Here is a 72089-nt window from a genome sequence, read left to right on the forward strand (position 1 = left end):
CTTCCAATTTCCCCCAACTCCCTTCTCCTCTCTAACTCCCCATGTCCTCCATGCTATTTGTTATGCTCCACAAATAAGTGAAACCATATGATAATTGACTCTCTCTGCTTGACTTATTTCACTCAGCATAATAATCTCTTCCAGTCCCGTCCACGCTGCTACAAAAGTTGGGTATTTGTCCTTTCTTTTTTTTTTATAAACATATATTTTTATCCCCAGGGGTACAGGTCTGTGAATCACCAGGTTACCCCTCCACTTTTAATCTGCAGGTGTCTTTAGGTCTAAAATGAGTCTCTTGTAGCCAACATACAGATGGATCTTGTTTTTTAAAAATCCATCCTATGTCTTTTGATTATAGGATTTAGTCCATTTATATTCAAAGTAATTATTGATAGATAATTATTTATTTATTGTCATTTTATTACTTGTTTTGTGGTTGTTTCTGAAGATTTTCTCCAATCCTTTCTTGTCTTTTATGGTTTGCTAGTATCCTTTACTGATATGTTTGGATTTAACTTTTTTATTCTTTGCATACTTAATGGTTTTTGATATATAGTTACTGTAAGATTTTTATATAACCTCTTCTGCATAGAGCTGTCTGTAGTAAGTTGATGGTTGTTTAAGTTTGAACCGATTCTTTACTCCTCTCTTCCCCATGGTTTAGATATGTGGTGTCGTATTTAATTTTTATTTATTTATTCATTTTTCAAAGAGTTTATTTGTGTGTGTGAGAGAGAGCATAAGCAGGGGGAATGGCAGAGGCAGAGGGAGAAGCAGGCTCCTTGCTGAGCAAGAAGCCTGATGTGGGACTTGATCCCAGGACCCTGAGCTGAAGGCAGATGCTCAACTGACTGAGCCACCCAGGCATCCCATATGGTGTCATATTTTATATCCTTTTGAGTTCCTTGGCTGATTTTTTTAAAATAGAAATATTCACTTTTACTGCTTTTGTGCTTCCTGACTTCATGCTGTGATTTTGGTCTTCTCTTTCCACTCAAAGATTTCCTTTTAATATTTCTTCCAGGGCTGGGTTAGTGGCCATGAAATTTAGTTTTTGTCTGGGAAAACTGTTTCCTTTCCTTCTGTTCTTAAAAATAGCCTTGCTGGATAGAATATTCTTGGCTGCAAAATTTTCCCCATTCAGCACATTTATTCATTTAGCCAGCATATAGTACATCATGTTTTTGATGTAGTGTTCAATGATTCATTAGTTACATATAACACCTAGTGCTTATCACCACATGTGCTTTCCTTAATACCTATCACCTGGTTACCCCATCCTCCCACACCCCTCTCTTCTGTAGCCCTCAGTACAGTTTCCCAGAGTGGTTAAAACAGCTTTCATTCCTACCAACAGTGTAAGAGGGTTCCCATTTCTCCACATCCTTACCAACACTTGTTTCCTCTATTGTTAATTTTTGCCATTCTAACTGGTATAACGTGGTCATGTCACTCCCCTCTGGCTTGGAAAGTTTCTACTGAAAAATCTGGTAATAGCCTTATGGGGTTTCCTTTGTATGTATGTAACTGTCTTCCTTTGTCTTGTTGACTTCAATATTTTTTTAATCACTATATTTTGCCATTTTAATTACAATATGTCTTGGTGTAGATCTGCTTTTGTTGATTTTGTCGAGGTTCTCTGTGCCTCTTGGATATGGATATCTGTTTCCTTCCCCAGATTAGGGAAGTTTTCAGCTATTATTTCTTCAAATATATTATTTGCCCCCTTTTCTCTCTCTTCTGAAATTCCTACAACGCAAATGTTAATACATTTGTTGGGGTCACTGAATTCCCTCTGTATATTCTTGTTTTGCAGTTTTTCTCTGGTTCAGCTTGATTACTTTCCATTACTTTGTCTTCTAGGTCATTAGTTCATTCTTCTGCTTCTTCTTGCCTGCTATTCTCCCCACCAAACATGTGTCTCATTTTGTTTTTTGAGCCCTTTATCTCTATGTTATTCCTTATCTCTGTGTTAATGGTCTCACTGATGTTCTCCACTCTTATCACATTTGGGTAGTATCTTTATGATCATTAAAACTTTAAATTTTCCATCAGGTACATTACTTATATCTGTTTCATTTAGATCTCCAGTGTTGGCCTTGTCCAGTTCTTTCATTTGGGACAAATTCCTCTGCATTCCCATTTTGTCTAAGTCTCTGTTCCTGTTTATCTGTGTAACATAAGTCCGTCATGTCTCCTGTTCTTGAGGATAATGGCTTTATGAAGAATAGGTCCTGTAGTGTCATGCAGTGTAGGGTCCCTTGTTCTTTAGGGCCTGCTGCTTTTGGGAGTGTCTCTAGTGTGTGCGGTATGTGCTTTGCTGTTGTGTCCTGACCACTTTATCCTTCAGGCCAGTCAGCTGCAGAGGCTCTCTTTCCCTGTCATGTTTGGTCCTTGGCCTGAATGTTGTGCATTTTAACTAGGTGTGCTCTGGTCTGTTTGTGAAATGAGAACCGTCATTGCCACCACCACTGGAACCAAGGTCTCAGAAAACTTCTGGGTCAGGAATTGTGTTGGCAGGGCTTTGGGCCCGTCTTCTGAGCCCCCCGCCCCCATGCTGGGACTCATGAGGGTCAGCATGACTGGGAAGGGCAGTTCCACTAGATTGTAGGGGACAGGGCTTGGTGTAGGTTAGGTAGTAAGTGTGAGTGCTGTGCTGGTTCCCATGGGTAGCCCTGTGCTTACGCTGAGGGATGGATGAGGGAAATGGCTCTGTCAGTTCCTTTGCTCCTGGAGAGGTCTGTGAATACTGCCTCTCTGGCATGTGCTCCAAGATAAACAACCTCTTCACCGTGTGCCCCATGTGCTCTTCAGATCGCTGTTTCCACAATGTGTCCATGGGCTGTTTGTCCTTCCTTTTCTCCAAGAGTAGCCCCAATGTCTTCCAAGCTCTCCCAGAGCCAAGCATGGTGACCTTTATAATTTGAGCTTTAAATCCCACTGGTTGCAAGAACTCATGAAAATTGGGCCTTCTCACTTTCCAAGCCAATTTCTAAAGTTTTTTTTTTTTTTTTAATTTTTTATTTACTTGACAGAGAGAGAGATCACAAGTAGGCAGAGAGACAGGCAAAGAGAAGGGGGGGAAGCAGGCTCCCTGCTGAGCAGAAAGCCTGATGTGGGGCTCAATCCCAGGACGCTGAGATCATGACCTGAGCTGAAGGCAGAGGCTTAACCCACTGAGCCACCCAAGTGCCCCCCAAGCCAATTTCTATAGGGATTTACTTTCCCTGTGTGGTAGCGTGTCCCTCGTCCTTCTCCAGGACTATAGCTCCCTGTTTCTCTCCCAAGCTGCATCTGCACTTCCAACCTTCTTTGATGTGGCCTCTTTTCTACCTTTAGTTGTGGCGTTTGTTCTGTCAGTCTTCAGATTGACTTCTAGAGTATTTAGGCCGATATGATAGTTATCTAGTCAGATTTGTGGGACACAGGAAACCTAGGGCCCTCCTACTCTGCTCCCATATTCCCTTCTCCTCAGACTCTTTCTTTCTTTCTTTCTTTCTTTCTTCTTTCTTTAAGATTTATTTGACAGAGATCACAAGTAGGCAGAGAGGCAGGCAGAGAGAGAAAGCAGGTCCTTGCTGAGCAGAGAGCCCAATGTGGGGCTAGATTCCAGGACCCTGGGATCATGACCTGAGCTGAAGGCAGAGACTTTAACCCACTGAGCCACCCAGGTGCCCCAAATCTTTCCTTTTTCTTAATGAAGGTTTTTCATCACTATAAACTTATAGTGGTACTGCTTTTGCTGCCTCCCATAAGATTTGCTGTTTTATTTTCATTCAAGGCATCTTTTTTTTTTTTTTAACCCATTGATAGTTTGACAGCATGTTGTTTAATCTCCATACATATGTAATTTTCTAGTTTTCTTCTTGTAATTTTTAGCTTTATAATATTATGATCAGAAGTTACTTTAAATGATTTGAAACTTATCATATTTACTAAGACTTGTTTTGTGGCTTAACATAAAATCTGACCTGGAGAGTCCCATTTGAGAATGTCTGTTCTGCTTTTGGGTGGAATGGTCTGTAACTTGTAGTCTAACTTAGACTACAAGTTAGACCAGATGAACAGACATCCAATGTTTTTTGTCTTGTTGATTTTCTGTCCAATCTATCCATTGTAAAAGCGGGTGGGGACTGACATATCCTACTATTATTTTATTACTATTTCTACCTTTAACATTTGCTTTACATATTTAGGTCCTCCTAATTTGGATGAATAAATATTTACAAGTGTTACTTCGTTTGACCCCTTTATCATTATACAGTGACTTTGTCACTTACTAGTCTTTGTTTTAAAGTATATTTTGATGGACAAGCATAGCTATCTCAACTTTTGGTTTCCATTTGTAACAGCTTCTTTCTCCTCATTCCTGAGCTTATGTGTGTCGTTAAAGATGTAGTAGTTCCAGTAGGCAGCATAGTTGGGTCTTGTCTTCTTCAATTTGTCCAGCTATTGTTTTGATTGGAGAATTCAATTCATTTACATTTAATTATTGGTAGGCAAGACCTTACTAATATCATCTCATAATTGTTCTCTGGCTGTTTTATAGTTCTTTTCTTCCTCTCTTGTAGTCTTCCTTTGTGAGTTGTTCATTTTCTGTAGCTATTCACATTAATTCCATTTTTTTTTAAAAGATTTTGTTTGAGAGAGAGAGCATGAGCGAGCACGCTAATGCACAAGCAGAGGGTGAGGGCAGAAGGAGCGGGAGAAGCAGAGTCCCTGCTGAGTGGAGAGCCCAATGTGAGGCTTAATCTCAGGACCTTGAAATCACAACCCCAGCTGAAGGCAGATGCTTAACTGAATGAGCCACCCAGCTGCCCCAGTTCTCGTTGTGCATCTATTATAGGTTTTGGTGTGTAGTTATCATGAGTCTTACATGAAACATCTTTAAATCCATTAGTCTATTTTATACTAACAATTTACTCTCCTACAAAAACTTTACTTCATTCTCCTTTTGTGTATCTGATGTCACAATTTGAATCTTTAGTATGAACAAATTACTGTAGTTATTTTTACTACCTTTGTCTTTCAACCTTTATACTAGATTTATAAAATGATGGACCCACCAGCATCACATTATTCAGAATCTATGTATTTATTTTGGTCAGTGAGATTGATACTTTTTCTTTTCTTTCTTTCTTTTTTTTTTTTTTTTAAAGATTTTATTTATTAGAGAGAGGGCACAGGCAGAGGGAGAAGCAGGCCCCCTGCTGAGCAGGGAGCCTGATGTGGGGCTTGACCTCAGGACACTTGGATCATGACCTGAGCAGAAGGCAGACACTTTACCAACTAAGCCACCCAAGCATCCCTCAATGTTTTGTATTTACTAATACCCTTTCATTTCAGCTTGAAGAAATCACTTTAACATTCCTTGTAAAGCTTGTTCAGTGATGATTAATTCCTTCAGCTTTTGCTTATCTGTAATACTCCCACTTTTAATTCTGAGGGACAATTTTGCTATGTATTCTTGGTTGGCAGTCACAAGTTCCCTCTTTGTTGTGGCACTGCACTGGGGGGATGGGGTTTATAAGACTGTGTCATTGCTGCTTCTGCCCACTCCAGTGTGGGTTTTTCTCTCATTAACCTGATGGATAGGAATCGCTTGGCTACTAGTGTCTGGATTTCTCTTAGAGGGAATTGTTTTGTACATAGCTGTAGATTCAGTGTGTCCATGGGAGGAGGTGAGTTTAGGAGCCTCCTATCTCACCACTTTCTTCTGGGACCAATTCTTTTTTATTTGAGGATGTAAAATTTAAAATGTTTAGAATAGTAGTTATTTAATTAATATGGAACAATTTATATGGAACAGTTTTTTTCTGGACATCAGCACAGATCTTTCTGAATAGGTTTTTGATCTGTATCCCTCTTTTTTTTTAAAATTTATTTGAGAGAGAGAGAGTACAGTGAGAGAACATAAGTAAAGAAGCAGCAGAGGGAGAGAGAGAAGCAGACTCCCTGCTGAACAGGGAGCCTGATGCGAGGCTCGATCTCAGGACCCTGAGATCATGACATGAGTTGAAGGTGGGTGCTCAACTGACTGAACCAACAGGCACCTCCTGTATCTTTTTTAATAGGACAGCAGGTACTAAGGAATGCACTCAAGTGAGCAGTGTAACCCACTGATGAAGACATTATACTGGCTGGTCTGGCATTAGCTTGCAGCCATAATTTGGGTTAATCACCTTTCACAAAATAGATTCAACTGCTAACAAGGGGACTGGGTGACGGTACAAGAAACTAAGTGCAAATTTAGTGTTAAATGTAAAAAAGATTCAAGTTGTAAATCACTAACACTTTGGTGTATGATCAGTAACACATTTCTACTTAGTCTGGTGGCTAACTTAAATTCCCATTACTCTTACCGAAAATAAGCTGTTCACCAGAAGAATTTAGGTGTCTTTAAAAGTTTGTTTATGTGTAAAGTAGCATACTCTAGAAAGATATTCTTCTCATCCTCAGAATCAATTACAGGAAACATTACAAAAAAATTTTTAAAAAAATTTAAAATATATTTTGTTAATTTTGTACTATTTAATAGTCATAATGGACTGAATGTGTCTAATTTAAGACATTTATCTGAGTTTGGTAGACCTATGGCCAAATTATATAAAGAATCTGTTTAAAAGGGCTAAAAATTATTACGGCATTGAAGGCTTTCATATTCTAAGTATCTATGTAAATGTGTCCCATAGGAAACAACACAGCAAATCTGATCATTGTACTTAAGAAAATTCCCGCTTTGAATACTGTTAGAAAACAAAGCACAAATTTAAAGAAAACTTTTACAATATAAAAATAATTTCCTTTTCCTTTATCTTAATCATATACCTTAAGTAAAAAAGATAAAAGATCTTAAATAAAATATGCAAATCGGAATAGGTAAGCATCACTAACATCAAAAACACAAACTCCAAGTTGTTTTATATAGCCACATATTTAAATGTATCTAATTTTCAAATATAATTGCCTGATAGAAAATGCTCCAGTCTGCTAGAAATGGTGTTGTTACCAAAGGTCAGCTGCACACAAAAATGATGTTGCTGAGAGAAATGGCACATCTGACCTGGCACTCTTCAGGGGTGATCCACTGCACTTACATGGCTGTTAAAACTGTTAATTCTGCCAGCTGTTCTTGAGATACTCAATGACACCTGTGATTGCAGAAAATTGCTTCCTGATGGATATTGTAGGATATATATCATTTAATAGGACTCCCAGTAGCCTTGGATTTAGAGCCAACTCCATAGGCACCAGGTTACAGGATATATAATGTTTACTTTTTTTTTTTTTTTTTTTTTTTTTACTGCCTATAACGTTTCTCAATAAGTTTGGAATTGTATTTATATTTAGTTGTATAGGTACCTATAAACCTATTTATGGTTCAGTGTCAGAACTGTGAATTACAGACACTTGGGAGAGAGGAACCATCCCTTAGATTCCTTCTACATATGCTTCAGTGTCCAGCACAGTGGTATTTGCATAATTGATATGTTAATTCAATAAACATTTACCAAGACTTCTTTACATCTTCCATTTTGGAATTATTGTAGAAAGCCAATTTTGAGATTTCCAGGCAGTGAGAATTTAACATATGAAAGGCACGTGCCATTACTGATCGTATTTCAAAAAGGTGGTATTAAAGTTAGAAGTGGCAATTGTTCTGTAACTGCTCACATATGTGAAGTGGAATCCAAGGGTAATAGGACTTAAAGGATTCAACTGAAGCAAAAATGGAGGGTATGAATAGGATTAGACTAGAAAAAAAATTTTTTTGGTAGATATTGCAGTGATAAAATAATTATCTTCATGAGGAAATACTGAGAAGGAGATAAAGTGACATCAAATAAATCTTCCAATATAATAGAGCATAATTCTAGTAAGTTTTGGGGGAAACTTTTTTTTTTAATTTGCTGACCTCTTTCAAACAATTAGAGTTTTTAATGCACTCTGAACTGTAACTAAAAAACTACACGTTACTGACATGTTTTGTTAAGATGCAAGGAAAATTCCAGATTCTTTTAGTCTGAACAACCAAGAAATGAAGAGCCCAGCCTTAGATTTATATACTTTTCTTATAAAAATAAGTTGTTATGCCAATATTTATCTGAAAATGGCAGCATTCAACAGTAAACTAATAAATGGAATAGCCGCAGTGTCATTATGAGCTACAGTAAAACAAAACCGTAAAGTTACTTTTCCTATTTGAATAATAAATCAGACGAGTGAAAAAAACCTCAACTGTGGGGGGAGGGGAAGAGGCAAATGTAAATAAAGGATCTATATCAAAACAAAGTCCAGAAGACAAAAACCATAAATATTAGAACAATACTTCAAAAGTCAATTACTATCGCAGGGTAAAACTTCTAAGAAAGCAATTCAGAAGATAAATAAACACATATGTTTAAAATCCAGAACTCTAAATACCTGATATACTTGATATACTTGGGCCCACTACACAGCCCACTTACCAGCTCCAAATATTGTTTTCCTCAGGTATTTCTAGAGGCTGTAGAAATCTACTGGGTTCATTTATTGTTACAAAAACTTTTCTCAATTGTGAAAAATTAAAATCAGTTCTTCAAACTTTAGAAAGAAAATGAAAAGTCGCTTCACTATAAAACACCATGAAAACAGTATGTTTGCCACAATGGGAGTGTGTTTTTTTTTTTTAAAGGAAACAGAATCTGTTTCATCCCATTTCAGAACAGGTGACAAAAACTAAGTTACGTCTCTTCAGGCCAGCCACAAAACTTTAAGAAATAAGAGACCAGTTTCGTACAACTTAGACACATATGTACATAACTCAACAGGCTCCTGTTTGTGCCAGCCAGTCTTAACATCATTTCCAGGGGTCAGTAATCTGTGGCCCATGAACTGAATGTGGTTTGTGGTCTGTTTGTGTATGGCCCTGAGCTAAGAATGGTTTTTGCATTCTTTTAAAGGGCTGTAAACAAAACAAAAACAGTATGTGACAACTGTATATGGTTTACAAAGCCTAAAATCTTTACAATCTGGCCTTTTATAGAAAAAGTTTGCAGACCCTTCATTTATACCAGTGTTGTACAGAATTCAGACAGTGCAATTACAAGTCCAAGATAATGTTCATTTATTCCCACCAAGTAGTAACATCCTAAAAAGATGTCTTCTGATGTCATTTGTTAGAATTCCTTCTCTTTTTTCTTCATCTTTAACATCATTAAAGTTCATCCTATAATAATGTAAAAGTGATTGAAAGAAAAAGTATGAATTTATATTAAAATATTGATTAGTTTATAGTATTCTACCTTTTAAAAAATAACTAATGGATCACTGTATGAAATACACCTTGCCTAATTGTCACAATGGAAAAGGATATCTCTTAGTTCTTACCTGTCCATGCAGATACTACTAATTACACTTAAGTAATAATATTGGTATGTTTTTAAACTTAATTTCATTTATGATATTCTGGTTTACGTCTAATAACATTTTCTATTTCAAAGGTTTAACTTGAGATAAGAGTCATACTTTAAAACCTCTCGAGGAAGCTGACCTGGTAAAAACATTGGAAAGATATTTTTGTAAAGAAGATAAAGATTTATAACTCCCAAAACAGGATGTAAGCCCTCTGTGTTGGAGTCTGCAGTTCTAATATGGCTCTCCAAGGCCAGAGGACTCTAGCCCTCTCCAGAATCTGGGTTGTTCTTTTTTGGTCCTTCTTTCACCTTATAGGGAAAGAATACAAAAAACCTCATACATGATTTTATTAAATTCCACTCAGAAAGCACTCCAGCACTCTTTGGCCTGTTTTTAAGTATGTCCTAGGATGACAATGATTTTAAAAAGGGAAAAAAGAACAGTTCTTTCACAGAATAGCAAAGGGCTTGCACTGCCTCTTGAGTAAGAAAAATTCAAGAAGGGGCCAAGATGAATATGGTTCCAATATATCCTGACTCTACCAGAGTAGATATTTTGCCTTATAAAATATTTTATGAGGCTCCAGTATATTTATTCTCAACAAGTCAATGCTTTATTTATAATTGAACAAAATTTAAATAAAGTAGTGAACTATGGCCAAAACTTGAGTTAAATGGTTTTATGTATCTAAATTTCTATGCTTATTAGTGCCTACAAGCTACATTCTGATTATTGTATTTTCCAAATTAAGAAATTTCAACTTTACTATTTTTTGAAGCTTCTACTCTACCTGTTTATTGATATAATGTACAGTAAGAATAGATAATATTTGCCAAAGTCAGCTCTAGATTTAGTCCTTACCTTATCTCTCTTTCCATGATTTTGGAGATTTTTCAATTTTTCATATATGAAGGTAGCAATCTCTTTTGCATCTCTGGAATCTATTTGCTCTCCCCAAATATTTCTCTAAAATTAAAAACACTCCTGTTATAATCTTTAAGGTATCTATTCAAAACATGACATTTCCATTTAAGAAATTTGATTAAATATTCCTTAAAAGTTCTAAATATTTGAAACTCAAATTTCTTCAAGGAAATAATGCTGCAAAAGCAGTTAACTTATAATTTACTTAAATACAATACTGTTAGGGGAACATGAAAATAATTCATTGGAAAAAATGATATTGCTAACTCCAATTGCCTTAAAATAACTAAACTGTAAAGAAAAGACAGCCCCCATAGGATTCAAATCATTCCAATCTAATACAAATCATAGGCACAGTTAAAACCTTGGTCAACAACACTGGAAAGTACTGTATGTCTCCTGGTTCTCATTTGCTCAGAGCAGGACGGTGGCTGAAAATCAGGGAAGGGGGCAGGTCAATATATCAGGCTTGCTTTTCTTGGATCTGGTGTTATTTATTTCCTTCTTGGTGGGAACTCCACACTGTATGTTAGGATTTTGTTTTTTTTGTGTGTTCCTGCCCACCTGATTCGTACTGCTATTTACCACAATCATTATTCTGCTTTGATTTTCAAATCTGGCCTGGACTTCCACCTGTCTTTTGGTTTGGACAGGGGTATTTGGGGTCCTAATGTCTTCTGGGCTTCTCCTGCCACATGGTAACATCTTTTCAAACAGCTCTTTCTATGGCCTGATTAATTCTGTGACTGCTCATTATACTGATACTTCCCTAACACCATCTGAGTGAAGACCCCTATCTATGTCATAAATTTCTCAGCTGTTCTGAGAATCAAAGTCGAGTCAATGATTCCAAAGAAATGAAGATTCAGGTACTAGTATAAGCTCCTTTACTCTCACTGAGTTCTGCTTACCCCAGGCTGTTCTTAAGACAGAATTAACCTCTTTGCCAAATCAAAATCCTTCACTGAAAAATTTAGATGACAACACTAGACTTCTGAAATTCATCATCCAATTTCATTACTTAACTCCAAAATATAATTTCTAATAAATAAACATGAAATCTTAAGCTGATGAGCTTTCTCAAAAAGTATAAAAATATTTGAAATGACTTACTTCAAATGTTTTACCAGAAAACATGAATACATAGCAAATCCTTATTTAATTACATTGTCAAAAATGTCATGCTTTTACCCAGAAAGATAGCAAAAGTCATGAATACTTTCAGTTAGCAATTATATTGGTTGAAAGGTATATGAATTTATATAAATGACCATAGGGGTTATCACCTGAATTTTAAGACCCATCAGTAGATGTCTAGTTTTCTTTTTGAAGGGGAAAAAAAAAACATAGTGGCCCACAGAAGGGAGTTATAACCAAACCAAGGAACCGTAAGTTTTATTTTATAGTCTAAATCACTAATTTATATTTCTCAAGATAAATGTTCTGGTACTAGTCTATTTCAAAAATATTATGAATTATGATAGTATTCTTTTAATTTTTTTTGTTTCCTGGGAAAAATAATAATAAAGGTAATATTTTTCTAAAAGTAGGAAATACAGAACTTCACAGAAAATAATTACCTTAAATCTCCACTCAGAAAACTACTACTAATATTCTAGTATGTCTCTTCAGTAGTTTCTGTAATCTAGGAGTACAAAAATTTTAAGGCAGTGGGTCATCTGAACTTTGAGACAGAAAAACCTTTTAAAATCACGTGATGCATATTTTACTGAAGCTTCTTTTCACATATACAAATGAAACAAATGACAAAGGGAGAAAAAGCTAATAAAAACATTCAGACTAATAACAAACCTTTCCAACTTGGTCTGCTAAAGGAGAGGCACATATACGAAGGCCTTGTACATACCTTTGTTCTTTCGTAGGGAAAAAATTTAACAGTTGGATAGGCTCTGATGCCAGCTTTCTGGCATGTTTGGGCATAAGCCTGACAGTCTACTTTTCCAGCTTTCACTTTTCCTTTAACCATCTGAAAAGAGAGAAATATGGTTTGTCATTCTCTGTGGCATAAACTATTTTGGCAACCACAAAGCAACATAATACAAATATTTTCAAATCTTTATCACTGTCAAGACTTAAGCTTTCATCCTTTCCATCCTGGTAAGACCCTTCCAACTTTTTACTGGCTCTTTAAACACCTGTTTACCCAGAAACACCTCTCCAAGAGCAAATAAACTCTTTATCTTATCAAGAAAAGCTCCTTCCTGGTACCCACACCCTGTCCATCACACCACAAACACCTCAGATTCTGTCCTCATCCACCTTCTTCCTTTCTCTGGTCTCACATGCTGAGGGAGCACTCTTCCTTTTGTGGAAGGCTCACAACTCTACCTAAGCCTCCAGTCCCTCTGTATCAGGCCTCTGACTTGCTCTTCAGGGTATGGTCTTTTTCATATTGAGTAACCTTCTGCTATATTCAAGATACTGTTGCATTACAAAATAAGCTAAATACAAAGGGAGTAAAACATTTTGTTGAATTATTAAAGAAAAAGGAAGCATAAAAAAAGAAAAAGATCTAGTAAGTGGAAAATAACCTCTTATTTGAAGGACAATCCAATAACTAAACTAATCTTTTATGACTCCTGGAAATCCCTTTGCTGAAGAAATCTCCATAGTTTGGGATTTTCAGCTTTTGTTTTAGGCTGGTGAAACTGGAGCTTTCTCATTCTAGTGAGTGTTTCACAGCCCATGGGCAAACCTCCCTGAAGTCAGGAAGCTAACAACCTGGAAAGGCTAATGAGAAGGCTAACAGTGACAAAAACAATAAACATTCAGACTGTATTCAGTTTATGCATTCAGTTAAGTTTTATAAGCATTTACTGAGTTAGACAAGACTTGTAAAACTAGCCCTCAAGAAGCTCAGTCTTTTTTTTTTTTTTTTTAAACTTTTTTTTTTTTTTAATTTTTATTTATTTATTTGACAGACAGAGATCACAAGTAGGCAGAGAGGCAGGCAGAGAGAGAGAGGAGGAAGCAGGCTCCCCACTGAGCAGAGAGCCCCATGCGGGGCTCGATCCCAGGACCCTGAGATCATGACCTGAGCCGAAGGCAGCGGCTCAACCCACTGAGCCACCCAGGCGCCCCAAGAAGCTCAGTCTTATGGAGGAGACAGGTAACTAAGTATTTAACATTCATTATGTAAGTACACCAAAGGAGTACAAGATATTAAAGTGAAGTGACTGAAATGGGGACAGTGAATACAGAAGTGCCAACTGAAGCTGGGTTTTGTAGGATAAGGAGGAAAAGATCCACATGACCAAGATAAGGAAAAGGCATTTTAGAGATAGGGAACAGCATGTACTTGTTCAACAAACTTGGAGTACCTCGTTGTGGCTGAACTGTAAGGTTTGGGGTAGGGACAGAGAGAAAGCCAAAGAGATAGAAAGGGTCCCATCAGAGACGTGATGGTGCAACCTAGGATGCCAGGTCAGAAAATTGGTTCACAGAAAGCCTGAGAAGGGAGTATTTCAGAAAGATGATCAGGGCAGAACTGAAGAAGGCAGACTGGCAACATGAGAGTAGCTGAAAGGTACACGAGATGTCTCGATGAGATGATGAGGGCTTGAACAGAGAGGCTAGCAGAAGAGATGGAGAGGAGATGTCAAATTTGAAAGGCATTTAAAAGACAGAACTGATAGGATCTATGATGGCCTGCCAAGCAGCAGAGTAAAGGAAAGAAATAGGGAACAAGCAAAACTGAGGTATCTGGCTGTTAGGTAGACGATGTCCTCAATCAAGACAGAGGTGTTAGCTAAAAGCGTTAATAAAGAAGGAAGAAATCTGCAAAGATTATAGTCATAGAAATGAAATGGAATTGAAAAAAAATTCACAGGAAACTTAAGAAAATTAATATTTAAAATAATTATAGCTAATCATTTAATATAGCTACTTTTAAAATAACTGTTATTTTATCTAATTATTAAAACATGTATGTGACTACAAGTTATTTAAGTAGAAAGACAAGACTTACCCTAGCTAAGAGCTCAAACTCTGGAGCAAAATTCTGGCAAGGTCCACACCAAGGAGCATAGAAATCAACCACCCAGTGATTTTTCCCTTGTGTAACTTTTTCATTGAAAGTCTGAGGCGTCAGATCTATGGATGCTTGTGGTAAGAATCTGTGGCAAGGGATCAAATTATTTTTCATTATATGAAACCAAAGGAAACATCTAAAATATAATACTGTAAAAGTTTCTAAGTAAAAAAGGCCTTCCAAGTTATCTTGGTAAATTATAATTCCTTACGAAGTAATTTATTTGCCACAGCTTTAAGCAACTCACAATAAATGTAACTACAGACATAAGAGGAAGGTAAATAGTACTGAATCTATTTTATATGATGATGCATATTTTGATTACTCACCCTAGACCCCAAATTCTCAGGGAATATGCATCTCTATTCCATCCATTGTAACTACTGAAAGAAGAAAATTGAAAAAAAAGTTTTAAATACTATATTCTATTATTGGATATGCTCAGAGAACCATCTCTCTGCAGCAACTGAGAAGTTTAACTTATTGACTAGATACCATTTCCCTTCTCAGATACACCTACCTATAAATGCTGCTTACATGGCTTTCCAAATAAATTTTTCTCTAGTCTAGGTGTTTTTTTGGTGCTCCAGACAGCCCCGAAGTCTAACTGCCTGCTGGACAGCTCCTATAGATGCATGGGAATGGTAACACTCCAAACGTCTAAGACTTCAGTTTAGAACCTTTATTCTGGTCATTATGTCTGTCAAATTCCTACCCACTTTTTAAGACCCATGTCAAAAGCCACCTCTTAAATGCAGCCTTTCATGATTTCCTCTCATAGCTGTGATCCTTCCCTCCTTTGCAATCCATGGTTCAGTTTTACTTTTTACATAATGTTCTTTATATTCTGCCTTACATTTGAGTTTTCTACCCCAAATGCCATGTGGTGTTACAGAAACAGGATGGGCATTGACACAGACTGGGCTGAATCTTCAATTATAAACCTTAGCAGCTGTGTGACTTGACAAAATTATTTAAGGTGTGTTAATCAGTTTACTTATCTGTAATAGGAGGAAAGGCAAGAATTCTTATTTCTCAGGGTCTACGGGAGGACTAGTGGGAATAACATGAACAAAAGGATCTAGTATAACACCTGAAACCAAAAACTAACTTACTAAATGTTAGTACTTCCTCCGTTTATCTTTTTCTATAATGGCGTGCCAGCTTCGTAAACACTGAGATCATTCAATTCTTTTTTCATCTTCAGAGGTTCTCATTAGCACATCATCTTAAAACATGGGGGGCTCCCAAAAAATATTTGTTGGGTTAACGTCTATTTAATTAAGATAATTTTTTTTAAAGAAGCTTATTTATTTAAGTAATCTCTATACCCAACATGCAGCTGGAATGCATAACCCTAAGATCAAGAGTCACATGTTCTTCTGACTGAACCAGCCAGGCACCCCTAAGATAACTTTAAAATTTTAACTGTTTAAAAAAATGTTATAATAAATGTCTTTACATTTTAGGCAACACTTACTGATACTGATAAGCTTTATTTGATTTTTGGGGGAAAAATCTTATCTCAGGGTATCTCCGAACATTTTCTTGGGCACAAAAAGAATGATACTGTTGGCAGTCTATACTGCCCACATTGATCAGTCCAGTTAATGTCTATAAAAGAGAAAGAGAGAAGATAAACAGATCAAAGTGATTAGAATAAAATTAGAATTAGAATAAAATATAACTTTATGTTTATAATAGAGAAATTATCACTGTGAGATATTATTATTTTTCAGTGACTAGAACACTTACAGTAATGAACTGAGAATGTAATGCTGTAGTTAGGACCCTACTACAATTATTGCAGATTAAACAACAGATTTCATTCATGTTCTATGTGGGGGGAAATTAGGTATTTATAAAATTAAGTTTTAGAAACAAGGAACTAATGAAGTTCCTTGCAATGGTATTTCAGTTCTTTTTCAAATAGAGACCTGCATTACAACACATTGAAATCATGCCCAAATTTTAAAATTTTACTGAAAATCTTAAATGTGAAGATACTAGAAATCACTTTTACCTGTTTGGTTTGTTCACTTTTTCTTAGAAATATAAAATAGAGATTTCATTTTCCATTCTCTTATTTAGTAACTTTCTTCCAATCCTTCATAACACTATGTCTATTTGTATAGAAAATAAAGGGATTTGGGGGTTGACTTTGGCAAAAATTTGGCCAGATACGTACCAAACAAGTGACACAGAAAAAAAAAAAAAAGGTATCTATACCATTCACCCAACCAGACAGAGAGTTGAAATCTAACTGGTATAATCAGAACTGTTCTAAGTGATAATCTAGATAGAGGTGGGTTCATCTCAGTTTCAAAACAGTTTTGTTAAATACACATTCATGCTATATGTTAAGATTTTTTAAGAAACTACTATACCCGGGCCATTCTTTTCCATTCTGGCATAAGGACTTGACAGGGATGACACCAAGGAGAATAGAAATCAACCATCCAGACTTCGTCCTGTTTTCTCTGTTTAACTAGTTCGTTGAAAGTGGTGGGTGTCAGGGTGATCACTGAAGGATTCATAAGATCCTAAAGAGAATATAACTTTCATTATAACAATATAAAAAAGTGTTCACATATTCTTGGCAAATTGTTGTCACTTAGAAAAGTTCCTGTTTCTGAATAATAAAAAGATACTTATGGATGTTTAAAAGATAATCGACAGTGAATTATTTTAAAAAGGAAGGAATTATTCCCAGTTAAGTTTAGACTTTGCCCATTAGCCTTCTTAATTCAAGGTTTATTATAATTTTTTCTTACTTCTATGTATCATTAAAATCATCTTAGTAGAGAACAGAGGCAACTTTACTTAAGGTGACATTAGATGGGACAAAAAGTTCTAAGAGGTGCCCAGATAGCTACACAGGCCAAATAGTCTTATTCCAGAACCAATGATTGGTTTGGAAACGATCCTTTAATCATTAATGAAAAGCCCATTACTCTATTTTCCTGACAGTCTGATTGGAGATACTGCTCAACCTCCCTAAACGCTCACTTGCTCCAAATGCTGTTTTAATACAGCTTCAGTCTACCATGATAGGGTAATACTAACAAAAATGTTAGCTTCACAGGGGAAATAATAAAAAACAAAACAGCACAAAAACAAAAACCAGTTAAAAATAATTTACCTCAGTAAATTACAATACTATAAATTAAAATACCTCTATGAATTCCAAGATCTGTTCAGCAGAGTGATGTCCTTCATATTCATGAACATTGGACTGGTTGAAAACCACTGTTGTTGGATAAGCCTGAATGTTATACTGTTAGGAATAAGAATACAAACTAAAGATTTTATGCATTTTACCTCTTGGTTGCAAATTTATAACCAAATTGCTTTTAAGTAGCAACAGTAACATTTTAAAAACCCATTGCTAAACTGCTGGTGACTGAAAAATTTTAGCCTGGCCAAATTTGGCAAAGAAATGGATTCACAGTTGCACTGATAAATGACCCTTTTTTATAGGTAGTCCATTAGCCATAAAATCCATGGGCAATGAAACATTGAGAAGTGCGCAAAGCCATAATATGGCTGATTATGAGCGTGGGCCCTTTTGACTCTCTTGAAGCAAGATGGATAATACATTCTTGGGACATGAGTCATAATTCCTTAAGTTAAAATATGGTTGTGTATGCATTACTCTTTCTTTATCCTTGCTACTTCGTTTCCTTTATTTTCTTCTACTACTAGACAAATTGGAGCATTATTGTGGTTTCAAAGACTCAAGTCAGAGATTAGCCTTCTCTTTACAGCATTATCCATCTTGCTTCAAGAGAGTCAAAAGGGCCCATGCTCCTAATTAGCCATATTATGGCTATGCTGTGTGAATTCTCTGTAGCTGATCTTTGCATCCCTAAAGTTGACAAGCACTCAGCAGCAAACTGGAATGTTTGATTAGGATTCAAAAAACTCAGTAGGTATGACTGTTTAGCATATGCTGGACATCTTTTTAGCACTGAAATATGCAGTTTCTCTTCTTAAAAGCTTTTATTTATTTATTTGAGAGAGAATCTGAAGCAGATTCCATGCCAAGCACAGAGCCTGACATGGGACTCAATCCCATGATCACGAGATCACAACTTGCGCAGAAACCAAAACTCTTGAGGCTTAATTGACTGGGTCACCCTGGTGCCCCTTAAATATGTAGTTTCTAATCTATTCTGTATAACAACTCTATTCAGAAGCTAAAATTACCACATCAACTTTACAGACGAGAAAACGGAGGTATTGAGAGGCTATGTGACTTGGTCAAGCTCCACCAATTAGTGAGTAATGACTCCTAGCCTCTATTCCAGGTGAAGCTGACACCACAGTTTTAAAATCTTATGTTTTACTCAATTATCTCAAGGATATTTAATAGTTTTGATAAAAAGTAGAAAAACTAGAAGAATTCAAATTAAGGTAATCATTATTTATCACATGGTTTGTATCTTGCTTAAGAACTTTTCAATGTCACATATAAGATGTTCAAAACCAAAGATCTTACATTAGTTTTTAGTTAAATGAAATTTCAAACAGAATGAAGAGGGAAATCACCTGACAAATACCCAGATATCCCTTCTCAATATTTAAATTTAACTTCTTTGTCACCCTGGCAGATTGCTTAAATTCTGTTTTTTGATCACATTTCCTTTCTTCCCTGAAAGTAAGAGCAATCAATATCCTCAAATAAGTATATATCCAATCCACAAATGTTTTGATACTTTTGTGACATGCGTAAGTATCCCTGGGTAATATAGTGAAATGCTGAAGCATTAAAAATTTTTCTGTAATTCTATCATACTCTGTAAGCTATTCTGCAGCTTGCTTTTGTCATCTTACAATGCATTTTTGAGACTTACCCATGCTGGTAAAGATAGATTTAGTTTTAAATGCTCTATGGTATTCCATTACATGACTGGATCATTTATCGATATACTTGCTATTATCAGATTTCAAAATTTTTGTTAATTTGTTTATAGATTAATTTGATGGATTGTTGTAATTTGTACTTTCTTGATGGTCAGTGAAGTGCAAGATTTTTTATGTTTGTTGTATTTTTCTAAAAAGTCTCAACTTTCTCATCTACTTAAACTCACTTGTAGTCACATATTTTGGCAGTAAGGTTTTCTGTCAGTTACATGTGCTATAGTTTTTGGCAATAGTTTTATCATTTAATGTAGTCAAAATCATTCACATTTTACCTTGTGTGTGTGGACTGAGAAATTTTTCCTCACACAGATGCCATAAAGATTTCACTCTACATTTACTTGTTTTTAAAACCTATCATTTTCTTTTCCTTCCTTCTCCTCCATTTTTCTTTTTCTTTTCCAAGTTGGCTTTTATAGAATATTTAAAATACACATGCAGGCAGACAGCAATACATTTGCATATACTCTTGTAGCTATAATAATCTTCCACGCATGCACACACTTACTTCATTTATACTCCCTCCCAACTCTATTCCTATACCAATATTATTTTATTTTATTTCTTAAAGATTTCACTTGCTTATTTATTTGACAGAGAGAGAGAGTGACAGACAGACAGACAGTGAGAGGGGGAACACAAGCAGGGGGTGGGAGATGGAGAAGCAGGCTTCCCGCCGAGCAGGGAGCCTCATGTCAGGCTTGATCCCAGGACCCTGGGATCAATGACCTGAGCCGAAGGCAGACGTTTAACAACTGAACCACCCCAGCACCCCCACCGATATTATTTTAACGCAAATTCCAGATGATTTATCGTTTCATCCATATTTCAGTATATTTAAAATATAAGAACTTTCCTTCAAGTGTATATACACACTTACATAAAATATAAGGACTTTCCTCCAAGTGTAACTACACTGTCATTTTTAGACCTAAAAATGAACAATTCCTGTTAATTTTCAGATACCCTGTCAGTGCTCAAATTTCCCTAACTACCGGTTGCTCATTTTTTTGCAGTTGGTTTGGCATCCAAATGAGACCAAAACATTGCATTTGAGTGATATGTTTTTTTAATTTCTTTCATCTCTTTTCCCACCTTTCAGTGTATCTGACCAATAAATTAGGTATTTGTCCTGTAAGATCCTCTACATGCTGGCACTTACAGATTTCATGCCCATGGTTTCATTTAATGTTCCTCTAACTGATTCCCTACACACGGAGAGATCTCAAAGTGTGATTTGATTTAGGTCTCAGAGACTTGTTCCAAGAATATTTTATGGATGGCATATACTTTCATGACAAGATATATAGTTTCTAGGTATTCCTGGAACTGAAAAATGAACATTAATTAACCTAAGAAAATATTTTATTATAAACAAAGGTTCAAAAATCTTGTTCATTTTTAAAATTTCCATCTACTAAGAAAACAATTATGAGGAAAACCTGAGAATCAAACTACAGACTGCCAAAAGGCAATATTGCATCAAAAATTATAAAGATTTTAAATAATAGAAAAATCATATATTTTATCACATAAACTAAATATTTTCCTATGTTTGATAAATAAGACCATATCCACATTCAACTCTTTATGTTGTCTATTCATGTTTTAATCCAATCATAATTTTATATCATTTTTTGAAATATTTATTACTCCTCTAAATATAGATGCACATTTTTAGTTACACTGACAAAGGTCTCTATTTCAAAACTATTTTACAATAGTGTTAATTAGAACAAGTATTTTATACGTACCATGTTACAGAGTCCCTCATGAACTGTACAATCTAGTGTACCAAACTTAAGCTGACCGTAAAGATGCTTTGATGCTTTTCGTAACTCTGGCAATAAAGCTCGACACGGTGGACACCACTATGAAAGAAAAAATATAAGCACAGAGTTACAGGGAACAAAAAAGCCACATTTCTGCAACAAACAATATATACTAAGTAAGACAAACCATACTTAGTGGCAATCTTTTGTGTGCCTGCCTGTATATTTAATTCTTGGAGGGGCAAGTGCATCCCTGCCCCCTTGGAAGCAGTATCTGATAGGGGCCAAAGTGAGTAACACAATTTTGGTATTCATGGCTCAAGACTATCTAGAAAAAGTCTTTTTGCTATGATAAGAGAAAATCTGACAACACTGAAACTGACAGATAAAAATTACTTACTGGGGCAAAAAAATCAACGAGCCACGGTTCCTTGTCATTGGCAGGAAAATTTTGAGGTCCAAGTGTGGTAACATGAGAATTAACACTTTCTTTGGCAAAGGCAAGTATATCATATAGAATCTTCTTTCCTTTGAAATTGAATAAAAGAAAAATTAAAATCCACATTCTTCCTTTCTACCCATATAAACATTTCAAAGTTTTTATACTTAATATATTAAAGAAATGAAGATAAACTTATTGAACCCACTGATTTTGGTGAGGGTCTAGTGTTCTTTATACTATACGTAAACAGGTTTGCTCTGCCAGGAGTACCTTTCTTATATGCTTCTGTTTCTTGGAGGACCTATCTTTCCAATATTTCTTTATCCTCAGAGGCAGAGTAACCACTTCTTGCAGTATTTGTGTTCTTTATGCTTACCTGAACTATTACTGTGGCCCAACTACTAAATCTGCTTCTTCAAACTCAACTTCCCTTATGAATTCAAAACCTGTATTACCAACTACCCAGTGAAAGTATTCACATGGATGTCATACAAACATTTCAAATATATTAAAACTGAAATTGAGTTATTTTCCCCAGGACTTGCTCCTTTTCTCACCTTCCCTATCTTGGCAATGACATAATTATCCACTAGGTGGATGAACAGAGTGAGAACTAAAAAAGAAATAAAGAAATAAAATATATAAAAAATGAGTCAGAGGCCAAAGAATACAGTAACTGACACTAAAAACACATGGGAGGGAATCAACAGATTAGAAGCAGCATAATGGACCAGGAATCTGGAAGACAGAGTTGAGGAAATCCCCCAGGCTGAAAAGCAAAAAGAAAAGAATAAAAAACGAGTACAGGTTAGGTTAACGGACCTCTAGGACAGCATCAAGCATACTAATCTTGACATTATAGAGGTTTCAGAAAGAGACTAAAAGGCAGAAAACTTACTTGAGGAAATCAGAGCTGGAAAACTTCCCTACCAGGGGAAGGAAGCAGATACACAGATTTAGGAAGCACAGAGAAAACCAAACAAGAAGAATTCAAGTAAATTCAAACCCAGACACATTTTTAAAATGTCAAAACTACAGAGAAACAGAAAATCTTAAAAGCAGCAAGAGCCATGCCAATAGTATATAGCAGGGTACCCCCATATGATTATAAGCTGATTTTTTCACCAAAAATATAGCAGGCCAGAAGGGAGTGATATAATATATTCAAACTGTTGAAAGAAAAAACTCTACAACCAAGAACTCCCCATCCAACAAAGTTATCATTCAGAATCAAAGGAGAGAGTTTCCCAGGCAAACAAAAGTTCAAGGAGTTCATCACCTACACCAGCCTTAAATGTTACAGAAACTTCTTTAAGCAGAAAAGAAATGGCCATAGTTAAAAGAATGTTATGAAAAAAAAAAATCACTGGTAATGGCAAACATTAGTAAACATGCAGGAAAGGCAGTGGATTGATCACTTTTAAGGCTAGTACCAAAGTTAAAGAGAAAAAGTAGTAAAACTTGTATCTACAATAATTAGTTATGGGATACACAAAAGATGTAAAATAGGATGCCAAATAAAAGTCAGCAGGGAGAGTAAAATGTAGTGCTTTTAAAATGCATTCAGGGGGCGCCTAGGTGGCTCAGTGGGTTAAAGCTTCTGCCTCTGGCTCAGGTCACGATCCCAGGGTCTTGGGATCGAGCCAAGCATCAGGCTCTCTGCTTGGCAGGGAGCCTGCCTCTCTGCCTACTTGTGATCGCTGTCAAATAAATAAAATCTTTAAAAAAATAAAATAAAATGCATTCAAACCTAAGTGACAATCAATTACTATACACATAGGTTGTTACATATGATCCTAATGGTAACCAAAAACCTAGAACAGATGCACAAAGAAAGTAAAAGAAATGCAAATATAACACTAAAGAAAGTCGTCAAATCACAAAAGAAGAAAGGAACAGAGAAGAACTACAAAACAGGCAGAAAATAATGAAGAAAATGTCAATACATACCAATTATCTGTAAATACTATAAATGTAAATGGACCAAATGCTCCAAACAAAGGACACATGGTGGCTGAATGGATAACAAAAGCAAACAAAACAAACCCCCCTCTATAGGTTACTTATAAAAGCCTTACTTCAGATGTAAGGACATACAAAGACAAAGTGAAGGGATGAGAAAAGATATTCCATGCAAATGGAAACAGTAAGAAAAATAGACTAGCAGCACTTATAACAGAAAAAATAGACTTTACAACAAAGACTGTAATAAGAGACAAAGAAGAACACTTCATAATGATAAAGAGATCAATTCAACAAGAGGAAATAATTATAAATATCTATAAACATCAACATAGGAATATCTAATATGTAGAACAAGTATTAACTGATATAATGGGAGAAAGTGACAGCAATACAGTAATAATAAAGGACTTTAACACATCACGTACATCAATGGATGACAAATCATGCAGACAGAAAATCAATAAGAAAACAGTAAACTTCAATGACATATTAGACCAGTTTGATATTACAGATATATACAGAACATTTCTTTCAAAAACAGAATACATGTTATTTTCAAGGGCACACGGAACACTCTCCAAGAGATTCATGTTAGGCCACAAAACAAGTCTCAATAAATTTAAGAAAAATGAAATCATACCAAGTATTTTTTCTGACCCAGTGGTATAAAATTAGAAATTAAAACTAAACAAAACTGAAAAAAAAAAAAACAAAAAAAAAAACCCCACAAACACATATACGTAGAGGCTAAACATGTACCTAACAACCAACGAATCAAAGAAGAAATGAAAGAAGGAGACAAAAAAATAACTTATATGACAAATAAAAATAAAACACAATGTTCAAAAATCTTCGGGACCTACCAAAAGCAGTTTTAAGAGGCAAGTTTAGGAGCATCTGGGTGGCTCAGTGGGTTAAGTGTCTACCTTCAGCTCAGATCATCATCACAGGGTTGCTGGATTGAGCCCAGCATCTGGCTTCAGTTGTACTGAACAGCAAGTCTGCTTCTCCCTCTGCCCCCTCTCGTATTCTCTCTCTCCCTCCCTTACCCTCTCTCTCAAAAAAAAAAAAAAAAAACAAAAAAAAACAGCAAGTTTATAGAGATACAGGCATAAGAAAACAAGAAAAATCTTCCTCAGAAAAAATTTCTTCAGGAAACAAGAAAAATCTCAATCTAACCTTACAAATCCTTACATATTAAAGAACTAGAAAAAGAACAAATAAATGACTCTCTGCTCAAAAACTAATAGAACAAATCAACTCAGTAAAGTAAAAGGACACAAAATTAATATACAAAAATTTGTTTTTTTTTTTTTCATTTCCTTTTTTTTTTTTTTGAGGGCAGGGAGGGCTGCCTGCAAGACATGGCTGAAGAAACAGAAGAGGACAGAAATAAATACAGTCCTCATAGACTGGAAGGATTAATGTTATTAAAATGTCTATATAGGGGCACCTGGGTGGCTCAGTTGTTAAGCATCTGCGTTCGGCTCATGTCATGATCCCAGATCCTGGGATCAAGCCTAGCACTGGGTTCCCTGCTCAGCAGGAAGCCGGTTTCTCCCTCTCCCACTCCCTCTGTTTGTGTTCCCTCTCTTGCTGTGTCTCTCTGTCAAGTAAATAAACAAAATCTTAAAAAAAAAGTCTATACGATCTCTAAAAATCTACATGTTCAATTCAATCTCTATCAAAACATCAGTGGCATTTTTTTACAGAATTAGGACAAATTACCTTAAAATTTGTATGGAACCACAAAAGACCATGAAGAAATCAAAGCAATCATGAAAAAAGAGAACAAAGCCACAGGTATCATGCTCTCTGATTTCAAGATATACTATTAAAGCTATAGTAATCAAAACATTATGGTATTGGCACAAAAAAACAGACAGATATATCAATGGAACAGAACAGAGAGCCAGAATAAAGAGAAACAAATCCATACGTATACAGTCAATCTGTGACAAAGGAGATAAAAACATAAAATGGAGAAAGACTTCAATAAACGGTATTGGGAAAACTAGAGCTACATGCACAAGAATGAAACTGGACCACTTTCTTATACCATATGCAAAAATCAATTTAAAATATATTACAGACCTAAATATAAGACCTGAAGCCGTAAGACTCCTAAAACAAAACACAGGCAGAAGACTCTTGGACAACTGTCTTACCAATATCTAGAAAACAAAATGAATGAAGAAGCAAAACAAAATAGAAGAGACTCATGAGAATAAACTGGTGATTGCCAGAGGAGAGGGAGGTGGGAAGAGGGTGAAATAGTTAAAGGGGATTAAGAGGTACAAACTTCCAGTTACAAATAAACAAGTCACAGGGGTGTAAAGTATAGCACAGAGAACTAGTCAAAAATAATGTAACAACTTTATATGGTGACAGATGTTAACTAAACATCATTGTGATTATTCTGCAATGTACATATAAAAGGGAGTTACTATATAATACACCAGAAACTAAAACTGTATTCCAATTATACTTAATGAAAAAAAACTTAAAAATACTTAAAGAAATCAGCAAAGTCAAGGCAGAAAAATGACGTGAGACTGTCAATTTTACCAAAGGATCGTAAGAGAGTAAATGAAGGAGATGATGAACTGGAAATAAGGCAGCATACATGGGACTGAGAAGGAACTGGAATTATTTCAGAGATAAAGAAGAATAGAACTCCATTATTAAAATGTGGTCATTTTTAGCACTTTCAGGAGACAGTACAGTTTAGTGCTGCTATAATCCTAGGCTCTGGAGTAAGACATATTTGGGTACAAAATCTACCTTGACTAGTTACTAGTTGTTGATCATAGGCAAATAATTATCCCGAGCCACTGTTTTCTCCCTTGGTGGGCTGTTGTGAAGATAAAAACAGAAAGGGAAAAGTATGTGAAGCCTTTGGAAAAACATCTGACTTGTAAAAAGTACTAAATAAACAGGAGTTACTGTTAGGTTCATCTTGCCGAGACTTTGCTCACACAGCTCCTTCAGCTTAGCCTCACTTCTTGCTTTTCTGTATTTGCTTTGAGAAACTGAGCATTCAAATGTTATCTCAACTCAAATATCATCTCTAGATCTATACTAAACATAAGTCTTTTGATCTGATCTTATAATTTATACATACTGGCCATTACAATGTTTTTCCTACTTTTCTTACAATTTCCTGTCAACTACACCAGATGATATTTTAAATTTTTTTCTTTTAAACATTTTTTTAATTCATTCATGAGAGACAGAGAGGGGCAGAGGAAGAAGGAGACTCCCCGCTGAGCAGGGAGCCTGATGCAGGACTTGATCCCAGGACCCCAGGATCATGACCTGAGCTGAAGGCAGATACAACCAACTGAGCCACCCAGGAGCTGTGGTACTTCAAATTTCTTGAGAGAACTTTGCATTCCTAGCATATAACATCAGTCAGTATCTGTTTTTCACTTAGCTGTGTTACAGTTAGTAGTATTTGCGTTTCTTTTGTACATTTGACCTTTTTCAGGACAGGGACTATGAGGTAGCCCAAATCCTCATAATTGCAACTGTACCTACATGAATGCAGAACTAAAGTCCCACACAAGCTGAAATGTAAAAATGTAATTATAAATTCAAGAGAGATAAAAGTAGCCATAGAAATATTTAACAGTCTAGCAGGAAGAAAAATCTGGAAAATGCCCATGGTTAAAATACCACTTCGGCACACTAGAAATGGAAACTATAGGTATTGCTTACTTTTGTTAATAAGACCCCTAAATTTTGAACTAATCTGACAATGTCACCAGCATTCTTGCTGAAACACTAGTCAAAATAGTGAGCAGAAAAAAAGTTAATTATTTTAAAAAGAGAGTAAAATAACTAAATATAATTCAAAAAATCTTTCTCCAAAAGAAACCTATTTACTAATAAAAGTAAAGTTATTTACAGTAAGTATATTCATATAAAATAAGGTAAAAAGAACCACAAAAGATCCCAAGTAGCCAACATGATCTTGAAAAGGAAGAACAAATCTAGATATCATGGTCCCTGATTTCAAGATATAGGACAAAGCTATATAGTAAACATGACAGTATGCAATGGCACAAAGACAGACACTTAGGTCAACGGGACAGAATAGAGACCGCCAAAATAAACCCATGCTTACACCGTCAGTTATCTTTGACAAAGGAGACAAGATTATACAATGGGGAAAAAGAGTGTCTCAGTAAATGTTCCTAGGCAAACTGACCAGCTATATGCAAAAGAATGAAATTCAACCACTTTCTTACAACATACACAAAAATAAAACTCAAAAGGGAACAAAGACCTAAATGCGAAGCCTGAAACCAAAGAAATCCTGTAAGAAAACTTAGGCAGTACTCCCTGACATTGGCCTTAGTTACAATTTTTTTATAACTGTCTCCTCAGACATGGGAAATAAAAGCAAAAATAAACTGTCAAGACTACACCAAAATGAAAAACTTTTGCACAGTAAAGGAAACAACAAAAAGAAAAGAAAACATACTGAGTGGGAAAAGATATTTTCAAATGATACAATTTTTTTTTTTTTAAGTTTATATACAGGGATAGAGAACGTGCGAGTGAACTGGGGGTTGAGGGGCAGAACAACAAAGTTATCTTTTTTTTTTAGATTTTTTTATTTCAAAGAGAGAGAAAGTGCCTGTGCACTGAGCAAGTTGGGGGAAGGGGCCGAGGGAGAGAATCTTCAAGTAAATACAGAGAACTGGTGGTTACTTGAGGGGAGAGCAATGGCAGGATGGGCAAAATGGGTGAAATGGCATCGGAGTTACAGGCTTCCAGCTATGGAATGAGTAAGTCCTAGAGATGAAAGGTACAGTATAGGAATATAGTCAATGGTACTGTTAATAGCATCATATGGGGACCAAAGGTAACTACACCTGTAGTGAGTACAGCACAGCATACAGAGTTGTGCAATCACTGCTGTACATCTGAAACTAATGTAATTGTGTGTCAACTACGTCAAGTAAATTAACTAAAAAACAAAATAAAAAGTATAATTAAAAATTAATATTTGAAAACGAATATAAATTTTTATCATTTTTTCCCCTTCTTACCATGATGAATTTCGTATTCCCTGGTTCCTTGTCCTTTAAATACTGCTAGACATGGCTGAAACACATACAGATTACTACAGATGTCTGGTGCAGAGGAACAGTCAAACTTGCCAACCTGAAGTAGAAGTTTAATTTGATGAAGACAAAATCACATGCATTCATTTTTAATATATTCATAAAGGAATGACATTGCTCTAACAATAGTTTCTAAACAGAAATTAACTGGCCATGAAAATAAAAGATGGAAATAAATAATTTACATTAACACTGAAACACAATTTCGTTAAGGGGGGAAAAAAACACCTTCTAGAGAGTTCAAAAACCTGAGAGAAATTTTCCAGAAAATAGGAAGTTGTTTAAAAAATCCACTTTTTTGGGGCGCCTGGGTGGCTCAGTGGGTTAAAGCCTCTGCCTTTGGCTTAGGTCATGATCCCAGGGTCTTGGGACTGAGCCCCGCATCGGGCTCTCTGCTCAGCAGGGAGCCTACTTCCTCCTCCCTCTCTGCCTACTTGTGATCTGTCTGTCAAATAAATAAATAAAATCTTAAAAAAAAAAAAAAAAAAAAAAGAAATCCACTTTTTTGGGCGCCTGAGTGGCTCAGTCGGTTAGGCGTCTGCCTTTGGCTCAGGTCATGATTCTGAGGTCTTGGGACAAAGCCTGCACGGGGCTCCCTCCTCCATAGGGGCCTGCATCTCCCTCTCCCTCTGCCTCTGCCTGCTGCTCCCCCTGCTGTGCTCTCTTTCAAATAAATAAATACAATCTTTAAAAAAAGTTTAAGAAATCCACTCTTCTAAAAATATAAAGGATATATTTATATAATTTGAAGTGGGGGGGAGAGAAAACTCTTTCAGACCTAGAAGCAGACATAATAAAGCAAAGTGACGATTTCATTCACTGTAAAGAAAAACAGTATAAAGAATACTAAGAGGGGCGCCTGGGTGGCTCAGTGGATTAAGCCGCTGCCTTCGGCTCGGGTCATGATCTCAGGGTCCTGGGATCGAGTCCCGCATCGGGCTCTCTGCTCTGCAGGGAGCTTGCTTCCCTCTCTCTCTCTCTCTGGCTGCCTCTCTGTCTACTTGTGATTTCTCTCTGTCAAAATAAATAAATCTTAAAAAAAAAAAAAAAAAAAAAAAGAATACTAAGAGGGAAATGATAAACCAAGCAAAAAATATTTGAGTATTTCAGAGGATCCACTAAGAAAGAAAAGTAAACATCCTATTAGAAGAAAGAAAATGGGCCAAAGACAGAAAATAGAAAAAAATGGTAATTTGTCAATAATCACAAAAAACTTTTTCAACCCCACTAGGAACCAAATAAATGAAAATGAATATTATTAACATATCACTGTGGCTTATCAGAATGGTGATTAAAAATGTTAAAACCATGGTTGGCACAGGTATGGAGAAATGGTTACCAACATGTGGTAAGAATATAAAATGATACAAACATTCTGGAGGACATTGGTAATGAGGACAATTTAAAAAAATATATAATCTTGGTTAAAAACATTCTCCATACTGCATTTTTACAGTATGTGTTTTTGATATAAAAAATAATGGAAACAATGTTAGTAAAGGAGGATTTGTTAAACAATTATGGTGTAACCATATAGTGAAATACTACCTAGACTTTAGGGAGGATGATATCCCTAGGATGATATTTATATCATATGTTTAATAATGTACTTAATATATTTATCATCTCTAAAGACCAGGCAGTACTTTGTATACACATACGTACATATACATATAGACACATATACACATATTCACATATACACATACATACACACACCAGCATATAAAAAAATAAATGATATTGTCAAATGGAAAATTCTACAAGAGAATACAGCAATGGTTTGTCAATAATCATGGTTTGTCATAATAATGGTTTCACTTTCCATAATTTTGGTTCCCAATGGTTAAACTATAGTCCAGAAATATGATTCTCTTTCTCAGGCATTTTCAGGTCAGTAGTAGCTTAACATGTCACAATGCCTGTGTCATTCACCTGACTTCATCTCATCATGTAGACATTTTACCATCTTGTATCAATTCACAAGGGTGAGTACAGTATAGTATAATAAGACACTAATACATAACTTTTATTATAGTATATTATTATAATTGTCCATTTTTTTGTTATTGCTAATCTTTTACTGTTCCTAATTCATGAGTTAAACTCTATTAGGAAAAAAAAAAAACCAAAAAACTCTATTAGGGATATATGCATAGGGAAAAAAATAAGTACATATAGTGTTTGGTACTATCTGTGGTTTCAGGCATCCACTGGGGGCCTTAGACCATATCCCCTGTAGAAAAGAGGGACTACAGTATAGTGAATCCATTTGGGGGGGTTTTCTTTGTTTTTGCTTTTAAAGATTTATTTTAGAGGAAGAGAGACAGATAAAGAAAGCAAGAGTGGCAGGGGGAGGCAAAGGGAGAAGACAAGAGCAACTCAAATAGACTCTACACTAAGTACAGAGCCAAATGTGGGGCTCCATCACATGACCCTGAGATCGAGACCTGAGCCGAAACCAAGAGTCGGAGACTTAACCAACTGCACCACCCAGGTGCCCCTATACTCAATCCATTTTCATTAAAAAAGCTCATAAATAAAGTTACAGGTATGTCTATTACACTGGCTGTTACAATACGCATGATGTAAACACACATATCTATGCCCACATACTAAAACATATGCAGAAAAAGTCTGAAAAGTTACTCAGTAAATTTATAGTAGGGCTATTAACAGCAGTAAAAATATTAAATATTTTAATTCATTTTCGAGCTTATTTATATATCCTAATTTTTAAACTATGAGTACAAATTACTTATATAAACCAATAAGAATTTTAAAAAGGGAATGATATTCTTCTATGGTATGCATTCCAAAAAACTGTCTGATACAGATATATCACATGCTAGCTACTAAAGAGAAATGAAAGTTAACTGTTTTCAGACATCACTGTAGATTCTTAATAGAAAAACAAAATCACAGCAGAAGAACAAAAGCACTTAAGGGCTTTCTAAACCTAGATTCCAATAAGCATTTTTATGTTACTTAAAATATAATTTCATATATTAAATTAATAAGAAAACACGCTAGCATAAGGCTAGGCAGAATGCTTTTTTCTTACTTGAATATGTTCATTTTTAAGTAGAGTTTTTAGTTTCTTCAATTCAGGATCATTTGAATTTTCATGTTTTCCAAAATTAAAAAATATGAGCCACCGATGATGAGCCAACCGATCCTTCGAAGTGATAAAAAGGAAAAAAAAAAAGTGATAAAATAATGTCAGAATCAAGAAATTCTAATGGCCCTATTCTTTATTTCTTTGATTTAAATTTTAGCTACCATACCCATTACTTCAAAATACTAAAATTCAGACTTATTCACACTTATATTCTGCATTTCTTTGGAATGTTATATAAGTTGATCCTATATTAAAGGCTAAAAATCACCAAATTATATAATCTAAAAGCAGATACCTGTGCCAAAAATTATATATAGTTTTAATGATATATAGCTAAAAAGTTGGGGGGTAGGGAAGGAAGCTTTTTCAGGTTTGGCAGAGTTTGGTAGGGATACAGACTTAGCTCTGGGATCACTGAGTAGAAAAAAAAATGATTTTACTACAAACTCAGTCTTTCTAAAGCTGCTTCTTAGTTCTCAGTGAACAATATAAATAGTTCTGTAAGCAAGAACATAAAATTCTAAATCAGATCCAAAGTTACTTTGTGATCAGAATCTTGGCTTTTCTGACACTCCCGCTGAGGCCTCAGTCAGGACTGATTATGTTGTCTTGAACTCTAGACCCACCCTGAAGTTGCAACTCCAGCAATTAGAGTTTAACCTAGAATAACTAATATATACATATATGTTATATTTATATATGCAATCCTTTGAAACTGCTACTTTCTAATGATGAATAAAACAAATGCTGATTTTAAAATGTAAGACTTGAAATGTTACCAACATTTACTACCATTTATTACCATTAACAGAAATATTACCTCTAGTGTGTTTGCCGAAAGTAGTTCAAAATCTGGAAGATTATGCATTATTTCCAAATATATTTCTTTAGCATCCAATGAATTAAGGAACTAAAATAAGAGAATCATATTATAATCTTTTAAATCGACATCCATTTATTTTAGTGTCTTTTTTCCATATAATTCTTTTTTTTTTTTTTAAAGATTTTATTTATTTGTCAGAGAGAGAGAGGGAGAGAGAGGCAGACAGAATGGCAGGCAGAGGCAGAGGGAGAAGCAGGCTCCCCGCCGAGCAAGGAGCCCGATGTGGGACTCGATCCCAGGACGCTGGGATCATGACCTGAGCTGAAGGCAGCTGCTCAATCAACTAAGCCACCCAGGTGTCCCTAATATCAAGAGAGGACTGATTTAATTAACAATATAGACATTGCTCTAACAATAGTTTCTAAACAGAAATTAACTGGCCATGAAAATAAAAGATGGAAATAAATAATTAACATTAACACTGAAACACAATTTCGTTAAGGGGGGAAAAAAAACACCTTCTAGAGAGTTCAAAAACCTGAGAGAAATTTTCCAGAAAATAGGAAGTTGTTTAAAAAATCCACTTAAAGTATGTCACATTTAGTGGATGGCTTGTTACTTAGGGATTGTTGGTTTATCCATTTATGTGTTATTTATCTCTAGCACATAGTATATAATATACATAGGCACTATATATAGTGTCCACTTACATGCCAGATAATCTTCTAGGGAGTTGAGGTATAACAGTAAAAAAAAAAAAAAAAAAAAATCAAACTTAAAAATGTATTGTTGGAGAAAAATAAAAATACAAAGATAATATATTAGTGTATACTATAAGGGGATAAATGCTCTAGTAGCAGTGGAAGTGGATTTTAAAACGATTTTAATGACAGAGTCACAAATTCTCCTGATACGACTATGAGAAAAAGAAGAGTTAAGAATGACTGCAAGGTATTTGACCTGAAAGATAAAGGATGGATTTTTTTTATCAACTGAGATAGAGAAAACTGTGGGTAGAGCAGATTTATGGGAGGATATTAGCAGTATAGGTACAGATATCTAAGTTTGAAAAAAATCAGTTCATATTCCAGGGGAGATGTCAAATAGGCAGTGGAATATGTATGTAGGTCTGGAGTGGAGGTCAGAGGTTTGGGCCACAGATAAAAGTGGAAAGTTATCAGCATGAAGTCCTAAGTGCACATATATATATGTAGAGATCTGGAAGAGTATTTGTCAAGATTTGATGGTGCTTATCTACGGGTGGTTTGGTTTTAGAAGAATTTTGATCTATCTATATACATTTCTATACCCACACATGAACATCTGTAGTGAATATGTGTTACCTTTGTTGACATCAAGAAAGCAGAATTAAAATACAGAAATAAAACTATTGACACTTTGTCTTAATTTATTATTGTCTTTTGAAGTTCCCTAGGGACCTATCTAATATCCCATTATTTATCTTAGCTCCTTGATAACTAGCTTGAGCCTCAGTCTCCTCATTCATAAAATTAGGGAGGTGAACCGTACAGTAGATTGCCAAACTGAGTTTATACCAGAATCTAACAGAGTGGTTTAAAAAAACAAACACGAGTTCCAAACATACGAATGATCTATATTTTAACATTAGAAAATACACATATAAATGGAAACCAATGAAAATTCATATAACCTAAGAATGTTTTCCATACTTCTGGGTTGTAAAGTGCAATGGTTTCTACCACTGTAAAATAATCCTTATAGCAGACCTTACCATTAAATAGAATCCCAGAAATTAAATACTTATTCTAAATATCAAATGTTTATTATAAGTGGATTCATTTCCTTGTTACTGTTTACAAAATGATTTATAATGTTTGAATATATGTGTTCACATATATATAAAGAAATTAGTAACTCATACCAAAACACTGCTTTTCTCTTTGTTACTTAAAGTGGCTCCAGGAGGAAAATAGGCAGTAGTACTTGTTGTAATATCCAAACTTTTACAAAGGTTGTCCTGGGTGGCACAGTCCATCCACCCTACATTAACAAGACCATCCTACAGTGCAAAGAAACAACAACAAAAAAAAACCCAAAACAGGTCACGTGTTAAGTAAAAGAGAAAGTTAAAGGAATTTAGTTTTATTTAGAAAACCCCAACTTTTCTACTGTAAATTTAAATTTTTTTAAAAAGTTTAAACAATAAATGACCAGATTTGAATTACATGATTAATAAAGTTGGTCTAATAGATATAAAAATTCTACCAAACATATATAGAAAACATATTTTTGAGCACACATAGATTCTTCACAATTTTCCTAACTGATAAACTTCCAGGCAGCAAAAGGAGCTCCTACAGTGTTAAAGTATCAACAACATACAGATTACATTCCCAACCATAATGTGATGAGAGCTAAAAATACAACAAAATAACAATATTGCAAAAACAGTAAGAAATAAAGTTTGGAGGGACACAAACACTTATAAATACCTCTTTGATTAAAGAAAAATTCAGTTAGGTTAGATATTTAGAAGTGAATGACAATGAAAGTACCACATGTCAAAATTCTAATTAGGAAGAAAAGTTTTATAGCTATGAATACACTTATCAAAAACCAAAATTTACAAGTAAGTGTTTAAAGAACTATGAAAAAATATTTAGAATCAATTCTCAAGTGTCTTTCTTAATACGGTCATAGTTTTACAAAATAATTGATGCTTACCAACATGCCACTGAGCCTGAGTTGTGTCTGTGAAGCCAAACAATCTAGCGAGGAAAAAAATTGTAACACAATTTTAGCTTTATTAAGTCTGTACTTTATTTTGCCTTTCACCCCAAACTAACACAGTGATTCTAAGGCAACTGACTGGACTCCACTGGTAAATGTCCATACATGCTGACACACATGCACACGCGTGCACATTCTCTCCCTAGTTTCCCAGGATTTCTAGCTAAAGGTAATCTCTTTACAATGATCCTCTTAAATCTCTGCTCCTATCAATAATCCCCTTGATCTAAGAAATCTCATGATTTTGGAGAAATGAAATGTAATGGCTCTATTTGATAAAGATATATAAAGAACATTTAAATTTAAAATACAACAGTCTTTTATTTAATTTTAATTCCAGTAGTTAACATGCAGTGTTTCAGGTGTACAACAAAGGGATTCAACAATTCTATACATTACAGTGCTCTTCATGGCAAGTGTATTCTTTAATCTCCATGACTTTATTCACCCATCCCCCCACCCACCTTCCCTCTGGTAACCACTAGTTTGTTCTCTATACTTCAAAATCTATTTCTTGGTTTGTCTCTTTTTCCCTCTTTCTTAAATTCCATGTGTGAAATCATATGGTATTTATCTTTTTTTCACTGACTTATTTCACTTAGGATTATAGTCTCTAAATCCATCCATGCTGTTGCCAATGACAAGATTTCATTATTTTTTTTTAGGCTGAATATTCCACTATATACCATAATGCCACTTCTTTATTCATTCATCTATTGGTGGACACTTGGGCTGCTTCCATAATTTGGATATTATAATTAATGCTGCAATCAACACAGGGAGCTATGTATCTTTTTCAACTAGTTTTCATATTCTTTGGGTAATTACTGGATCATATGATAGCTCTATTTTCAACTTTTTGAGGAACCTCCATATTGCCACAGTGGCTGCATCAGTTTGCATTCCCACCAAAAAGTGCACAATGGTTCCTTTTTCACCACATCCTCATCCATACTTGTTTCCTGTTTTTGATTTTAGTCATTCTGATAGGTGTGAGGTGTGAGATGCTCAACATAATCATGATCCTTTTGTGTGTGTTGGTCATCTGTGTGTCTTCTTTGGTGAAATGTCTATTCATGTCTCCTCCCCATTTGCAAACTGGATTATTTGTGTGTGTGTTGAGCTACATATGTTCTTTAATATTTTCTTCTCCCATTCTATATATTGTCTTTTAGTTTTGTTGTTTCCTTTGCTGGGCAGGTTTTTATTTTGATGTGATCCCAATAGTTTACTTTTGCTTTTGTTTTTCTTGCCTTAGGAGGCATGTCTGGAAAAATGTTGTGGCTGATAGAGAAATTACTGCCTGTGCACTCTTCTAGAATTTTTATGGTTTCAGGTCTTACTTTTAGGGCCTTACTTCATTTTATTTTTGTTAATGGTGTAAGAAAGTGGTCCAATTTTCCCAACAGTATTTGTTGAAGGGACTTTTCCCCCCACTACATATTCTCCCCCCTTTGTAGATTAATTAACCACAAAAGCACGGCTTTATTTTTTGGGCTCTCTACGCTTTCTCTTGATCTGTGTCTATTTTTGTGCTAGTAGCATACTGTTTTAATTACTATAGGTTTGTAGGAAATCTTGCAATCTGAGATTGTTATACCTCCAGTTTTGTTCTTTTTCAAGGTTGCTTTGCTATATGGGATTTTTGCAGTTCTATACAAATTTTAGGATTATTTGTTCTATTTCTACAAAAAATGCTGTTGGTATTTTGATAGGGTTTGTAGTAAATCTACAGATTGAATTTGGATAGCATGGACATTTTAAACAATTTTGTTCTTCCAATCCATAACCATGGAATGGTATCTTTCCATTTGTTTGTATTGTCTTCAGTTTCTTTCATCATGTTCTATAGTTCCATAGTATACATCTTTTACCTTTTTGGTTAAGTTTATTCTTAAGTATTTCACTACTCTTGGTGCAATTCTAAATAGGATGATTTTCTTAATTTTTATTTCTGCTGCTTTATTATTAGGGTATAGAAATGCAACAGGTTTCTGTATATTGATTTTGCACCCTGCAACTTTACTGAATTCATTTATCAGTGCTAATAGTTTTCAGTGGAGTCTTTAGGGTTTCCTATATGTTACTTGCAAATAGTGATTATTTACTGATTACTATTACTATTTACCATTTACTGATCTAGATGCCTTTTCTTTTTCTTGTCTGACTACTGTGGCTAGGACTTCCAGTACTACACTGAATAAAGTGGTCAGAAGGGACATTCTTGTCTTGGCCCTGATCTTAGGAGAAAAACTTTCAGTTTGTCACCACTGAGTATCATGTTAGCTATAGATTAGTATACAGCCTTTATTATGTTGAGGTATGTTCCTTCTAAACCTACTTTGTTCATAAATGAATGCTGTACTTTGTCAAATGCTTTTTCTGCATCTACTGAAATGATCGTATGCTTTTTTTTTTTTTTTTTTTTTAAGATTTTGTTTATTTATTTAACAGACAGAGATCACAGGTAGGAAGAGAGGCAGGCAGAGAGAGGAGGAGGAGGCAGGCTCCCTGCTGACCAGAGAGCCCAATGCGGGGCTCGATCCCAGGACCCCGGTATCATGACCTGAGTGGAAGGCAGAGGCTTTAACCCACTGAGTCACCCAGGCGCCCCCATCATATGGTTTTTATCTTTTCTTTTGTTGATATCACATTGTTGATATCACATCGATTGATTTGATAATGTTGAACCACCCTTGTATCCCAGAATTCAATCCCACTTCATTATGGTAAATGAATTTTTTAATGTATTGTTAGAGATTTTTGTATCTATGTATCTATGTTCATCAGAGATATTAGCGTATAGTTTTTTTTTGTTTTGTTTTGTTTTTTTTTTTTTGTAGCATCTTCTGGTTTTGGTATCAGGGTAATGCTGGCCTCCTAGAATGAATACGGAAGCTTTGCTTCATAAAATACAATATAGTTTTAAAAAAACTCATCATTTTCATGAAAATGCTAGGATACAATGAGACATATTTAGAAGCAAGGGAGCTGTAGCACCATACAGCTTTTAAAGATATGTAACAACAATCTACCTGGGGTGAAAAGTAAAAGAATGTCAGAAAGTTTAAGTTTTCTTAATGTGTGGAAAAAAACAGAAATCTATGCATTAGACCAAAATGAAACAAAATCCCTCAATGATAGCCTAATTTAAGGGTTATTTTTGCTTGAAGGCAATATCTTCCTAAGATGGGCCTTACAGGATAGGGGTGAGTGGCTGATTTTAGCTGAGGGCAATTTGTTCTCAATACAGTAGCATGAAGCTGACAGGTAAAGTCTGGGTTAAAGACCCATGTTGGAATTAAACATATGAAAATGTATTAATGAATTGGGGTATTCTGTAATAATGGGGCTGATTTTTAACCGATCTCATTGTTTGAATAGAGTTTAATAGTTTGTGGTTTGGTACCTAGAGTACGGAATTTTCTAACTAATTTACTGGTAAAAAGTTTCCTAGAAATGGAAAGTTGTCATCTTCAAATATTTTATAAGGCAACATGCATACATTTTTGATATGTTAAGTATGAGACAAAGTCCATAATACCAAAAAATTATTATTTTGGGAGGGTTACAATCTGTCAACAACTAATTATTTTTGCAAACTGCCAAATATATCTGTGGTTATCCGAATGTACTATTTATAATGAGAATAATTAAGTTGAAAAACTGGACCACCAAACAAAATCATAAATGAAATAAATGAAATCTCAACAAATTAGTAATCTATAACTTATGTGTAAATTAATAAATAATTTAAGTATTTGTTAAATGAAAAATTGTAACTGGATATGAACTGTAGTTTGAAGTACTGAAATCAATTACAGTAGAATACTTAAGACTGACAGCTAGTCAAAAGGTACAAACTCCTTGTTAGAAGATTAACAGGTTCTAGGAATGTGATGTACAGCATGGTGATAATAACTGATATTACTGTATCATACACTTGAAAACTGCTAAGAGTAGATTTTAAATATTCTTACCATGAAAAAGAAATGGTATTTATGGGACAGAAATGCAGTGTTAGCTAATGCTATGGTGGTAATCATTTTGTAATATGTAAGTGTATTGACAGGTTGTATACCATGAAGGTACATTATTTATATGACAACTTTATCTCAATTAAAAAAATAAAAATTAAGTATCTTGGTTTTTTCATCATTACAAAATAAAAAAATTACCTCCTCCTTTGGAACAAAAAGTGATCAGCCAGCCAACACCCGCAGCAAAAGCAGTTTGTATGGAGTTAACAAAATTCCCTTGAAAGAAAATTAAGCAAATTTCTGATTATCTATTACTGGAATTCAGGAATTCATAAAAATCCTCTTGAAACATATCAAATTCCTACATTGACTTTCCATTGTTTTCATCATCTAAAATCTTAATTCATTATTTCATTAAGAAATTGGTAACTAAAACTGGTAACCAAGGCTCCTGTGATCTGAGCTTTGTCTACCCATTCAGCTAGCTGTGTTTTTCCTCATACTATTCCACCTGCTGCCCATCTTTCTGTTAGATTTATGGCAAGGTAATGGCAGTTAATAACGTTCACAGTGCTCTTTGAAGGCTTCCTCTCCATTTTCATGACAGATTGGGTCTGACTTCATTCAAGAAGTATCTTCTAATCCTTCCAGTTTTCCTCATTTGAGTTCTTTTATATCCTTCATGTTTCCCTAAGACTGCCTCTACCATAATAGTTATTACACTGCGTTAATGGTTTACTAATGCCTTCCTTGCTAAAACAATGAGAATTACATATTACTGCAGCCCTAATATTTAACACAGTTCCAGAGACATTACTTGTATTCAGAGAATGGTGTGAACATCTTACTAGATATGAATACTATCATTTCATGGGTATCACAGAGTATAACCCACCTAAAGTCACTTGATGAATTAAAAGTCTAAGATTAGAGGAAAGAGTTTTTAAACTTTAAAATTACACTGGATCAGGAATTGACTGCTTGATACAGTACACTTATGAAAGCAATAAAATGCTTGGTTAACTAAACATTGTACTCTGAAAGCTGCCATTACACCTAGCATCACACCATATTCATTTCCCATATCTTAACTGCTTTAATTTCTATACAAATCTGATTCACTTGTTAAATACCAACTATTTAGCAGAGGTCAGAAAAATAACAAAATTCCCTTCTTTTTAAAAAGCATGGATAAGATAGCTTAAAAATTTCAATATTATGACCAACGTGTTAACACTATTACTGAAAAAAAATTAAAATACGAAAATCAAAGTATCCTTGAAAATCAAAGAAATGAAAATAAAATTACCTGTCCATAATTCTGTCACGGTGCTTCTAACATGCTGCATGGCAAAACTCACTAAACTTTCCTTTGATCTGTCACCATGATATTTCACTGCAGCCTTTTTTTTTTTTTTTATAAAAAGAAAAACATCTTTTATTGTTTCTTTTAAACACTCAATAGGAATAATACCAAATGCTTTCAACTTTACCTTATTTTGAATACAATAAGATTTATTTCTCAATACTATTTCCAAACGATATACTGCAGATCTTGATTGTATAGATTCCACAAAAGACATTTCAACAACACTATTTATAATAGTTTTCTAGTTTGTTTTTTCATTAGAAAAAGAAGGAGATATCAGAACTTTATATTCAATGAGACAATACAGGTAAAATATTTTGTGAACTATGAAGTACAATATGCATAATGGTTCAGTTAAGACAGAAACCAATGGTAAACATTTAATTTTGAAATAAAGAAAGGTCAAAGTAATGGCATTTAAATTATTCACAATATAATCCAAAATGTTTATTATGACTAGACTCTAGTTAGATGGCACCTAAAATCATATTTAAAAATCAAAACATTCTACAAAATCATGTATTGTGTTCTCACTAGTATTTTCCTTGTCATAAAGTTCCAAATTTAAAAAATGCCAACTTTACCCCTTACCATTCCAGACCTAAAAATGAAGAGGCTGGGATAACTGTTGACTCCCTTCATTCGGCAAAGCATTCTATCATCACCACAGTTAACGGCACCAATTCGAAGTAATCCATCCACTTCTTTAGCAAAGTCTCTCCACTAGTAAGAAAAAAGAGTAAGTATTGCCCTGATAAGGTAATTTTTCTTTCCTTGAACATTCTTCAAGCTACGCATTCTTAAAGAAGAGTATTTTTATCAAATAAAACCATACATATATGAAAGTATTTGATAATTGATAGTTATCATTACTAATAATAGAACAAAGTCCTAATATATTAAAAAAACACTTGGCAGATCAGAATAAAATTTTAACAATCAAGATGTAAAAAAATACATACTGTGGGAGCTAAATCATGGCAGTGTGAACATCCTGGGGAGTAAAAGTTCACAAACCAAAGTTCTCCAGAATTAACAGCAGCATCTAAAGCATATAAAACCAAAACAACTTAGAATTATTTGCTGAAGGTTTGTGCATATTTTAGTTAAAATTTTGTTTTAGTCATACATCTTCCATACTACCTTTGTTATTTTCTGTGCAAGTTTTTCTTTCTTTCTTTCTTTTTTTTTAAAGATTTTATTTATTTATTTGACAGAAAGAAAGATCACAGGTTGGCAGAGAGGCAGGCAGAGAGAGAGGAGGAAGCAGGCTCCCCGCAGAGCAGAGAGCCTGATGCGGGGCTTGATCCCAGGACCCTGGGATCATGACCTGAGCCGAAAGCAGAGGCTCAACCCACTGAGCCACCCAGGCGCCCCTGTGCAAGTTTTTCTATAAAAAGAGAACATGTTACAGTTGACCCTTGAACAATATGGGCTTGGATTTTTTTCTGATACAGTAATGTACCTGTATTTTCTCTTCCTTATGATTTTAATAATTTTTCCTCTAGTTTACTATTAAGAATAACAGTATATAACATATATACAAAACGTGTTAATCTACCGTTATGTTACTACAAGGCTTCTAGTCAACAGAAAGCTATTAGTAGTTATGTTTGGGAAAGTCAACTGGGTGGGAGGCCAGTGCCCCAACCCCTGCACTGTTCAACGGTCAACTGTGTATCAACTGTCAAACTAACAATATTGCAAAAAACCTCCTTTGGGCACATACTTGACTAAAGCAAGACACACTTGTCACCATGAAGCTCTGAAGAGATGTGGCATAAGGAATCAGCAGCCAAACCTCATACACAAGTTTGTGTGGATAAGAGAAATAAATGAAGAGGAGAAACAGTGAGAGCTGGAAATTTAAGTTCATCTACTAACTGCAGAACAGGTTACATACCTGGGTAAATCAGTTCTGACAGCTACTTCAAATTTTCAAAGAATGAAATAAGACAACTACACAAGACAGTAAGGACTGTGGAGACTAAATTTAATCTTTGTCCTTAAGTCATTTACCTAAACTCTTTTATTAGAAAAACATTAGATCACGGTTTTTAACAGTTTAAAACACAAATACATATTTGCTAATATAATGGATCTGAATATCACATGATATCTAGCCAATAATCTATTATGCATTATAATCTATAAAATGACCAGATGTAAACTCTTAAGAAGAGAACATAGATAGTAAATTTCTTTGACCCCAGCAGTAACAACATTGTTTTAGAAATGTCTCCTAAAGCAAGGAAAACAAAAGCAAAAATAAACTATTACATCAGAATAAAAAGCTTTTGCACAGCAAAGAAAACCATCACCAAAAAAAGGAACCTCCGAAATCAGAGAAGATAAATACATAAGAAGTTTATAAAATCTAATACCAAAAACCCCACATAATCTGATTAAAACTGTGCAGAGGGGCGCCTGGGTGGCTCAGTGGGTTAAGCCGCTGCCTTCGGCTCAGGTCATGATCTCAGGGTCCTGAGATCGAGTCCCGCATCGGGTTCTCTGCTTGGCAGGGAGCCTGCTTCCCTCTCTCTCTCTCTCTCTCTCTCTCTCTCTCTGCCTGCCTCTCTGCCTAACTGTGCTCTCTCTCTGTCAAATAAATAAATAAAATCTTAAAAAAAAAAAAAAAACTGTGCAGAGGATCTGTATATTTTTCCAAAGAAGATATACAGATGTATGTAAAAGATGCTTAACATCACTAAACATCAGAGAAAAGCAAATCATAACCACTATTATCACTTTACATCTGTCAGAATAGCTAGAATCAAGACGAAATAACAAGTACGGCAAGGATGTACAGAGAATGGGACACTTGTGCATTGTGGATGAGAGTGTAAATTGTTATAGGGAGGTTCCTCAAAAAACTAAATATAGAACTAACATATGATCCAATAATTTCACTGGGTATTTACCTAGAAAAAACAAAAAACTAATTTGAAAGATAACATGCACCTTTGTGTTTACTGCAGCATTATTTATAATAGCCAAGATACGGAAGCAGCCCAAGTGTCCACTGACAGATTAACAGATTAAAAATGTGGTATATATACAATGGAATATTAGCCATAAAAAGGATGAGATCCTGCCATTTGTGACAATAAAGATGGACCTACAAGGTTATTATGCTAAGTGAAATAAGTCAAAGAAAAACAAACACCATATGATTTCACTTATATGTGAAACCTAAAAAACAGAACAGATGAATAAGAAAACAAAAAGTACAATCAGACATGTAAGTACAAACTGATGGTTCCCAGTGGGGAGGAATGTGTGGGGAAAGAGCAAAATGGTAAAGGAAGTGGGAGTTACCAGCTCCCAGTTATGGAATAAATAAATAAGTCATGGGAATAAAAGATACAGAGAATACAGTCTGTGGTATTGTAACAGCATTGCACAGTGACAGATGGCAGCTACACTGGTGAAGAACACAGCACACCTACAGAGCTGTTGAGTCACTACGTTGTACACCTGAAACTAATGTAACATAGTGTGTCAACTCTACTCAAAAAACAACTCAATGTTTACTTTCAATTTCAAGACACATGGATCTGTAGAGAAAAGCTAATCTGTACATTACTGGTAAAGCATATAATTTATCATTTTATTAGCTATTCCCTGGCAATGTTTAGAAAGTCTGACCAACAGATCATTCTATCTAAGTGGCTAAAATAATTGCCATATAAACTTGGACCACCAACTGGTAATAACTTAGGTAAAACTTTTATAAACTCAGTGAAGACTCTAACAGAAATAGGGTTGTTTCATTAGCTATAAATAAGAAATGAGATGGGTACTTATATATAAAAAGATAAAAAAATGATTAGACAAAATAGGACTGATCATAAGTCTTTTTTTTTTTTTAAGATTTTATTTATTTATTTGACAGAGATCACAAGTAGGCAGAGAGGCAGGCAGAGAGAGAGGAAGGGAAGCAGGCCCCCTGCTGAGCAGAGAGCCCCATGCGGGACTCGATCCCAGGACCCTGAGATCATGATCCAAGCCAAAGGCTTAACCCACTGAGCCACCCAGGCGCCCTGATCATAAGTCTTAAATAAAAGTATGACATATGACAAATCTGAATGGCATTTAAATTGAAACAAAACTGTTCACAGTGAAAAATGTCCTTTTGGTACTTTTGTTTTCACAGAGCACTTTTAACGTATTTATACAGTTCCCACTGCTGCTGAGTAAAATTAAAAATATTCTTAATGCTGTGTTATTGACGCTCAATGTTTTTACAAAACCCAGCAACACAGAATAAAACAAGTATATTTCAGAATGCAACTTTCAGCTTCTAAATTCTACAATTACAGTAGTGTCCACTTATATCCACACAACGACAGCTAACAACTTGTTAGCTTAGAAAAATGTAACAATAGGATGAGGTCATAAACACGTGAGGTAACAGAGATCAAAGAGTTAAGAGCATAAATTACTGAGTAAGAGAAAACTAAATGTACAAGTGGTAACAGAGATCGAAGAGTTAAGAGCATAAATTACTAAGTAAGACAAAACTAAATGTAAAAGTATAGGGAATACAGTCAATAAGACAACTGATGAGTAACTCTAATGCTAACAGGTTCATTTCATTTAAGAAAAAAAGAGCAGCACAAGCATAGGCTTTAAGATGAACCAGAGCTGAGTGTATGCCCTATCTCTGGTACTGTGTCAGTCAGGAAAGATTATGCTATAGTACACAAGTGATTCCAATTATGCATGGGCTGACAATAAAGGTTTATTTCTACCATTTATTACATGTCTATACTGAGTTGGCTGCAACTCTCCATGACCCCTGGCTGGTGGAGCAGGCTCTATTTTCAACAACGCTATTTCTCCTGACAGAGCAAAATGGTGAACTACATGTTGGCTCTTAAAAGCTTCTGCCCAGAAGTGACACACATTACTTCTGTTCACATTTCACTGGCCAAAGCAAGTCATGTGGTCATGCCCAAATTCTACAGAGTTGGATGTATAATTCTCCATCACAGAGAAGGAGAAACAATCAACATGGATGAATATAGTAAAATATACCACAATTACCTAATAGCTGAACTTAGGTATGTAATTGTTTTTTTCCCCTCAAATGCAGTTTGTAATTTCTGGGGAAAAAACCCTAGTATCAATATTGATGTTTGTTGTGAAGATTAGGTATGTTAAATATTAATTGCCTGGAATAGGAACTGATGCTCACAAATTAAAGCAATGTTTTATTATTCTCTTCCACTTACCTACAAAACATTCTTATAATATGACCACTTATTATTTGGAAGAACTTTGTCGTAATAACTCACTAAGAGGCAGCACAGGACTTGCTGGCAGACAGCACAGTTGTGAAATCAACAGCTCCATGAAACTGCACATTAAAAAATTTTTGCTACGATTTTTGTCCCTCAGAATGAAGCCTTTTAAGAGGATGTTTATTTATTCATTGATTCACTTTAGTTATTGAGAAATAATTCACTCCCTGATGTGACTATTATGGAAAAAAATTAGAAAATTTAGGGTATTAAAGGAAGTTTGTATTATTATTCCCAATGGTAGAATTTCATCTTTCTTGTCCCAAGGAAAAGGGTTTCAAAAAAAAGTCTTATCAATGAGAAGCAATCCAGTATAGCCCCTATTCCTGAGATTCCCCCAAACCTTACTAAGGATCCAGTTATGCACACATTCCTGCAAACATGGTCCAGAATGTTGAGAAGTTCACCCTATGCAGGCTGTGCTTTGTATCATTTCACCACTGAATGGGTTTTGTTAGATGCCTTTACATCTTGTATTAACTAGATATGTCTGCTTCATAACTACAAGAATTACAATTCATAATCGTTAATTGAAATTAACAATAACTACTCTTCAAAAGAAGAGTTTTCTGACAAATAATTGAACAAAATCCTAGATTTCACCTTGTTAGATGATGGGGATTTAAGAAAAAAGAAAAGAAAAAAAAAGGCAGAGGTGCTGTGAGCTCCTTTGCAATTTCTTGAGTTTGTCTTTAAAAGGATGCCTGTATTATGTAAGTACTATTCAGAATGACTAGTAAAATTGAGATGTCCTCTGCTTTTGCAGATACTGTCTAGAATTTGCTTATAATGACTAAAAATCTACTTTTCTGTAACACATAAAAAGACAGTATGAACCATGCTTAGTAGGAAGGATGAGAACCTTAAGTAGAGTTTACTAATCAGATTTTCTCTTCTGTACTATAAACACTCTAGAGTTCAGTACTGATAAAAGTGAACTATGTAATTAGCACTAACTCTCCCACAACAACTGCAAAATTGGACAAAATATAAGACTTCTGCTGAAAGCATCAGACATTTACCAATATAGTAAAGAACTAGAGGGCCAAAGCATGGAAGGAGATGAAAATCACAACGCCGGCATTTTCAAAAAAAGGTAGTTGACTGGCAAGAAAGTGAGCAGAACTTTCAATACATTCATGAGGCTAGAGGGACAAAAATAGAGTACAGGGCAAATCTAAGAAAGGGTCCTCTAAATAAAGATAAACTGGAAAGTGACCAGTCCTCTCAAAATCCAAAGCTTGGCTTTTGAATCATTTCAGTCTCTGGATAAAACTGATCTGAGGTTGTTAGTGACCTCAGCCAGAAGAAAGCGTAACTCCTCTCTGGGAAAAGAGAACAACATAATTTTAAAATATCTTTGCAATTATATGCATAGTTATACAACAACAGAAATAACCAGTAATAGAAAGAAATACACAACCAAGTAGGTCAATGTCATATTTACACAAGTACAAATTGATACTATCTTGCTTCAGCTTCTTCAATTAAAACATCTGGAGCAGCTTGCTTCAGCCCAGTTACAGAGTACCTTCAGAGATCAGATGCCATGGTGCCAACTATGCACTGAACCTATCAGTATTAGCTTATTATTTCCGAAAAATGACGTCTAAGGTTTTGTGGCTGCATTTTTAACTACTCTTTGGGGGTTGTACATGAATTATTAGCAGTTTTTAATAACTGTTCCATAATGACACACCTGAAAATGTTTGAACCCATATGCAATATAACCATCAGGAAAATCTCTCATTCTGGGTTACCCCATTTAATTGGTCAGTTTTCAAGTTCTGTTCAGTTCTTCCAATTCTATCTCTAATTCCACTTTTCTGCCCTACTGGTCCCCAAACACTCACTGGCAAACTAGCTGATGAGAGGTAATAAGAGCCATAGAGGAAAGCTATAGGTTCATATAACTACATTCAGTGGAGTTATGATTCTCTAGCTTGTGATAGGAGTACCATTTTTGTCTACCAAAAATCCAAAAAAAAAAAAAAATCAAATTTTTCCAATTTTCTTTGTATAGAAGACACACCTTTTTATTTTAAGAACTTGTTCAAGTGCTCATGTATAGGACTATTGACAAAATGCACTGAATATCTTTGTAGGCCTAGGCTCACCAACAGGATAGAGAAAATAAGTGCAGTTCTTGGTCAGAAGAAACTATTCAAAATCAAGCGACTATTAGACATCTTTGATAATGATGATGTGTGAGAAACACTATATGCATTATTTTTTGCAGCTAGTATGCTATTTTTATTTTCTAAATCAAATGAGATAATAGAACAAAATAAAATTGAAATTTGAGGTAAAATATTTATTTGAAATAGAAAGACTAAACCTATTTTATACATCTGCACAGCCTTTGAAAGTAAGAATCTAATCCAATAGTTTAGAGTTTCTAAAATGCAATGGAAGATTTTAATAGAACTGTTATTTTTACATCCATTTTCACAAAAATGAAAGTCAAAGTAAATCTGTTTCCAAAATAACCACAGTTAACTAAAACTCTGAAATCCAAAAGCTCCAAAATTGGGAATTTATACGTAAGTTTGCAGCAAGCTCTCATGGCATCCAAACCTGTCCTGAACTGTTCTGGGGCCACTTATCATTCTTTCTTTTTCTTTCTTGTGTACATACTGACACATTTACTCTGCAGAAAATATTAATGTTTTAGAAAAAAGTATACTGCCCAACATTCTGCACAGAACATTATTTAATCCACAGTGTATTGATGAAAAGTAATAAAATGAAACTTCACTAGAGTTGGAGGCTGGAATGAGAAGCCATACCTCTCAGCATCAATTACAGTAAGAACTGTCAATTATAAACCCCGACAGAATCATTATTAACAGAAAAGAATGATCAATTATAGTCTGTAGATCTGCCAATTAAACTGTTGTCACTGTGAACTCTTGCTTTCCTCCAATGGATTTTCATTCAGAACAACCCTTCCCAATTTCCTCCTTTTTCCCCATAAAGTAACATTCCTCTCTGCTGTTTGTTAGACTTGCCTATGTTTTTGCCCTACCTTGCAAGTCCCAAACTGTAATTCCCTGCTATTCTTGAATAAACCCTTTCTTTTCCTGGTAAAATATCCTGTTTTCAGGTTGACATTATTTGGCGATCAGACATGGGCTCCAGGCAGGACCCCAACAACTATGAGACAGGTGAGCAGCAGATGCTGGCACCCACAGAGTCAACTGAGCTAACTCCTTCCTTACAACTCTGTAATCTGAGGTTAGGTTTTTTTCCTGGATTTTGAGTTCTGTTCTCTGCATTTTGAGCTCTCCAGGATTTATTCAGGATCTGTTTTAAGGCTTTGCTCTTCTTGAGAGTACTCGTTGGGCCTTTGGTCCAACTCTTCTTTGGAACCAGACTGTTTCTGTGGGAACTGCACTGGCCTTTGGTTCAACTCCTTTTTTGGGACCAGACCTTTTCTATAGGGACTATTCTTGTTGGGACTATACTGGCTTTTAGACTGATTCCTTCTGGAACCAGACTATTCCTACTGGAACTGTGCTGTTTAGGAATTTTTCTTTTTGCTTTAGGAGAAAAGCTCTAAGAAATGGGGTACTAGTCATCAAAATGCTTTGAGGGTATCTGTACTTCTAGGACTTCAGCTGGTTTTATGTTTAAAAACTATGGTCCTTCCTTATGCATATTTCTAAGTAAATGGACCCACTTAACTAAATTTAATTTTAGAACTTCAGTGACCATTATGGTGAACTTTGGATCTCCCCAAACTTACTTTCCTCAAAACTGAACTGGATAGCCATGACTCTACAGTTGTCAAAACTGAATGGGATGCCTGTATTCCCTGGTATTTTGAAGCATCTTACCAGGAACCTAAAATTGCCTCTGCAAAATACAATTTTTATACTAAATGAGGTGAACAATTAAAAAAAGGCTAAAAGGCTTCCTAGGGCTCCTTCCCCCTCCCCGATCTCACCTCAGAATGTGTACAGCCCCCCACGCTCAGGCCCCACCTCCACTGTCATCATCCTCCTTCCCTGCTACACACTTCTACCTCCACCTCCTCCAGGCCCTTGGGTACCTCATTTGAATTTTCTAACTGCACTTCTCTGAGTTATTTGGAACCTCTCCCTGCTCCCATCTCTCCTGAACCTACTAAACCTGCCCCATTAGAGACTTCTGAGAATCCAAATAAACCCCCAAATTTCTTAGGTTCCCTGGACTAAAGCTGAATTACAAGCCATAGTTAGTTTCCTAAAGTGAGTGATGACCCCCATAGGTCTGCTGAAGATTTTCGCATAGTTATTCAAACTTACCAACCTGGTCTCTCAGATATTTTTCAGTTAGTCTACATGCTTGTTCATGAGGGCCAGGCCAAACGCTGGATGAAATCAGCCCAGGGAGAACATCCTGAAAGGGATTCTGAGAAACAGACCCTGAACTTTTGGCAAGATGTTAGAACACTCGGCTATAAACCTCCACTGAGCAATTATAGCAACCTTTCCTAAGCCTGTTGCCTGGAACAAAATTCAGGCTTGCGCACAAAAAGCCTGATGAGCCTGTTCATGATTACTACAATGAACTTCAAATTATCTTTAAAGAAAATTATCTTACTGTGCATGCTGAATCCACACAGGTAGCATTTAACTTTATGTTTATTAGCAAGCTGAACCTGGGTCTCTTTTAGTTAAAAGAACCAAGACAAAATGGGAAACTATGTCCACTACAGATTAAATTTTGCAAACCAGCCTGCTCACAGCCTAAATGAGTCACCTGAAAGACAAACCACTAAAATTCTTAATTTTCAACCCCAGCAAATGAAAGCCGCTAAGCAAAACCAAAACCTCCTAGTGTCTGCTGTTGTTGAGAAGAGCCAGGACATTGGATAAAAGACTGTTACCCTCTTCAGTATTTCAGATGTCTTTAGTCCTCTAGACACCTTTCCAATGCCTTCCTAATTCCCACTGATAGGGATCCAAGGAACTACCAGGCATCTTCCCAATCTTCCCACTTAATTAGCTTGGAAAAACTACTTGTTTTTCCCTGTCCCTAACACCAAAGCTATAGTTTTTCTGCTCTACCTCACTGCTATATAAAGTCAACTTGCCCCAGAGTACTGAAATAGTTCAAATAGTGCGGGTCTTTAATCAACCTCAAAAGCTTCCTAGCTCTGAACCTATTCCCTTTTGTCTTGGGTCTTTAAGAAATATCTACCTTTATCTCCTTAGTTCTGCCACTCTATTCATTTACCAGGTTGACATTTCTTAGAAAAGTATTATGCCAGAGCAAGGGCTACGTTTTGAATTCAGGTAGGCTTCAGTGGATCCCGAACTCCCCCCCCCCCCCACCAACTCGGAAGCTAATCTCTAATTGCAAGGTTTTCTTGGACTGACTGGACACTGCTGAAAGTGGATTCCTCTGGCTCAACTTCTATATGCTTTACTTAAAAAAAAAAAAAAAAGGACACACCTGACCCTGCTATTTGGAAAGAGTGGATAGACACAGCTTTTGGGACTTTAAAGAAAAACCTAGTAAAGCCCCTAATAAATGCTTTTAGACATCCAACTTCCCTTTTTCCTCTTTGTATGTGAGAGAGAAGGGAAGGCTTTGTCTGCATTTTCCAAACCTCTACAACAGGGGGAAACCCCTTTTTTTGATCAGCTTTTTGGAAATAGCCTGATCTTGTGATCATGGATCATGATCCATGATCATTAATTTGATCATGATCCTGTGATCAAATTAATCCTTTACTTGGTTTTTTTCTGAAGGGTTAGAAGGTTGAAAATTCACAAGTCCTTCTTTCATCTGGTGTGTTATCTGACTCTGGAACTCTTATCCAAATTCATGGTCTCTGAATTTGCAACCTTACAGGTTGTATAGTTAGATAACATTTGTTTCTAAAAGTTCTTTTGAGATAACAATATTGTTTTAATACATCTTTGAGGTTTTGTTATTTTTTGCAACAAATTCATTAGCTATTGCTTCACGTATACTTGCATTGTACTGTCCCAAATGCACTTTGTAAATTCGGTGTGCTCTTGCAATACTCACTGATTGGCTTTCATAGCCACCTAAGTGGGGACTTCCAAGAGGCATCCATAACTCTGGGTTTGTTTCTGTTGGGAGAACCTTTCTCCCCTTTGTTGGAGGAAGTGCCAATAAATATTTTCAGTTAGTTACTTTTTCTTCTTTTTCTTCTTTTTTTTAAGATTTTATTTACTTGACAGAGAGAGATCACAAGTAGGCAGAGTGGCAGGCAGGCACAGAGGAGGAAGCAGGTTCCCTGCTGAGCCGAGAGCCCGATGAGGGGCTCGATCCCAACACCCTGAGATCATGACCTGAGCCAAAGGCAGAGGCTTTAACCCACTGAGCCACCCAGGTGCCCCAGTTAGTTACTTTCTGTTCTAGGGTCTTGGTTTAGAACCCTCATAAAATCTGGATTTAGGTTACTTCTTCTGTTTTGCACGATATATTTTAAGCTTTGTATTTTGTTGCCTGGCAAACTTTTGTAAAAATCACATACCCAGTAAGGAGATGATCTCCAATGCTTACAATCTTGATAAATAGGAACTATACATGAGAAATGCCTAACCTTCCTTGTTATTCAAATGTGACCATAAATGGTTTCTAACTACTACGTACTTTCCTTGAAGTAGGATGTGTGGACTAGAAAAGGTCCTTCCTGGCACTGAGGAACAAAACCATTAAATATAGAAATCCTGGCTCTTGATCAGAGATGCTTTTGGATAAAGATCTTGACCAAAAAGGGGGAAATGTGGAACAACCTCATTAAAGTAGACTGGGAAAGTTGAAAAGGGGAGGCACACCACTCAAAGTCACTTACAGGAAGAACTGTCAAATGAAGATCCTAACAAAAGAATCATCAAGAGTTAAAAACGATCAATTACAGGCCACAATAGGAAAAGATGGACATTGAGTCTTCTATAAGAAATTGACTACCCCTGCAAATCAGCTAAAGAAACTGTTATCACTTTGAATTCTTGCTTTTCTCTAATGGACTCTCATTCAGAAAAACCTCTCCCAACTTCCTTCTCCATAAGATAAAAGTTCCTTTTATTTGCTATGGTTTTACCATAGCTTGCATGTCCTGAGTAACAATTTTCTGCTATTCCTGAATAAACCTATTTTTGCCAGTAAAATAACTATTTTATTTTAAAAGTTAAAAATACTGATTTTATGTTAAAACAACAATAACAACAAAAATTCTAAATTTCAAATATATCTGTCCTTAAGAGTTTTAGGTAAAAGATGGTCTTGGATTAGTTTTAGAAAACCATATGATCATGAACTTACCAAACTCTCTTCTATCCAGTGTTATGATTTCAGGATCATCATCATAAATACCTAATTTAAAAGTTAAAATTATAAATTAATAGTTCATCATAAAAATAAATTACCACAGAAAAACAGGTTACTTACTCTTGTTTATTCATCAAAAATCAGATTACTATACTAAATCTCAAAGTTGAAGAATGTGCAACAAACGGACAAAAATGGAGAGTAAATAATACCACTCGTGATGCCTCTGAAGAGTTATAAAAAACAAAAAAAATCCATTTCCTGATAGGGACTCTTATAGTTGTGCATAGAAGTTCCTAATATTCCCATGATTTCATCTCCACAGAAAATTTCTATTATTATTTTTAATTGTTTATTTTGTAATAATTAGAGACTCAAAGGAAGTTGTAAAAATAGCAGACCTCTATGTACCCTTCCCTTAGCTTCCCCTAATGGTGACTTATGTAGTTTTAATAAAATATCAAAACTAGGAAATTGACACGAGCTGTTACTCTTAACTCGACTACAGACCTTACTTCCTTCTCAGATTACATGCTTTTTTAAATAAATGGTATCACTAAAATATTTTTTAATAGTCTTAGAATTTTTATAGAGATCAACTTATTTAGTAAATATAAATTGTCATAATTAAAATCAATGTGAGAAAATTTCTTACTATGTGAAATATAAAAATAATACTAGTGATGGATAAAGACCAGGTGTTAGCAAACTTTTTCTGCAGAGGCCAGTTAAATAGGCTTTGTGGAATGTATAGTATCTGTCATAGCTATTCAACTCTGCCCCCAAAGTGAAAGAAGCCAAAGACAATATGTAAATAAATGAGCCTGATTTTACTCTCATACTTATCATAGTCTCATAATTCTATGATTAATAAAGCTCTATTTATAAAAGGAGGAGGCAGGCCAGATTTAGCCTGTGAAACATAGATTGCTGACATCTGATACACCCTACTGCACTGCAGTGATTATAAATGAAAATACTATTTTGGAAAAAAAAAAGTCAGTCTAGAGAAAAAAATACTCCAATATGAATTTAAAGTATTTATGTGGTCTACTACAAAAGAATATCTCAGTTCTTAGCCTGCATTTCAGGATAATGAAAAATGAAGAGAAATGCTGGGTAAGTGAATGCTCCCTCTTGCCTTGATACCTGTGTTTATTTTACTTCCCCTCCCCTCCTTTGGAATTCTGCTCCAATGTTATATTAAAAAAGTGACACATAATAACTACATAAGCTTAGTAGTAAAGCAAAATTAGTTTTCAAAATTTACTCAAATAAAAACAATATTTCATACAGAGTATCATATCATCTTACCAAAATCATAACGATAATAATTCCAGCTTTCATACTGGCCTCCTTCTTGATTATCTGCAAGTCCCTTTTCTCCGTATTTGTCATACTTTTTCCGCAGATCTTCATCTTTGAGTACTTCATATGCTCTATTTATTTTTAAAAAATCACTATGTGCGTTTGGGTTATTCTATTAAAAATATTAGATATAACATTTGTTTTAGGTATGCGATCAAGTCTCTTCAAAGCCTATATGAATATTTAATTTAATCTTAAAGATTTCTGGGAGAAAAAGTAAGGAGGAGATGACATGAAATGTGTTATCACAGGTTAAAATAAGAAAGTATTTCTAAAGAACTACAATCTTCCAAAGAAAAAAAAGAATAAGGAAAGTAACAGAGAAATAATTGATGCCTCCAAAGGCTGACAGATACGGTTTTACAGTATATCATTCCTTCTAAGAAATGCAACTGAGAAAAACTAAACCTTAGAAACATTAAAATTTGTAAATATTATGCTACCTCTAAAACAATTACAAAGAAATTTGTTGGTTATTTTTCCATTTGAGGCAACAGCAACTTAATATTAACTAAAAACCACCCCAAAACAAAAAACAAAAGGTATGTGCCCCAATCCACCAGATAATTAAATGGGACTGGTGTCAGAGTAAAACTCAAAACTGGATTAGAGGGCGCCTGGGTGGCTCAGTGGTTAAGCCGCTGCCTTCAGCTCGGGTCATGATCTCGGGGTCCTGGGATCGAGTCCCACATCGGGCTCTCTGCTCAGCAGGGATCCTGCTTCCTCCTCTCTCTCTCTGCCTGCCTCTCTGACTACTTGTGATTTCTCTCTGTCAAATAAATAAATAAAATCTTTAAAAAAAAAAAAAAAAACTGGATTAGAAATGTTCCTCATTTGTTACTGTTGCACAGAAATGATTTCTAAGGAATGCTTTCATCTAAATAATAATTAGCTATAAAATAATTAGCTATAAAGACTACCATCTTTCATACAGAAACTTTAAAAATCATGTTCTGTAATTTTAAAAGAAAAATAAGAAAAATAAAAATTCTAAATAGAGTGCAGATCTCAGGAAAGATAACCAACTAACAAGAGTTCTACTGCTAAGCTGTATGCAATGAAAATAAAATAACTCTATTTAAAACTTCTACAGAGGAAATAGAAAATTATAAACCATGCCTTTCTTCTTGATAAGCCGAATCTCATTAAAAAGTTACAGAAATTACTAAAAATATTCTAAGTATTAAAACATTTTATTTTGAAAAAATGACATTATTGAATACATAATCAAATATTTATGATGGGAATTAACTGGCTTTGGCTGTTATTAAGTTTTAATTTGTAGTAATTTCTGATTCTAGTCTGGAATTTGTATGTGGGAGAAAACAGTGAAAGATGAAGCCTGGTTCTTACTAGCTCCTACTGCCATTTTTAGCAAGAACCTTTCCAGTTCTAAGGAAATAATTTTTCTGTTACTTTTTTTTTTTTTTTAAGATTTTATGTATTTGTTAGAGAGAGAACATGCACAAGCAGGGAGAGTAGCAGGCAGAGGGAGAAGTAGGATCCCTATTAAGCAAGAAGCCAGATGTGGGACTCAATTCCAGGACCCTGGGATCTTGATCTGAGCCAAAGGCAGAAGTTTAACCAACTGATCCCACCCAGGTGTCCCTTACCTAACTTACTTTATTAAAAAAACTACTTACACTACTCCACAACATTTTTGTTGGCTTTGGAATTAACACCTGTAATGGACCTGTTGTAAATTAGTTTTCAAATTAAGAGGGAATTAAATTTTTGGTATCAACATTCCTTCACATTGTTCTCAACTAGAGTATTTCGCTGCTTCTTAGTACAAAAACTGAACTGTGATTTTTGACATGATTTTTCTTAACCATGTGAGCACTTATTTAAATTTAAATATGTATCAAAAATTTACTAAAATACATTAATTAGAGATATTTAAAAAGAAAATTTTACCTACCGGGTTTTTATCAGGATGTAGCTTCAATGCCAATTTCTTGAAAGCTTGTCTTATTTCTCTACTGCTTGCAGTTTTGGATACTCCAAGTAAACTGTAAAAATCCTGATCTGTGCCCACTAAAACGGCCATATATACTATTAGAAAACAAAGAATGATCCTTTTCAAGTCTCTGACATAGTCATTTTTATTTAACCAGACTTCCATTCTTTTTCTTATACAAGTTCTGATTTAAGTGAACATTAAAATACACCGCTGGTTCCAGCTGATATAATATGCAAGTTGGAGAAGTTCTGTTCACATTACTCCAAGAGTGCATCAAGCATCATGAAATTGTCAATCTAAAGAGAGGAAACCAGGTAGTTAAAAATACATTTTAAAAAATAGTACTAACACTATTAAATAACATGACCAGTAATAGTCTCCATTCAGTGGCAAATCACCGTTGAGGACCCAGACTCTATCCTCTGGGGGCCCCTTCACTGCTTCCCTCTCCAATTTGTGAAACTACTCAAGAAAGGAGATAAAAGGTAAACGGTAGTATGTAGTTGTAGCTAGCTAGAACACTTTTTAAAAACAAACAAATTCAACTATTTGCTCTGATCAGCACCAGAACACAAGCTTGGGAAAAAGCGGTTTCCTTCCCTTTGCTATCTAGCTTAAGAACTGCTCTTTTGTAATATCATTTCCTTTTTAACTACATTTTTTTTTTTTTTTTTTTTTTGCCACTTAAGTCTACATCGGTTTCATTTTAATCAGATTTCACTTATGGGAAATATCCTTTGGAGGGGCTAGAAGGAAATACAGGGTCTTTTTTCATATAATTCTCCCAAGAATGGCATGAATTTATATTGTTTTAAGAGACAACATATTTGGTATGGCCGTTTTATCCTGAGTTTTCTCAAAAAGTGCTTACACTATACATAGAGACTACTTTATACAAATAGCAGAATAACTCCTAGAAGTGTAATTTTATTGCAATGTTTCCGTTTGAGATAAATAAAAATAGAAAAAAAAAACCCAGAAAAGAAGGAATCACTTATTTTGACATGCTCACCTGTAAAGGGTAAATAAGTTCCACTTCATCAGATCACAAAAGATCTCAAACTGCTTTGAAAAAACTAACTTTAACATTCTCAGTTTTTCCTTTCTTCATTTAATTCTAAAGGTCTATTTCTAAACTTTCTTACCTGCAAATGGTCTTTGGCTCATTCCTAACCCCTCCTTTTCATGCAACCAAAACATACCTTTGTAAAGTATGGTGATGGAGAGTAACAAATACCCAGACTAGAAAGCAAGACTGGAGAGCAGGAGAACATATTCCTAAACACCCCTTTGGGATAAGTGGTGTTCCCTGCCTAGCGGTCGTTCTCAGCGTGGGTGTGGCTTACTCGATCAGTGCCAAGCTTCGGGGACAGGTGGAAGCCGCAGGCAGAATGCAATACGAAGGCTTTCTAGCTGCCATCACTCCAGAATGGGATGCGGGAGAGGGGAAAGATGGGACGCATTGCGTGAAAGGAACTATTAAGTGTTGCTGGTGTATGAAGTCTCCGGCCGGACATGGGAGAGAGGAGCTTGAGTAGCTGAGGTTTAAGTGAGAAACTGGAGTTAAAAGCAGGGAAACCGAGGTCGGAAGGAGGGTGACGATGTAGGTAATCGGGTAAAGATGGGGAGCGAGAACACAATAAGCCGGCCGCAGGGGCGGAGGAGAGGGAAAGGGAGATTGAGGTGCACAGGCATTTCTCTCGCCCTTCCTGGAGAGCCCAGGCCGCCGCCAGCTCCGGCTGAGCCCCGGGCCCCGGCCCATGCCCACCTCGGTGTAGCGGGGTCGCTTCCTGCAGCTACTCCCCCATCCTCAAGTCCCGGCGGCGGACCCCACCCGACCGAGCGCAAGCTGTGCGCGCGCGAACGAAGCACGCCCTCTCGGACCGCCGGGCCGCCGCGCTCGGGACGGGGGAGGACAAGCCGCACCGGCAGCAACGAGCGCGGCAGCTCCAGTCGGCTCCTCGCGCCCCGGTCCCCACGGCGAGCCGGGGCGGGGCCTGGCGCGGGGCACTGTGGGAAAGGCGTGGAGGACGCGGCCTGGGAGGACCTGCGGCAGGCTCTGCGGGTGCGACGGCAGCAGGGTGGGAAGGGCGGTGTAGGTTTAGGTTGACGTGGCCGTCTGCGCGGAATCCGGCTCCGGCTCCGGCTCCGGCTCCAACCCCGACCTAAGAAACCCGCTCAACCCTAGAACGCCCCCCCCCCCCCCCCACCAAAGCGGCTGGCGCAGGCGTGAGCCGGACGTAGGAAGACGGAACCCGCCCCTTCCTGCTCCAGTTGCTACGGCGACGGAGAAACCCAGAGGGCAAGAGTAGGCGTTCAACTTCCGTGTAGCTCTGTTCTTAAAGGGAAGGCAGCGTCGTGAAGCATGTTTCTGGTTGGTGGGTGGGTGTGGCAGAGAAGGGAAATTTTGTGAGAGAAGGGTAGGTTGGCCAAAGTGATACTAATTACAGTGGCAGGATGAAAAGGAAACGGGAGAAACGAGAAGTGTGCGTGTGTGTGTGTGTGTGAACAAACATTTGAAGATTCTACAGTATTGTCTGGTTTCCTAGTCAACCAACCTAGAAACTAGGGAGTTAGCCATATTTCTCTCTCTCACTTTTACATTTAAATGATATGGTACAAAAACCGCATTTTTGATCTCCGGCAACATAGAACAGTTGAAGTAGCTACATTTGCCATCATCAAAAGAAAAAAAAAATAACATTATGAGGATACCTGCTTAGAGCATTAACCCTAACATGAAATAAGTCATAATTGGTATGAATTTCTTGGGTAGTAAATCAAATGTAAGCTTATAAAAAACTGATGACTGTATGGAATCCATAGCTGAACTTACTATATACTGCAAGAAGGAGGAGGAAGTAGGTTAACAAAAGCAGAAATATTAGAAGAGTCTAATATAATAGTAAATATGTGCCAGGAACTGGTCTAAGCACACATGTATTAATTCAGTCCTCCAAATAATCTCATAATGACTATTCCTCAACTGCAAAATGGGTATAATGAGGTAAATATGTGATAGACCTGGGAATCACACTTAAGTAGCCTGGCTTCAAAGACTGCAATATTAATCATTATGCCACACTGTGTGAACCAACAAAATCTTTAAGCTGGAAAGAAAAACAGAACACTGGAAGATCAAGCAGGGATCAGATCACAGTGAGTTTTACACTATGATGAAAACATAGGCTTCATCTTTTTGGTGATGAAAAAACTACTTAAAGCTTTTAAGTAAGGGACTGAGATTGTATTTGAAGCTGTTGGAAAGTGAATCCAAAGGGAACCAGATCAGAAATGAAGAGCAGTTAGGGGAATGCTAGATAAAGTAAATTTGTCAGGAGATGGTGACTGGTTGGATATTAGAAAGAAGAGGAAGGATCTAAGGTTACTTCTGGTTTAGGTAACTGAGCACATCCCCTGAAATGAGAAACTCAGGGAAAAAAGAAAGTGTTCTTATTTGGATATACCTATTTCAAAGTTCTTGCATTATGTCCAAATAAATACATCCAGCCTAAAACTCATGGGAAGTGTCTAGATTGAAGAAAAAAAAAAAGGGATATTATCAACTAATCTGTGGTAGTTGGAGTCATAAGTATTAACTAAGATTACCAAGAGAACGTATGCAAAATAAAAGCTGTGAGCCAAGGATAAAATCTTGGGGAATTCTAATATGACTGCTGCACAACAAAGGAAACCATCGACAAAATGAAAAGACACCCTGTGGAATTGAAGAAAATATTTGTAAATCATATATCTAATAAAGGGTTAATATCCAAAATATGTAATGAACTTATACAATTCAACAGCAAAAAACCCCCAAACATCAATTAAAAAATAGGCAGAAGATCTGAATACACTTTTTTTCAGAGAAGACATACATGTGGCCAACAAGCATATTAAAAGGTGCTCAGTGTCAATCATCAAGGAAATGCAAATCAAAACCACAATGGGATATCCCCTCATACCAGTCAGAATGAGTAACATCAAAAAGACAGAAAAATAAGTGTTGGCAAGGATGTGGGGAAAAGGGAACCCTTATAGGGTTGTTGGGAATGCAAACTGGTGCAGCCACTATGGGAAACAGTATGAAAGTTCCTCAAAAAATTAAAAATAGAACTACCATATGATCCAGCAATTCTTCTTCTGGGTGTTTATCCTAAGAAAGTGAAAACAGTAATTAGAAAAGATATACACACCCTTATATTCATAGCAGCATTATTAACAATAGCCAAGATATGGAAACAACCTGTCGATTGGCAGATGCATAGATGAAGAAAATGTGGTATATATGTAAGATAGAATATTTTGCAGCCATAAAAAAGAATGAAATCTTGTCACTTGTGACAACAAGAGTGGATTTCAAGTGCATTATGCTGAGTGAAAAAGGATGTACAGAAAAAGATAAATACTGCATGATCTTATATGTGGAAACTAACCCCCCCCCACACACACATACACACACCATGAAACTTACAGATACAGAGGACAGACTGTTGGTTGCCAGAGACTGGGAGTGGGAGGTGGGTGAGATGGGTGGAGAAAGCAAAAATGTATAATTTTCCAGTTATAAAATATATGAGTTCTAGGGATGAAATGTACAGCATGGTGACTATAGTTAATAATACTGTAATGCATATTTGAAAGTTACTAAGAGAGTAGATGCTAAAAGTTCTCATCACAAGAAAAAAAAATCTATGGGTATGTATGGGACAGATGTTAATTAGATTTACTGTGGTGATCATTTTACAATATATATAAAAATAACTAATCATCATGTTGTATATCAGAAACTAATATAACGTCAATTATACCTTAATTAAAAATTCACAAATTAAGAAAAAAAGAACGTTAGCTCATGAAGACAGGAATTTTTGTTTGTTTGAATTACTATTGCATCCCTAGTTGCTCTTGGCACATGATGGATACTAAATACATATTTCTTATATGAAACAAATTAATTTGAGACCTGGGCTGAAGAAGAGCTCATAAAGTAGTCAAAAAAGAGATGATGTACAAAAACAGCTGAATATCAAGGAAGTTATTAAGAGTGATCAGGCGAGACACTGACTATAAATTGATAACTGGGCCTGGCAGTTAGGTTATACCTACCACAGCAAGCACATATTTGGTGGATGGTATGAGTGGAAGCCAAGTTGCAGTGGACTAAAGATTGGATAGAAACTGGGGAGATGGAAAGAGCAAGTGTATAGGACTCTTGAAAGTTTGGATGAGAAGAGAAGTAGGGAAATTGTGCTACAACTTGAGGAGGATATGGTTTCAAAAGATGAAATGCTTTAGGCCTGGAAAAGCTTGAATATGTTTCAAGGCTGATTAGAAGCCAAAGGAGAGGGAAAGAGAGATGGAGGAGGAAGAGAAGGAGAGAGGGAGGGCAGGAGAGAAAGGCTGCTGATGTAGAAGAGAGGACAGAATCAGGGACAGAGATGGATGAATTAAACATTTCATTTATTCAACAAATTGTTTATTGTCCACAGGGCTATTGTCCCTGGGCTATGGTCAGCAAAGACATAGCTCCATCCTGAAGAAGCAGTGTAATGGGGGGGCACATCAATCAATTATAAAAACAAATCTATAATTATGAAGGAAAAATACGTAGTGCTGTGAGAATGAATAATGGGGAATTGATCTAATCCTGGGTGCAAAGATTTTGAAAAGGTATTGCCAAAATATATAAAATAAAAAGAAAAAAAATTAGTGAATATGGGCAAGGAATTAGGGAATGAATGGTTTAGGCAGAAGTAATGGGGAATACATCGGCTTCATACTTCTAAAGCATATGGATTGTTCAAGGAACAAAAAGAACATCAGAATGCAGTAATCCCAGGGGCACCTGAGTGGCTCAGTTGGTTAAGTGTCTCATTTCCCCTGAGGTCACGATCCCAGGATCTTGGGATTGAGCCCTACATTGAGCCCCACATCGGGCTCCTTGCTCAATTTCCCTCTGCCTGCTGCTTCCCCTGCTTGTGCTTTCTCTCTGTTAAATAAATAAAATTTTTTAAAAAAATTCAGTAAGCCCCAAGGAAAGATTCAACAAGATGAGACTGGAAAAGTAGACAGGGACAAGATCATGTTAAGTTTCATTTTAAGGACTTTGGTTTTTTCTCTAAGAGCAGTGAGAAGTCATGGACAAGTTTTAAACAGTGGAATGCCATTATTATTATTGTTATACATTAAAAAAAATCTGTGAACAATCTCAAAGTAACAAAAAAGTTCAAAGTACAATTTAAATAACTTTGTTTCCCTCAGCCTTTTTTTTTTTAAGATTTTATTTATTTATTTGACAGGCAGAGATCACAAGTAGTCAGAGAGGCTGGCAGAGAGAGAGAGAGAGAGAGAGAGAGGAGGAAGCAGGCTCCCTGCTGAGCAGAGAGCCCAACTCGGGGCTCAATCCCAGGACCCTGAGATCATGACCTGAGCTGAAGGCAGAGGCTTTAACCCACTGAGCCACCCAGGCGCCCCTCCCTTAGCCTTTTGAGAGTAAATTGCTGACATGTTTTCCCATTACCCCCTAAAATTGTGGTGTGTATTTTTTTCAAACAAGGACATTCTTTTGTAATCCACAACACGATCATCAAAAATCAGAAAATTAACAATGATACATTAATACCATCTAATCGTCATATCTCCTTCAGGCTTTGCCATTTGTCCCAATAATGTCAGTAGGATTCAGGGTGTAATGACATGTTTCATTAGCTGTCATAGCTCCTTAAGCTCCTTCAGTCAGAAACAGTTTTACCTTGACTTTCAAGACCTTGATACTTGTGAAGAATACAGGCCCACTATTCTGTAGATGTCTCCCTCTTTTGGTTTGTCTGATGTTTTGTCATGATTAGATTTAGGTTATATATCTTTGTCAGAAATACATTTAATAGAAGTGACACTATGTTATTTTCACTGAATCTTAATCAGATGGCCCCAAAGTTTGTTTTGTTTTATTATTGTGGTGTAAACTTAGATCGCTTGAAGAGTATGTGAAGCCCTTCTACTCTAAAGTTACTTTTTTTTTTCTTGGTAATTAAGAAATGCTTTGTGAAAGGTACTTCCTAATTCTGTGAATAATCTATTCCCCATCAGACTTTGAATTTATTCATTATGCTATTATGGATTCATGGATTCTTATTTTAAGAGGTTAAGATCCATTACTATCATTTTTTTTGGATGCATAAGTTGTTCTAGATTTGACCTTTTTTAAAATTTAATTCAATTAGCCAACATATAGTACAAAATTAGTTTTTGATATAATGCTCAATGATTCATTAGTTGTATGTAACACCCAGTGCTCATCAGATCTTGTGCTCTCCCTAATGCCCATCACCCAGTTACCCCATCCCCCAATTTGTATTTCTTTCACACTGGCTTCTGTGTTCTTTTGATAGTCCCCATCACTTTTTGATTGTGCTTATTTTACTGCACAATAAGATGTTCCAGACTCATTCTGGACTTTTCCTGACTCAATCCTGATATCAGCCATTTCTATGGTTCTGTTTCTTTTTTGAAAAGATTTTATTTATTTATTTGATGGATAGAGATCACAAGTAGGCAGAGAGGCAGCCAGAGAGAGAGGGGGGGAAGCAGGTTCCCTGCTGAGCAGAGAGCCTGATGTGGGCTGCTCAGTCCCAGGACCCTGAGATCATGACCTGAGCCAAAGGCAGAGGCTTAACCCACTGAGCCACCCAGGTGCCCCTATGATTCTGTTTCTTCTGAAGAATGATATTTAGATAGCAAGATTTAGGTGCTAGATATGTTCCAAGCTTTTGGGATGCTGTTACTCCCAGGCCTTCTTAGTGGATAGAAGTAAGAAATATATATGTACATACTCACACACATGCTCATATTTACATATTCATATTACATATATATATATATATATATATATATATATATATATATATGACTTTTAGTTCAGACTAATATCTCCCATGCCTATACAATGCTACAGGAGTCATTCCATTTGTTCTAGTTTTCTCTTTTTCCTGAGAGTAACTCTATTCCCTGAAAATGAGAAACATGGTTCCCATTATCCTTGATATACATATACCTAATATTCAATTCTCCTGTATGTTACCAATCTCCCGTTTCTGACGCTGGCCCTTCTCCTGTGCATTTGCTGTCTTCATCCCACTTGGGTTCCCACACAGTATACTGGGCCACTCTAGGTGCCCTGCTTACTTCACTTCACACTTATAAGTTTCCAATTTATGCCAGCTGCCCTCCCAACAGGACACCCTGAAAGAGCTCCATTATGCAATAAGTCATTACCATTCCCATCTCTCCATCTCTACCCTATATGGACACTCTTCTCACCTTGATTTGGCTCTGACATTGTGCCTGTCCTATCTGATGGCTTTTGGTTTGGATTCAGAATGGGAAAGGGCCATGATTATTTTTAGTAATCATTTTAGCTATAGGTTGAAGAATATATTATAGAAGGGCAATAGTAAGTATAGGAAAGCTGGCTAGGAGACCTTGTAGTGGCCCCGGTGATAGATAATGATGTCCTGGACTACAGTGGAGTTAGTGCAGATATAGAGGAGTGAATAGATTGAAGAAAAAGGTAAGAGGTAATATATAGAGAGGATTTGGTGATGAACTGGTCATGGTGGGGAAAAGAAAGGTATTTGGAGACACATTTCTATGTCAGGTAATTGACATCATGATGTGCACCTGCTTCAGGGAAACCAAACCCTTACCAGCCTCAGTATAATAAATCAAAACTTGATACAATAGTTCTATCATGCATGAAATATGTTATAGCAAGGACTGTTTTGTTTTTATTCTATTTAGGGCATTGTTACGCATCCAAGATCAGCTCATGTTTCTTCTGGAAAATAATTTTCTGTAAGCCATTCAAGCATATTTGAGCATTTCATCCTTTCCTATGGCATTTGTTACACCATATTGTAATTAAGTTTCATTGTTCAGTCTACTATAATGAATTCTTTGAGATCAGTAATCAGAATTTATTTACTTTTTTCCTCAGTGTCTAGCTAGAACAGTGCTTGGCACCTATTCAGTGCATGCATATTGATGGAATGAAGAATCAATATTTATCATGTGCAAAGAGGAAAGAATGGCCCTTTGTTCCTAAAGTCATTATTACCTGGCCTGGGGAGGAACATGACGAACAGGTATTCACACGTAGAAGCATAATAAAATAAATGTCAAATGAGTGGTAAAACAATATGTTCCATAAGGAATCAATTTGGGGCTCAAGTGCTCAGAATGGAATCAGAGTGCAGTAAGGGTGTTTCCTAATTTTAAAAAAATGCCTAATAAATTTGGAATTCCAGAGCCAGGTAAAATCTTTCAGGTCATGGAGTTCATTCTTTAAATTTGCAGAGGAGGAAACTGAGGCCCAAGAAACTTAATGAGTGACTTGCTTAAAGATACTGAAATGCAAATGGATGAAATGAGAATATAACCCATGTCTCCTATTTTCCTAGTTGGTGTGAAACGGTAATCATAACTAAAATTTAGATGTGCTTTATATGTCCCAGGCACTCTACCAAGCACTTTACTTGTATTAACACGTTTAATTGTCATAACCACTCTGTGAGGCAAGTGCAATTATTATATTAATTTTACAGATGGAAAAACTGAGGCTAAATAACCAATGTTACACAGTTAGGAGGCAGTAGAATTTGGATGCCAGCCTGGGCAGTCTAGATCTGGAATCTATAAGGAATACCACAGTCAATTAATTGAAGTATTCCTGATAGCGTGAAATTGCAGAAATCAGCATTTCTGATTTCAACTAAATAAGGTGTTATTTTCATATAATTTTTCATAACAACATAATAACCTGTCACAAGTGTTTGATCTTGGGGGTAAATTGTAATAGCTAATTAGATCAGATCAAGTTTGTAAGGACAAAATAGCTGATGTCTTAAAATCACTTAAAGCATATACTAATGGAATTGGTATTTGATATATGTGTTGAATTTAGTTGAATTTTTGGTTGCTTATATCTGTGATAATTATAATTTCTTATTCATCTCCAATAAACAAGTCAACCTTCAACTGTAGCTGACCTATCTTTCATGCTTACTTCCCTACTTTCCAACTATTTCGACACTATAGTTTGTAGTGTTAAATAACTTATGTGTTAAGGGGCGCCTGGGTGGTGCAGTTGGTTAAGCATCTAACTCTTGATTTTGGCTCAGGTTGTGATCTCACTATGGTGGGATTGAGCCCCTCATTGAGCTCTGCTCTCAGTGCGAAGTCTGCTGGAGTTTCTCTCTCCTTCCTCTGTCACTCTCCCTGTAATCTCTCCCTCTCTCCCAAACAAATAATCTTTAAAAGGAAAAAAAAATGTGGTAATTAAACACTTAAGTTAATAAAAGTCAAAATAAAGCAAACATACGAATGTATACACATGTATACATATGTATAGACACACATATATGTACATATATTTTGTAAATATTGGTTTTACTTGGCACTATTTCCTACCTAAATACTTACTAAGTTGAACTGAAAGCAAATAAAAAGCAAATATGGATTGACAGTCCTAGTGAACTTATTTTTTTATTTTACTTGATAAACAATAGGGGACCAAGAGATCAGATTATAAACTGGTAAAATGTGCCTGCCAGCCTATTACATCCCAAATCTTTGGAAATGATAGAGAAGTTCATTAAAACAAACAAACCCCACCTCATCATTGCAAAACAAGTACCCTTCTCCATGGACCAGAAAGTCTGAGGAATCCCTAAAACGTCAAAAGCAAAAGATGTTAAGTGGACAGAAGAAATCACTGAGCAAAGCATAAAGATAAATGCTGTAAAATGTGAGATGGCTTCGGATGTTTGTAAGTAAAGAAGAAAATAACATGACAATGAGGGAACTTGTAGCTGTTGGTTGAAGGACTGTATTTAAGGGAAGCTATGCAGGCTGGCCCCTGTGTTGGATGTCCCCAAGACTCACCCCAGGTTTGATGATTCACTAGAATGATCCATTGAAATAAGAATATAATTGTACTAATGGCTAAGATTTACTACAGGGAAAGGGAACAAAGCAGAATCAGTAAAGAGAGAAGGTGTATGGGCAGAGTCTGGAGGAAACCAGTTGGAGTTACACAGGTCCTCTCCCAGTGGAGTCACACAGGACACACAACTCCAGCAATGAGTTGTGGCAACATGTGCAAAATGTTGTGACCATATGTAACAAGGGAACCTCAGTAGTGACTAGGTGACCAACATTTTTACTGGGAGCTGAAAGTGTAGGCATCCCTTGTTTAGCATGCACCAAAATTCTAGACCGTGGAAGGAAAATAGATGTTCAACACAAAACATAATGTTTTTAGAGTTCAGACACAGGGAGACATGCTTGCTATTTAAGGAAAGATTTTTTTTAACAGGAAGTTGTTTATCAGCCAAGTTCCCAGACACCGGGCAAGGACCAAACTTCCAAGCAGAACTTTCCAAGAATAGGAGTCTTAGGGTTGCTCTGTTAACTTTTTGGAAGATGTCATATTCAGAAAATTAATGATTGTTACAATTCTCCCAGCCACACATTTTCTCTTCCTTTGTGAACATAAAGGAGTTTGTATAGTGCACAGAAGTAGCAAGAGAAGTTAAGGAGTATACACAAAGTGGGCTGTGTGCATCTCAGATGGTACACAGTTGATTGTCTAGGGGTGGGAGCAGGGACAAATTTTTTTAACATTTTATTTTTAATAAAAAATAATTTGAAAAATTTAACTTGTATTACTAGAATGCCAGCTACTTGGAGTCAGGGATCCAGAACACTGATCATGCTAGAAAGGGGCTAGTGTTTTCCCAGTCAAAATCCCCACAGCACTAAGACCAGGATGCTTTATCTGAATCTGATATCTGGCCTTCTAAATGCCTGGGTCCTAGCCCATAATGTGATAAGCAATAGAAGACCTGGACAACAACTACTTCTTTCTCAGAATTTTTATCACAGGCCTGGTGTGTTCAATGTCTCTTCATTTGACATTGTTTGCTCAACAATTGGCACGAAAAATTAGGGCATCTGAGCCAGCATTCCAAGGTCTGCAGATCAAAGACCTATTCTGGAAATTAGAAAAGCCCAAATAGGGCAGTATAGCTAGCTTCAAGGATTGGGAAGGATAATTACTAATGTTACAAGAACTAGTCCTTTGAAGTCCCAAGTTTCTTGAACAGTAAATTTGCTGAGAATGTCAAGACCTGGGGAGCTAGATTGTCAATATTTCATGGCTGTTATTAGGGCCTTTGAGGGAGTTGCATAAGACATGAAACAGAAGGATAAAGGTGAACTGAAACTGCAGGTGAAAGTACTAGCTGAATATTCTGGTGGGTGCAATATGCAAAGAATTTTTAGATAAAATGAGACCAAGTAAATGGATCATTTCCCTAACCCATGTTCTATAACTAGAGCAATGTAGGTTGTCACGTAAACAGGGTATACACTATGCAGTAAGAGACAGAGCATGTTATTAGGGTACTATGTAGAGTAAGAAGAGGGGGAAGCATACAGTGTGTGGTCCTCATTATCATCCCTTCTGCTTCCTGCTTCCACGAAAGTGATAACCTTGAAGGAGACCAAGTAAACTAACAGAATTGCTAGGCAGGCCTTCACAATGAGATGACCTCTTTCAGAAAGCTATGTAGTTATGGCATTTAAATAAAGGGGCCAAATGGTAGCTGCTACCCAATCCCACCAACCATGACCCCAGGTCATCTGATGATTCATACATTAAAGCAGAGGCATTGACTGTCCAACTGCAGATGCCCAGATACACAGTTAAAGCCTTGAGAGTATGGTACTGTTTACTTTGAGGCCATGCAGAGACACTCCAATCAGACATGGGTTATACTTTATGGCCCAGAGAAGAGTAAGCTGATCTGTCTAGCATAGGATCATATGACTATTCCATGGACGTAGTACCTGCAGAGTGTGTGGCTATGAAGTGCTGGGATAGGTGCCCCAAATAGATAAATTTCAATTGTCTGCTGCTCAGCATGCCATTGTAGACCAGCTGGACCTCCTGCCTAATGCTTTATCTGCCCTGGGTACACCTTCTCAAAGGTTTATTTGTTCTTAGCCATCTTTTAGCAATCCAGAAAACGGGGTACATGGAAATGTCCTGAGCAGAACAAATACAGCTCAGGACCCAAGCCCAGATGACTTCCCACAATCTTTCCTTTTCTTTCCTACCCTCACTTAATCAATGAGTTAGGAAGCCCAACCTGCATCCTGTGCCAGTGGTGAGTGGACACTAACCTAGACCCACTGCTCTCTCCTGACTCAGTGGTGGCCACCCTCTCTACCTCATCCCTTATAACAGTGCACTTCTAGGTGCAGACACTGCACTTACGCACTTATACAGACACTCTATTTTGGACACAGCATTTATCATACTTATGAAACGTGCACTCATTCTTATCTCTATGAAAGGTGGAAGAGTGTGGTGGTAACAGGGGAAGTCCTAAATTCCAGAGAAGCTGGTATCTGGTTTGGTGGATTAGATAACACTTTATCATTCAGTACAAATTGCACAATCACTTGGTAGCCCGTGGTGAGACATTATTATCTGCCAGGGTCTAGCAGAAAGCCAAGAACTACTTTCATGTTGATCATAATTGTTACAAAAGGATACCATTGCCATAAAACAAAACTCTAAAGACCTAGGCTGTGATTTTCTTAGTGGGGCATATTAGTAGTACCTTATAGTATTTTAGTCTGCCAAAGGCACTTTTAGTATCATTGGATGTGTTGGTGCTAAGGTCCAAGAGATGGGACCATTACATCACAGCTTAGATCTACTTATTTCAGACTCTTTCACAATTCAAGTCCCTTTAAAACTGGCCAGTCTCATGAATTACTTGGTATATGAGTTGGAGTAATACATCTATATATTGTAGATACACTCTCCAAAATTTAAGAAGCCACCAAATGTTGAACCTCTTTCTTTATGATCAATGCAGCAACTCATCCCATTATGCCATTGGTGTCATTTATACCATCATAACTTGTATCAATTCATATCATTAGACCACTTTAAAATAGATGCTCCAACGTGTCCTGGACCACTGGACCTCTAGCAACTTTACCAACATGGTGAAGTCCTGAAGTTTATCTCCTATTTCTGGCATATGTATGCCTTAGTAAGCCTTGGTACATTCTGTTTATCTGTTCCAAGTCAATATAGTGGATCAGTATGATGGTCTTTAGGATATCAGAATGATCAAAATTCCTCCAAACCAAATTATGACAGTAAGAGGTTTGACATAGTCCTGGAATAAAGATGTGCTGTACCTGGAGGTGCCAGGTACATGAAAATTGCTTCTGTTTTTTCTTATATAAGTAAAAGCCTAGCACTTAACAGAAGTTAGCATTTACTAATGGTGTATCAGGGGCCAAAGATTGTGCTTGATTTTTTTCAGCTAAGAAAATATATTTGAAAATGTAACTTTCTTTAGCATTATTACTTTATTCTCTAAGAATCTATGATTTTTGTCTTAGCTAAAAAGGCAGTTAAATGAGTATATGTGAAGAATCACCAGCCCTGCATGTCTCAAGCCTTTAACGGTGGAATTATGTCTGACACTCACCCAGAAATGTAAATTTTTCCTTTGGTTTACTTTTTTTGGGTCTGTGGGAACAGTTTCAGATGCTTCCATTTGACCCTTTCTAGCATAAAAGCCCTATCTCCCCTCAAGGAACCAAATCTGGGATTCTGCCAGTTACTGAGCATATCTGTTTAAAGCATACATTCTAAGGCAGGGAAAATAACTATAGAATGGGTTCTCATTCTCTGGACCTACTTACTATTAGACTCAGGCTACGCTCTCTGAGCTGTATTTTGCTTAGTAGATTATGGTGGCATTTTGGGTTTCTAGGGATCAACACAAACTCAGAATTACTGTCTAAAAGTTTCCATAAAGTCTGATTCTTTTTCTTTCCCAAGGACAGTGTCAGTCTGGACAAGGGCCCTGGTCCCCCCTGAGGCAGGCGATGGGGGAAAACTCATAGTATATTCCTGATCTCATGTTACAAATCTCTCTCTCACTTGAGTTCTGGGGGTTGGTTCTATCAGGGAGCTAAGTAAGTCTGCCAATCTCCACTGTGGTAATTTATTTTTCTGTCCAGGATACCTAGAAGTTTTCCTTCTGTATATGCCAAACAGTACCTTAATAGCAGACTGTCATTTATATTTCTTGGGACCTATAGTCAACTAGCTATTGCTACAGATTACTGCAGGTCGAAATACTTGATTTTCATTCCATTTCTGTAATAATTGCACCCTCCTATTCCTGCTAGTTAATCCTACCTTCTGGCCTCTACAATTTGGGAATTTTATTGTAGAGTCTTATCTCAGTGAGATCAGCAACTCATTTCTATCGTAATATTCTCCATATAGCATTTGTGGCCATTAGGGCTCTTCAAAGATGCTGCTGCCCCTCTCCCAATGTGTTTATTAATACTTGGGTGAAGTTAGTGTTCTTTTGTTCCTCCTGA

At 36.1% G+C, this 72089-nt stretch overlaps 1 protein-coding gene across 6 annotated transcripts; it reads right to left on the bottom strand.

The window, feature by feature from the left end:
* Positions 1 to 9089: 9089 nt before the first annotated feature.
* On the bottom strand, positions 9090 to 58853 carry DNAJC10 (DnaJ heat shock protein family (Hsp40) member C10). Of its 6 annotated transcripts, none has more exons than XM_082690208.1 (24): positions 57749 to 58853; positions 57616 to 57668; positions 56562 to 56899; positions 54587 to 54752; positions 53267 to 53317; positions 41636 to 41718; positions 41265 to 41396; positions 40614 to 40707; positions 39503 to 39580; positions 35259 to 35302; positions 34456 to 34593; positions 32550 to 32639; positions 31673 to 31786; positions 28534 to 28648; positions 21467 to 21594; positions 21049 to 21165; positions 17547 to 17648; positions 16759 to 16914; positions 15852 to 15985; positions 14701 to 14754; positions 14309 to 14456; positions 12188 to 12307; positions 10258 to 10362; positions 9090 to 9208 (listed from the first exon to the last, which is right to left on the bottom strand). In XM_082690208.1, exons 3-24 carry the CDS (start codon positions 56763 to 56765, stop codon positions 9197 to 9199), a joined length of 2385 nt encoding a protein of 794 aa, XP_082546334.1. In that variant the 5' UTR covers positions 56766 to 56899; positions 57616 to 57668; positions 57749 to 58853; the 3' UTR covers positions 9090 to 9196. The 6 variants fall into 6 exon arrangements, with proteins under 6 accessions (XP_082546334.1, XP_082546335.1, XP_082546333.1 ...); XM_082690209.1 differs by having other exon boundaries at positions 57616 to 57638; positions 57749 to 58849; XM_082690207.1 differs by having other exon boundaries at positions 57616 to 57665; positions 57749 to 58816.
* Positions 58854 to 72089: the final 13236 nt, after the last annotated feature.

This window comes from Mustela nivalis (assembly GCF_964662115.1).
Source record: "Mustela nivalis genome assembly, chromosome: 11".
In the NCBI taxonomy this organism is placed as follows: Eukaryota; Metazoa; Chordata; class Mammalia; order Carnivora; family Mustelidae; genus Mustela; species Mustela nivalis.

Coding starts and splice junctions, on each gene's coding strand:
- DNAJC10 (XM_082690208.1), bottom strand. CDS start 56,765: ATGGAAGTCTGGTTAAATAAAAATGACTATGTCAGAGACTTGAAAAGG. Junction 40,708..41,264: donor TCATTTTTAGGTCTGGAATG/GTAAGGGGTAAA, acceptor AAAAAAAAAAAG/GCTGCAGTGAAATATCATGG. Junction 34,594..35,258: donor TCAGGCTCAGTGGCATGTTG/GTAAGCATCAAT, acceptor TTTGCACTGTAG/GATGGTCTTGTTAATGTAGG.